The 72,089-nt window shown below is 34.9% G+C and overlaps 1 pseudogene; it reads right to left on the bottom strand.

The window, feature by feature from the left end:
- Positions 1 to 12,451: 12,451 nt before the first annotated feature.
- Positions 12,452 to 38,262, bottom strand: LOC149533189 (monothiol glutaredoxin-S11 pseudogene; annotated as a pseudogene).
- Positions 38,263 to 72,089: the final 33,827 nt, after the last annotated feature.

The raw sequence follows: 72,089 nt of genomic DNA, 5'->3' as shown, positions 1-72,089 counted from the left end.
AGTAGTGTGTCAGTCAACACTTTATACATAACTCCATTAGAAAATAAGTAATATTTACTTACTAATCTCATAATTTGACAAACCTTACATTTATGGAAAGATAAGAACATTCTTAAGAAACCCTTTTCATTTTGTCAAATTTTGGTAAAAAAAAAAGTTGTCAGCTACATGTTTGAAGTAAAAATCACATAAAAACAGGCCAAAAGTAGATTTTTAGGATGTTTTTAAAGTTGACCATATTGGTTTGGTGTCAAAAGATATAGTAGACCTTATAAAGATATTAATTGTTTTCATTTAGTATTAGGGTGGGAGGGATAAAAATTGGAATAGATTTTGAAATGACTTGAGATATTTTAGAACTACAAATTTTTCAGATCGCCACTTTTTGGCACAGCATGATCCTACACATACCCCACCACCCTTCTTCAATAATATATTTTTCTTGCAAAATTGTGACCAAATGGTTATTGCTACTTCACAGCCTACCCTTGACATCTTTTATTAAATACCATGACCTTGCAAAGATTGAGATCCTGACTACATTCACACCATCACCACTTTGATTCAAAGTTCACCTTCTAACCTCATGACCAAGCGAAAAAGGGAAAATTGATTAATTGCAACTCTAACCTTAGCTTCTTCTTAACCTATTATGATAGTCCACCGGCCATAGATTTGAAAAATCTAATGATGCAAAATTCATCCTTGAAACACTAAAGATTTTTCCCTTATCTCACTATAGCAACTTAAGCCAACATATGTCAATATAACCTTGCAACCAAGTGAACATAGTGCAATCATTCCATTAGGACCTAAACCTTTGTTAAGCCAACTAACTCTGCACTGATGTAAACATAAAGAAATCATGCCTTTTCCAATTGAACTCTAGTCAACTCTTTACCCATTGTGCCTATGTGAATCACATGGTTGCAACTTGAAATTTTCTAAGGTGTCATGCCCAAAATTTACAAGGAAAAACACAACTAATTTGTTTTTTTGAAGGATAACTTATAAAAAAGGTGTACAAATCTACACAGTCAATTAATTTATCATATGGTTAAGATTTAGAATACATAACACCTAGACTTTCAAGATTGCAACATACTTCTAATTCCATAACCAAGGTGATCCTTACAAGGTGTCATGACATAGCACACCATTGGATATGGTCTAAATCCAACAATAGAAGAGTAGGGTTATGATAAAATTTATCGCCATTAAGCTACATCTATGAATTTATAGCCATATCATGGTTTGGACTATAGTCTATTCTCATTTCCAAGGAATCATGGTGCAAGGGTGAAGGCCTTCCTATGTTGTAAGAACTTTGGACACATGATGTAGATTTCAATAACAATTGTGTTGCTACACTTCCTTTGGCTAATGTGCCATGCTTACTTCCTCAATTAATAATGTGTGTCTATATGTTAAAATTGTATATATTTTTCAAAATATTGGGTATTGGGGTGGTAACACCCCTTGGGATACAAAAATTTAATTGTATGACTCTAATGATATCCTTTTGCTCAACTATGGGTCATGATCTCACCCAAATATTAACATTTATCTAACTTGTTTTCCATACTGAACCTACCTCCCATGAATCCCTATGAAATTGATTCTCTTATAGATTTTGTTAGGGTGGTGAGTACCCCTTAAGTTGATTATGTATGTATGCACACCCTTGGATTTAATATCCATTACATGGGTATACACTTTACATATAGGCATATAACTATATATATGTTACTATCTAGGGTCTAATATATGAAGGATCAATAAACTAGATGATAAACACATCTATTTAAAGTCATACAATCAGTTCATATTCATTTTTTATACTAAAGTTGTATATCCAAAGCTAAGTCTAACGCCTAACAAAATCTACCTATCATGGTTAGATCATAAAGTAGATATTCATTTACCCTTATATCTTTACCTTATACCTAAGAAGGTATTTGATACATTCAAGTATTATCACCAACTGTAGAATACCTTGATTATATAAAATCAATATATTAAACAATGTGAGGTATGCATATATATTTAAAATTAACAATGATCCAACAAACCCAATACTTGCCTTCTCCTCATCTAGTTCTAAAGAAATCCTACCAAGCCTATTTCTTCGTAGTAACATGCATTATAATATAATTATTGATTCAAATTAATAGCACAATCCACATGTTATAATATAATATAAATCAATTTTATATCTTTACCTCCAACTTCTTACTTACTAACTAATTCAATACACACGCGCGCGCGCACACACACACACACAAACAATTCAACCATAACTTACTATCTCCCCCTTCCATCAACATAAGAAGATGATGATAACTCACTATAGGCTTATCATCTTAGTATTTAAATGGCACTATGCCACTAACAAACTAGCTATGACCAACTATTACCTACTAGTATAATCTTACAATATCAATATTCTAATCCCTTAATTGATCATGTATTTAGATCTTATCCTCATTTTTTTATTTCTAATTTCTAATTGATTTAATATCATTAATTACTAAAGAATTTATTGAAAATGTTTACAACTAGATTCCTAATATACTATATTACTATCTCTCTTTTTTTTGCACATATACTATTAAATTAATAATTACCATAACTATTATAAAATTTAAAGCTAACTATAATAATAACTAACCGTCACCTAAGCCCATGCATTTTCCAACTCCCAACCCCATACCTTAATCATATTTTACTTTAACCACCCCCTCCCCCCCCAACTCCTAGCACCCACGTCTCCCTTCCCAAGGCTAGGTGGCAACACACATGTTGTACGATCCTTGGGGCAGGCATGTGAGAAGTTCTTTTTGGAGGAAGCTGTTTGGAAAAAGATGAATTATGCCATGGGCACCTCTTCCCATGTTTCCATGTGTGATACCACTAATGCCTTGGTTGTATTGAAATCATGTGGTCCCACATGCATAGTGTAGCATCAAATGGGAAGGGTATTGGCTTAGATGAAACTATGATGGGGTCTTAGGAATATATTTATGTTATATTTATTTTATTTTATTTTTATTTATAATATGACCACTTTCATGATTGATGGCATTGAGTCATCCAACTTATTTATTTCCTTCTTGTGTTTTAGAAAGTCGATTAGGGGTAATTTGAGGATAGATCTAAGTGAGTAGATATTGTCACATTTTTTAATTTTTAATTTTTAAAGCATAGGACACTTCCACCCCTTTTTTTATTATATCTATTCTTTTAATATTTTCTCTATGTGGCTTGTCCCCACTAGTCTTGGTTAGGGTCAGTTATGAGATAGCCTCACATGCTTGGAAATGGAAATGCTATTATTTATTTCTTAGTCTTATTTTTCACTAATTTGAAGATCGTAGGAACATTCTTTGGATTATAATATTGCTTTGTAATTGGGAGGGGGAAAATTTTCCCTCTACCATAAAAATTCCAGAGAGTTTATTGTGCATGAATAGACTTGTTTCTCTCATTGATAATTTATGTCAGGTTATCTATTGGTTCCTTTTTCTCTTCTACTTAACTATGGTATGTAGAATTTTCTTAATTTTAACTTACTCCAACATACTAATGTATATATCTAGACTAATCAATCTATCAACTTTACTTGAACAATAATTTCCATTCATGTAGTGCATGTGAGAACATCATCAATTATGAACTATTAGATCATTTCTTCCTACCAATGATGATGCTTCAAATGAAGTTTCTTATTGATCCCATACACAATGAAATTCCTTATCATAAATCCAAATGAATACAATTCTATATTTACTTGTTCATTTCTTGAACATTCAAATACAATGACTATCCTTTGAAAATAATCTCTTGTACAAGGCAATCTATGATAACATATCTATTGTTTTGATTCATAAATCAACATGGGGATGAACTCTTCCTTTACATAATCACTACTTAGGCATCATAGAAATGACCATTCCTTTACATGAAAACTCTTTCTTTCTCTCATTTACAACTATGATAGTGTAATAATAGTTCTATTTCATTGTCAACTATATGCCTAAAATTGAATCTTACAATGCATCTACCTATGTCCAAATTTGAACTTCTTCATTCCCTTCATGGATCAATCCTTCACAAAAATGTGCATAAAATGAAAATCTCACTTTTACAATTTAGTGCACAATGACAAGATAGAAGGGTCCAACTCTTACAATACAATATACACTAACATGGAGAAGGATTTCATCCTTTCAAATACATTTCAAAATTATATATCCCTTCTTTGTTCCTCCAATACATGGGTGATACCAAGCTTCTTCTTATGATCCAATGATAACAACACTTGCAAAAACATTTACATAGGAACAATGGAGGCTCACCTCCCATCATAGCCTTCTAAGAAGCCAACCATCGAGGTGGGGAGACAAGGCTCAAACAAGTTACACTCAAGCATCAACAATGCATACAAATTATCATTACAACACATATAAACTCCCTTCCAAGGCTTAACACAATGATTCATCATTTAAATCATGAAAAAATGGGTGAAGGTGGGCTCCCCAAAGAGGAGAATTCCATATCCATATACACATATACATCTGCAATTACATAATGCCTCTTCCAGGCTATCAAATACATTCTCCTCATCACATCAATACATTTATACCTCCCATAATACAAATTCCTCTTCAAGGCTATCAAAATACACTTATACCTCCCATAAAAAACAAGGCATATGTCTTCAATGGAGCCCATACTCCATGAACAACAAAACCCTCTCCAAGAGGAAAATCTCTCAACTTGAATGTTGAGCTCAACTATCCCCTTAACCCAAGGCATCTCTTCCCTCTAAAGGGTGATTGAAGCCTTCAAACTTATTAACAATCAACACTCAAAAACAAGAACAAAGAAAGAAATCCAAAGAATGTAAATGCAACACAATCTATAATAACTTTAACACAATACAAAATTTAATTTCACCAACAATAGTTTAACAAGATTACAACACCATTATGAAAGTGCAAAAAGGAAGGTCATGCCATGGACACCAACCTTGATCCAAGATAAGGAAATGAAAGTTGATGAAGAGCTCTCTTCTCCTTAGTCGTTCTCCCTCCAAAATCCTAGTTGTCTCTAAACTTGGAGAGTTGATAAACATCACACTAGTTTGTCAACACTCCTCTAAAAAGAGTCTGTACTATCCCATTTTTGGTAACAACATCAAGTTTCCATCTCTTACAACTTGTCCCTACCAATTTTGCTACCATTCACTAAATGAAAAGATGGGGATCAACTCATGGGACAACTCAATTTTCGAGTTGGTGGAAGAATACATTGGTTAAGGCCCCCCCTACGCTAGCTAAGCACTAAAATGGTCAAATTTAGGCCCCTAACATGTTATGCTAACAATTGGGGAGCTTATTTTCACAAAAAATGGTACTTTAGGACCACCTATCGATCCTCTAAAGTCCTTGTCAAGTTTGAATTCAAAATTCTCCTTGATGGTAACCCATCCTATCCTTTCTCCAAGTGGATTTGCTTAAATCTTTTGAAAGAAAATTAGTTTAAGGTTAAGTGCTATCATGACCAAAACCCTAGGTGACATTTCATTAACATACAAACAACCACAAGTGTCAAGTGACACATTTGAGACACATTACACATCACCATGAAATGTCCCTAATATATTTATGAGATTAAATTTTCTATGCACATGCAAACTTATGTTCACAAAATAAACATATCACAACAAGGCTTTTGAATCTTCCAAAGATTCACCTTGAGTAAATTGTGTCTACTTAAGTTTGGACCTTGTTTCTTTGAATAATTTCATGGTTCAATTGCGCGCACACTAAACTTGAACATCAGTAGTCCAATGAAAATAAATCATATAAAATGCATTTATATAGGTGTGTGACAATTTCATATTAAATAAAATATCATTAAAATATAAAGCATTTAAAGCATTAAAATATCAGAATCAGCATATCATCATTGATATCTAATCAAATGATCAACCACATCATAATCTATTTCCTATCATAATGATGAAATATTGAATCTATACTATTAAATCAGCCAACATGAAGATTAGTTCCAAATACATATTTTAGGTCAAAATCATCAAAATGTAAACATCTCAACTAATATCCTTTGATTTAGTTAAATATAGTTTGGTTGCTAAAAATATCACATTATCATTATGAGATAATACATTATAAAGTGTATCACTTGTGTTAGGTAAACAAGATGTTTTCATAGTCATATAGTTTCAAAATCCAACATCGAATAAATCAATTGTATTTTATTGGTCCATAAAATCTTTCCTTATAAATACCAAGATATCCACCTAATTGACTTATTACATTACATCATATCAAGTTCTACCATGTAGACCTTTATCCAAAATTGATAACAATTTTCATCTTATGACTATTAATATTATTCACAAGAGTGGGTGTTGATTCATCTTTCTATAATAGCCATCTAATTCAATTATCCTAATAGGCCATAAAATATCACAAACCCATCGACATAGTTTCTAAGTTATGACATCTTGAGCCTTTATTCCATAAGGTCTCAGCATTAGTACATTTGCACTTGTTTTTCTACCAAAAATTTTGACTAGAGCTATGATTTCTTTTTTTTTAAGTTTTCATCCTCACATTGGTTGAAAATGTCCTAGGTTTTCCCAAGTTGGTCAAAATTTTGACCAACTCGAGCCATAACAAAGAAAATGTATGTTATTAATTATGCAGGCCAAGCTTCATTCTTGCATAAGGTATCACTAAAAATCATGGGTAATATTGGGGCTCATTTGTAGTGATTAGTGGGGTTCAGATACTTGGACATGTAGAACTCATATTCAAAGGATAGGCGAGTTGGGCCCCTATGGGCTACCGTACCACTCTACCTACCCACCCATATCCACTAGTTGTATCATATGCCAAAGAGGGATTTAGATAGCTTGAACATCCCCAAGACATGTCACAATTATTAAATTCACCTACTTTAATAGACTTGACACAATGTTTAGGCTCGGATTGTGTCTCCTGCAAGCAATGCAACCCAAATAAATAGGTAGAAGTGAGGATCAAATCCATTCTTTACTCTCTTCAACACCACCAAGTGTAGTACTAAGATTTTCCAAATGTTGTACACTTGTTTTAAAAGTGGCATCAATGAAGAAGACCACTTATTCATTTTAGATATGTGGGTAGCCTGAAAAAAGTCTTGGTAAATTCTTTCAACTTGTGAAATGGACTTCACAAACCTTCTTTCAATTTCTCATCTTTTGCACTTGCACTGACACCCAAAGTCGAATGTCTCAAATAACTTGTGTCATTGGGGACTAGGAACGTGAACATTGAAATAGGGTATCATGATTTCTTGGCCCTTTTTATGTCCCTGCTCACATGGATTCTCATTCTATCACCCTCACTCAGCCTTGCCACATTGGGTGCACATGAACGGTTTATAAAGGATGGAAGAAACCATACACCATTGTAGGCCCTGTTCCCAATTATAGAGTTGGAGATGATTGCTTCTATGTTGTTTCTTCACACAATGTATGGAGGAGAGTTGTCAAATGTTGTTCTTTTTATGACATGGTGGAGAAGCTTTTCATATATTGTGGAAACACTACTCTTTACCAAATAATTATTCTCCTTTTGGGAAGAATCCTACACAAAATCTGACATCTTGGAATGAAGAGTGATAATTCATGAGGGGCTGAGGTGGTATGTGAAAGAAAGAGTTTCAAACTATTATCTCAGCATGAAGTGGGCACTTCTTTCACTTTCTAAAGCATCCCATTATTGACTAGATCATCCATAGGCTTGTCAACCACAGTGAAAGCCTTGCTGATCAACACCACTTCTCCTTCCTTTCTATCCTCTGTTACAAAAAGATCTCTATCATAGCCATTTCTTGTCATTTTGACCTCCATTAGCATGATGAAATCCCCATTTTCTTTATATCATGACATTGATCCTTGTATCATATGCTAGAGAGGGGTTTAGATAGCTCCTTCTAGTTTTCCTTAGAAGGTCATCAAGTTGAGGAAGAAGGAGTTATTTCTCTAGCAGTAAGATAGCTGCCTTATTTGTTACCATCCCAACAATTAACAGACATTCTTTTGTATGGAATTTTTTGATAAGCTTGCCTTCTACATGATGAAAGAATATTGGATTGCCCACCCATTCCCTGGGGCTAATACATATATAATTGAGTAAGGTAGTTAGTATTACCTCCTTATCTTCTAAATAAGTCTCAGATTGGGAAAGATTAGAATTTCTCCATGTTTTGTGCACAATGCAGATGTAGGGTGAGAGGTGGTTTGCGATCAAAACTAGAAGCTTGGGTATGGTCTATTTGGGGCACAGTTTTGTAAGGCTCATTTTACATTGATCAATCGGTGGAGGAAGAATCTACCTATTCTTGCAAAGTCCCACAAGGTTTATACAATTGATCTTCTTAAGTATGGCTGATACTCAGATAAGTCGAATCCATGCAATTTTCTAGTTAATTCCCTATACACATTCAAGAATTGGGCAAAGCAAGTTAGTGATTTCTATCAAGACATAGTTAAAGATCAAGCCTTCTTTGTATGCAACTCCATTGGAGGTAATTAGTTCTTATTGAAATGAAATATTTTAATATTATTGCAAACATACATAATTATCTTGATATTAAAATGTCTTCTTGGGCTTGAAATAAATTATTAGATTTTACTCTTTCTTACTCTTTCGAAGAACTACAAATTAGTTTGCTATGTTGAGAATTGATTGGAATTTACTTAGTTTGCATTTGTTGCAAGTGGGGTTTCTTCATTATAGAAAGAACACAAAAGTGGAGTTTAGATGCTAAAATTTGTCTAGTACTCACCAAGGAGAAAGGTAGGTCAAAATACAGTTGCATGAATTAAAAAATCAATCGCCACTATCTTAGAAAATGGTGTATACCCTAGCAGGTGGTTTGCAATTGACAATTATCTTAACAATATGGTTTGCCTTTCCTTTCAATCTAGCAATCTCTTAGTCCTTATCTTGCAGCTCTTCATGCTTCTTCTGCAATTTTTTGCTTTCCTATGACCATTTATTTTCCTATAGATATAACAATTGAGCTCTCTTCCAAATTTTTGGGGAAGTTGCATGCCAAGATGGCATAGGATAATCATGGGGAATATTAGTAACATGGGGAGTTTGTGTATGCTTCTTGGATCAATGTTTTCATGGGATTCCTTTCCAGCCATCTCTGCTAGTATCTCTAGATTATTATCATGTTTCTTTCTCAAACCTTGGACCTCTATATCTGGCATATACACCTCTTAACCTATTTCTCATTGTTGCAAAATTTCAACTAATTCTTCTTCTTCTTTTGACCAATCTTGTATAGGCAAGCCAAAGAAATCCAAGTTTGTATCATCAAAAAAGTTATCTCCTCCTAAAGGTGACTTTTCCCTAAATATTTGTTTCCTCTCACCATTGGTTTCAAATCCAATTTGTAACACTTGGTTAGCCTTGGTTTGGACATTTTTTATTCCTAACTTTGATTTTGACCGGTGACATTTTCTAGGGGCTTTACTAGTTTTCTATTGCTTAATTTTTTTCTCCATCACATTGGAATCAAGGAGAAAGGGTGAAATCACTAAATAAATTTGTTACTATGTCCCAAAACATCATTCCCCTTTTCAATATTATCTCTATATTGTACTTCTCTTGTTATACTGACAATATTCTTGTTGTTGCACAAAACAACTCTCATTCTATTAGGGTCAATTGATCTTTGCAACATTTTTCCTACAACCAGAAAACACAATCTTCACTACTCCCCATGAGAGTGGTAGTCACATCAATCTAGGAGACAAAAGATAGGCATTAATTCTTCCCTTAAGAAGATAAACCACTCTTATGTATCTAGTTTCAAAGGAGGGGCAGTAACCCCTAACTTCTTTCTCAACAATTTTCTCCCTCAAGAAATGATATTGGATAGAAATGTACTATGTCCTCCAATGCACTATTCGATTCTTTAAAATACTAATAGCACTTATATTATTTATAGCACTTGTATGATCACACATAATTGAACTGCTTCATAATCTACAACCTTTATATTATTAAGTATCTACTTCATCCACAACATGTGTGCACAACAAGATGTTTCTACAATATAATCTATGCATACAATGTTTAATGACACTGAATGCTATTTTCATGACCCTGATGTAGCATAAAATTAACATCCAAGAAGAATATGGATTGAGACTCCATCAAAGTTATATTAAATGCTATTGATTAGAATCAGGTATTTGACTTGACTACAAGCAATGAATTAATGTTGTTTTCAGCGAACTCTAAATCTCCAAACACAAAGTACTAATAGCAATAATAAACCTTTGTTATTAGACTATAACTTCCTACTAATAATGCTTGATGTCACCTATGTCTTGAAATCTGATTGCCCTTGTTGAAATATGGCTAAGAAATTGTCTTCAATGTGCCCTCTCTAACCTTCAAAAATTTCATGAAGTCCTAATACTGTAGATTCCCTGCATGAAAATGGTTAAAATAAGTTCTAATTTGAGAATTTTCTCTATCAATATCCAACCTAGGAGTTGTGGGGGAAGATCTAGCACCGTAGGATTGGTAATTGTGCACTAAATTGAATAAAACCCATCTCTAAAGTCATTGATCTGCAACTATAACAAGCAATATTACTTTGCCTCAAACGGTCAAACTAGATTTTAGGAATTGTTGATAATCTTCCAATGGGAATGAAATACAATGCTAATCCCTATAAATTCCAACCCCTTGAATGGTATCACACCTACAGGATTGTTACTTTTTGAGGTTTTACATTCTTAGATGATGTAGACAACTGAAAACTTTGCACAGAGCTCCATTTCCCAAAACACAATTACAAAGTAACCTAGAAAGAATGGATTCTTCCCCAATTTATTTCTTTTATTCTTTATCTTTTCCCTGTTAGCCATTTAAACCTATTAGATTTTTGTGGCTTTTTAAATATTAAACAATGACATGTTTTATTTTAATTAAACACACATCTAGGGAATTTGAATCTCTTCAAGGCTCATCATTCATCATGATAAAGTGACCCTCTTTAAGTTATAACTTTATTTTATTACCTAGGGACTTGGAAAAATTATTTTAATAAATTATTCTATCATAAAGTCATCATATTAATCATTTTTATTATTAATTTATCATGATCTAGTGGAGTTGAATAGATGTAGATTATGATCTTGTGGAATTGAATAGATCATCAAAAGATTATCAAGAATTAAATACTATTATATTGTCAAATGGAAAGGCTCTAACACTAAAAAGACAATACTAGATCATACAGACCCAACCTATTTTGGTAAAATGGATATTTGTGTCTTAACACTAAACCAAATGAGCTTGATTATTCATGCTCCTAGGATTTGAGCTCCCAACACCAATAGATTACAACATAATTCACAATGTTTATCCTCTTGACCAAAAAAAATATTCTACCTATAGTTGTAGAATATTAATGTTTTACTACTTAAAAAGTTATTCAATAGAGCCCATATTTTACTATATTTTAAGTATTTTTGTGGGCACATTAAACATTTTTTTTTGTTTCTGTCAACATTCTTACACCATAATCTTTTGCATTCACATCTACCCTCATACTATAGTCTTCACATGGTCTTGGAACTAGGTGTGCTTGATTGATTTTAGTGCAAGTCACATATCTTGTGGTGTGTCCAAAACAATAAGCATCAAACTTACCAAATCTAATTTAGTGTCTTTGCCACATAGTGGCCATGCTATAAACAATAGTGTAGTTTGATACTATTTCAATTTCACTTTTTCATGCAAAAAAATTTCTTCCTTTAATTATTGTATTAAATATTGGACCAAGTAGAAACACATATGGTAGCATGCTCCTCTCCATTTAGTTCCAAGGAAAGAAACACTCAAACACAAGTACCAACAGTTCCAAGCTCAACAATAAGAAGACATGAGATAATATATTAATAAAATTTACATGTTAATTTCTCAAGAATCCCCATAATAGAATATGCCATATTAGCCATGAAATATGAAAATCAACATTAAAAGGAGACCCAATAAATAGAATAGAAGCAACTCGAAAGCTACACATCAAAAATAAGGTCTTATGAGTTAAAATGTAAAGAAAAAAAAATTAATGTCTTCATTTACCAATTTTTAGCATTATAGATGCAATAAAGAGTTGTAGAAGTTGTTGAGATGAGTTAAATAATATACACTTCCTTCAATAATTCAAAAACTTGAGTCACCATTCATAGAATCCTACTCTTTCTTTGGAAAACCTAACAAAGGATGAAGACATACAATAGTACCAAAAAGCCAAAAGTCAACAACCAGATAAGCTTGTGTTTAGAATCTTTATCCCCTTTTACATATTGGTTCTATTTTATCAAGGATGACTTTAGCTCTCATTTCTTGTGCATTTCCAAAACAATGTCACATCCCCCAATAAGCTCACCTTTGTGATATAACTGTGGATATGTTGGCCAATTAGAATAATTCTCCAAGCCTTCTCTAACTTCTTCATCACTCAAAATGTCAAAATGACCAAAGTCTAAACCCTCTTCATTCAAAACATTTACAACCTTTGAGATGAAGCCACATCAAGGGGCATCAGGTGTGCCTTTCATAAAGAGCATGAGAGAAGAAGAATTAACTAGTTTTTTCAACCGATCATCAAGTGACTCTTTGGGTAGCACTCCACTTTTTGAGGCAATGTTTTTTCAGCTCTCCACTTTTATGCATTTCTATCATGATATCTAATTGTAGACACCTAAAATTGTCCAAATCTCCTTTTCATGACCAATTAAATAGATATTTATTATTTATTTAATTACCCTACCTTTAATTAAATAAATTTGCATTTGTTTAATTATAGTCATCTTTCCTTGATTTAAATAAACTAAGGTTTATTTAAATTCTAGCCTTTCCCCTCATCCCACTTGCATCATAACCCATTCCCTTTAATTAAGTAGAGTACTTCGTTTACTTAATTAATCCCCTTCTAATCCCACTTGGAATTAAATATTAAATTTAATCCTATTTGAGCACATGGCTCCTAACTTTAACCCTCACCTAACCTCACTTTCCTAACCTAAGCCATCCTTCTAAATCTACCCACCACTTAATCCCACTTACCTTTTCCTAATCACCTTGCTAATCCCCTTTTAATCCTAAGTGTGTGCTCACACATGTGTGAGGAACACTCACACTTCCCACACCCCTCATGCTTTCCACACCTCTTGCATGATTGTCTCCCCTTCACATGAGAATCAAAGTATCTCACACATGTGTGAGAAATCATGCTTCTGACACCTCTTACACCTATCACTGACCTCTCACATCAAAGGTTTCTCACACATCTATGAACATCTTCCCCCCTTTGAATGGTCAAAAACCCTAATCCACATGGAGTCTACTTGGCCTCCACCTCATGGACACCTCATTGATCCTAAGAGATCCTAGCCCTTCATCTTGCATTAAATCTCAACCATCCATTTTCCTATAAAAAGAGAGCCCTCTCCTCATTTCGAGGAAGCATTATCTAGCCCATTGTTATGTTGCAAGATTTGTGAGCAACCACATCCCACAACATGGAATCATCAACCACTTGGTGATTTTGTGAGGTTTGCATTAGTGCTATTTTGAGTAGATTAAGCTATTTTGATGTCATGTCTTCACTACTTACACGTTGTCTTTCATATTTGAGGTTTGCATGAATATGCAGGAATAGGCGTTAGTTTCTTAGTGTTTATTCCTTGGTGACATTTTTATGCAATACACTAATCCACCAATAAGCTCACCTTTTATGTACAATTATGGATATCTAGACTAGTTAGAATATGTTTTAAGACCTTGCCTTACCTCTTCATTAGTCAGAATGTTGAAGCTCCTAAATTCTAGCTTTCCTCTCTAATAATTTCAAAAGACTTTCAATTAAAACCACATCATGGCTCTTCAGGAGTTCCTTTTATAAATAACATGATTGGGTTGGAATTAATGATGTTTTCTAGTTGAGAACTTAATGATTCACTTATACTAGTTGAGTCCACTACACCACCATTATCAAACTTTAAGATAACAGTATCAGGTTTGGGTTCAACAGAAGTAGCTTTTGTAATTAATTCACTAGACTCATGAGTAGTCAAGAGCAAGTCATGGTCTTTAAATATTTGTTTCAGTTCCCCACTTTCACATAGTTCAAGGGTGATATCATAGCCTCCAAGTAGCTTGCCCTTACAATACAATTATGGAAAGGTCGGCTATTTGGATAATGCCTTCAAGCCCTCTCACACTTTTTCTTCACTTAGAATATCAAATTTGCTATATTCCACACCCTCTATTTTCAAAACATCCACAACCTTTCTACTAAGTCCACATCGTAGCTACTCGGGTGTCCCTTTCATAAACAACATGACTAGTTTGGAATTCAAAAGTTGTTGTAGTTTATTCTTAACTACATCACCAAACTCTCTATCAATTTTAATAGTCTGAGGTGACTTATATATTTGTTTCATTATCTTGATAACCGTTGAACTAGCAGACATTCCAAGACTAGCAGGACTAGCTAATCTTGGCAATGTCTATGGAACTAGACACTTTGGCCACTTTGTTGGCCAATTTTGATGGATTTTCACCCTCTAGTGTACCTACAACCTTCCCACCCTACAAATATTAGCATGTATCAGTGTGCTAAAACTCTAGAAAAAAACTCATAACTTGATAAATGAGAAAGAAAATTAGAGATAAACCAAATATGCAAACACAATGGTGAAGGCCTAATTTTTTTGAGCACCATTTTCTAACATAGGAACATTAGTCTAGATTTATTATCATTGATCTATCATAGTAACAAAATTTGTCATACCAATTCCACATGTAGAATAGAAACCTTGGCAAAAATGCATCTGAAAAAGGTTTTGCATCGTCTCATACATATACAATGTGAAATGGTCTTGTTGTTGATATCAATGTAGAAAAAACTAAATAAGCAATTTATTTCAACACAAAACTCATGATGAAATTTAATTTATACATGAGAATAAAGAAGATTTTTTTCTCTCTTTTTAAAAAATTTCCCCACACTTTAATTTAATTTGCAATCCACATTTTAACTAAAATGCACATACAAAATTCCAATAAAGCATAAAACAAAAAATGTTGAAATATGCTTATGCAACCCTAAATGCAATGCCAAATTTTACAGCCTAGTAGCTCTAAAAGAAATCTATATCAAACACATCAAACAAACTAGCTTTTCTTACACACCCCTATTATCAAATAGATGTTTCACTAATTAAAAAATTAAGATTGATTTTTAACAATATCAATGTGGAAAACCTGAGGTATAAATCTCTATAACCAAAAAATATTGACTAAAACCAAGCTCTAGATGGCAAAAATTGGCCTATTTCTCTTGTTGAAATTTTGGTAAGAAGAGTTTAGAAAACATAATTGAATTTGACTCTTTTTCCATTGTTAATTTCTCCTTGCATAGAGACCTTAGGATTGGTTGCCACAACCAAGTGGTAACCTTGCATCAAATCCATGTAAGATGCAAGACTGGCACCTAATTTCACCTATCAGGTTCCACAACACCTAGAATTTCCTTACAACACCCAGAACTGGATGGCATAATTTGGCATATGAACATGTAAGATGTTCATTGTGGATTTGAATATAGGTTTTCACTATGAAAGGGCTAATTATTTTCCACTCACACTTAACCCACTTTAATACAATAGTTTAATTGCAAACCCAAACTAATTGCAATTAGCTCTAAATTAAGTGATGCATAATAATAAGACTCACATTCCCATTTTTGGAATAGTTGTGAAGAATAAAAATTATCAGCTGGCAAGAAAATGTCTTCACCTAAGGATTCTTTTTAAAGTTTAATTTTTATGGGGATACCAAAGGAAACCCTAGACCATTGGGAGAGGGAATGGTTATTCACTATCCTTTAGGCTCCTTCATAAAAGGAGGATCATACTTTTTTGGCACCAAGTCTAATAATGAGGACAAAGTTGTTAGCTCTACTAGAAGGATTGAAAATGACAAAATTCATGAGTATAAAGGGATTGGAAGTCAAAGATGGCTCTATTGCAAATTATTCAGGATCACATTAAAGAAAATGGAAAAGACTAGAAACTAGAGAGCTGAATGGAGGAAGCTAAACTGATAGATGCTAGCCTCAATTAACTTCCAGCATTGCTACATAGAATTCAATGGTATTGTAAGTTGTAACCCTCCTTCTTATTTCCATAAGTATTAAAAGTGAGTATTTTTCATGTCATGTTAAAGCCTTATGTTTATTATGTGACCATTTTCTCTCCACTTTATTTATTGTCTACTGATCAAGGGTGAGAGTTGTGAAAAAGCACTAAATTTTGGTGCTTGGATTCTTTTTCCCTGAATTTTTGTTTGCCTCTATGCAAATTTTCATGTAGTCTAAAAGTTGTATCTATTCTCTCATGATGGAACATGTTTAGAGGGCTCAAGATTATTATGATGTTGCATCCAATTATTGCCTAAAGCTCAAGATCAAATATTTTTGTTCCTTAACAATTTGTCAAAGACATGCTTGGTGAGGTGGGTGGAGAGGTGCCAAATAGTCAAGAGCATCAATAGAAAATGATTTTGCTACTAAATAGGAAGCATATACACCTGACACTGGTATTTGAATGAGTTTTGCATACACTCTCTCCTGTAGCAGTTACTTTGCTCATGGCTAATAGATCAAATTGGGAGTTAACATGGATGACTTGTTGGAGATGGTGCATTGGTAATGCATTCTTCTACTTCATTTTATATATCTAATGATGTCATGATATTCTTCAAAAACACACCTACCACTAGTTTTTGAATGGATTTTGCATGCCCTCCCTCCTGTAGCAGTTACTTTGCTCATGGCCAATATATCAAATTGGGAGTTAACATGGATGGCTTGTTGGAGATGGTGCATAGGAAATGCATTCTTCTACTTCATTTTATTTATTAGATGATGTCATGCTATTCTTCAAAGACATTACACTATAGATGGATAGTCTTTATTCATTCTATAAAAATGTCCATTTAGAGATTTCTATGTTTTATATTGTTAGGATTAAACTACGAACATAAATAACAATTACATGCAAATATAACCAATATTAGAAAATAATTGATCACATAGAAAAGAACACAAGACACCAAGATTTAATGTGATTCACCCAATCCTTAGGCTACATCCACCAAATAGCAAGTTTGATATTATTATGATATAGTAATTACAACCTGATTACAATCCATAATCCCTTATAGCTCAATACTACCATAAGAACCAATTTTCTCATCACAACTATGAAACAATCCCTAACCCTAAGCCCTTTTATAGAATTATTTCTACTACATTAGGGTTATAATTAATAATTACATGTCAGCCCAAAATCCTAATAAAATAGGGCCCAAAATTATTTTTTCAACCCAAGCCCCAAAGAATTTATGAAGTATGTACAGTACTTTTCTGATCAGTCACCACAATCTAACAATCTCCCACTTGGGGACTGATTAGGCTCCACTCCAAAAAACAATCTCCCACTTGGAGACTGATCCTATAGCTATGCTAAGATACTCCATGAGGCTCCCACTGGATCAAACCACCCTGGACTCTACTATTCTTTTATTTATGTTCAGTCTAGCAGACCAACATAAGCGGAAGAGGAATTCAACTTCTCCCTTGTCACTACCTTAGTAAACATATCTATTGGATTTTCATTTGTATGTATCTTGTCTAGCTTTAATTGTTCATCCTCTAAAACTGACCAAATGAAATGGTATCACAACTTTATGTGTTTTTTCTTTGAATATAGAGCTGAATTCTTCACAAGATGAATGCCATTTTGACCATTTGTAAACAAATAATTATTCTTTTGAGGATGTCCCAATTCTTCTAAGAAGAACTGAAGCCATATCATCTCCTTGGCAGCCTCTATAGCAGCAACATGCTCTGCCTCTATAGTGGATAAAGCATTAACCTTCTGCAAACTAGAAACCCAGCTCATGACTGCACACCAATAGTAAAGATATAACCTATAGTAGCAGTAGGTGCCAAAGTGGTCTTGTTGCCTATTCCATTAGCCCGGTGCTGGGCTTGCCCTAGCATTTTATAGACACAAGATGAAGCCACTGATCTCCTCCACTTGGTATCAATATCCCTTGCCAAATCTGAGTCAACATAGCCCTATAAATTAGTAGTAGAGCCTCCAAAGTGTAAACACTTATTGGATGTTTCTCTCAAATATCTGAGAATCCATTTGACTACATTTCAATCCTCAATTCCTAGATGAATCATATACCTGCTAATGACTCCCACTACATGTGCAATATCTAGCCTTGTAGATACCATAGCATATATCAAGCTTCCCAAAGCTGAAGCATAGGGTACCTTGGACATCTTATCCTCCTCTTTTTGTGTCTTGGGACACATCTCCTTAGTCAACTTCAAATGACTAGGTAAAGGTGTGCTGATAGCTTTAGCATTCTCCATAGAGAAATGTTGCAACACCTTCTCAACATAATTAGCTTGAGATAGTGTCAATTTTTTGTTCTTCCTATCTCTGAAAATCTTCATACCAAGGATTTTTCTTTCTACTCCCAAATCTTTCATAGCAAATTCATGTGCTAACTGGCATTTTAGCCCCTTAATATGATCCATGTTAGACCCAGCTACAAGCATATCATCAACATATAAACATAAAATAATGTAGCTATCATCATCCAAACTCTTAAAATAAACACAATGATTTGAATGACACCTATCGTATCCATGCTTATGCATAAAACTGTCAAATTTCAGATACCATTGTCGAGGTGCTTGCTTTAGACCATATAAACTTTTCTTCAATTTGCACATTAAGTTCTCCTTACCTTTGACCACAAATCCCTATGGCTAAGCCATATATATCTCTTCATCCAAATCACCATGAAGGAAGGTTGTTTTAACATCAAGCTACTCTAAATGCAAATCTTCAATAGCCATAGTACTTAAAATAGTACGGATAGAAGTCATCTTAACAATAGGACAAAATATCTCATCAAAATCAATGCCTTTTTTCTGTGCAAATCCTTTTAAAACTAACCTAGCTTTAAATCTTTTCTTACCTCTTTCCTCTTCTTTCAACCTAAAAACCCACTTATTCTATAAAGCCTTTTTACTTGCAGGCAACTTGCATAAATCCCAAGTCTTATTTTTTAGCAAAGAGTCCATTTTGTCTTTCATTGAAAACTCCCACTAAATCTTATTATCCACCTACATAGCTTCATCATAACATTTAGGTTCACCAGCATCAGTAAGTAAAATAGAATACAAAGAGGGAGAAAATATTTTTGGAGGTCTAATTTGAATTTTTGACCATATAACATTCACTGGTGTGTATGGTATTTTTTGTTACACTTGTTGCACATCATGAGGAATGTCTGGAACATCATCTTTTGGAGTATCATCTAGCACTACATAATCATCTTCTTTCTTCTCATGTTGCTACAACAAATCTTTGTACAACAATTTCTCATTGAATATGAGATCCCTGCTTCTTACAATTTTATGATTTTCAAAATTCCAAAGCCTATAACCAAATTCATTAATGCCATATCCAACAAATACACATTTCTTTGACTTAGCTTCTATCTTGGTTCTATTTTTGAAATCTATATGAGAAAATGCTTCACAACTGAAGGTTTTGAGAAAAGAATAACTCACCTTCTTACCAATCCATGCTTCTTCTAGAATACCACAACCCAAAGGAGTAGAGGGACCTCTATTAATCAAATATATAGTAGTATTCATAGCCTCCACCCACATGTGTAAGGGAAACCCATCATACAACCTCATGCATTCAACCACTCCATTTTCCCATGGAGTCCTTAGAATAATTTTTTGTCTATGAATACCATTAGTGGAGCAATAATCTTCAAAAGTTTCTTAAAAGTTTGAAATACATCAAATTTTTATCTAAGAAAATAAATCCATACCTTTCTTGTTGCATCATCAATAAATGTAACATAATAATGACAGCCTCCAAGGGAAGATACCCGAGCCAGTCTCCACACATCTGTATGCACAAGCTCTAATTTCTCCTTTTTGTTTTCCTTCCTAGTCTTTAGAAAACTCACTCTCTTTTGTTTTCCATATACACAAATTTCATAGAAATCCATATTAACACATTTTAGACTTGGTAAAAAATTCTTTCAATGAAGTACTTTCATACCTTTCTCACTCATGTGCCACAGTGCTATATTAGAATTTACAGCAGTTATTTGTTCTCCCTACTCAACAACAACAATTGTTTGTAAACATTCATTTTTCTCTGAAAGAATTAAAGTAGAAGGAACAATATGACTTGTACAAAGATATAAGGTGCCCACTTTCACACCTTTTGCAACTACAAGGGAACCTTTTGAAACCTTCCAATTTTCATCATTAAAAGTAACTACACAACCCTCATCACCAAGCTGTCATTCTGAAATTAAATTCCTACTCAGCCTTGGAACATATCTTACCTCATGTAGTAGCCAATGATTCCCATTTTGAAACTTAATCTTAACTTTTCCCTTTCCAACAATCTAATAGGGTTCATTATCCCCCAAATAAAAAAGTCCAAAATCCCCTTGGACATAATCAATGAAATAACCTCTATGAGGTGTAGCATGAAATGAAGCACTAGAATCTAAAATTGATGAATCATCAACACTTTCTAAAGATAGAAGCAAAGCATCCTCTTCAGATTTTTTACTTGCCATATTTTCCTCCTTGTCTCCATCTGGTTTATCTCCATTTCTCTTTCGATTCCATCAATCTTTCTTTTTATGCCTTGGTTTTCCATAGTACTAGCAGTCATTCAGTCCTCTCGATTAAGACCTCCCCTTTGACTTTCCTCTTGATTTCCCATGATTTCTAAAATTACTTCCTCTCTTAGTCATCCTCTCATTACTTTGTGCATTCAAATAATTTCTCGATATAGATCCACCTGAGGATTTCCTACGAGTTTCCTTACTCAAAACAACATTGATCACATCATCATATTTTAGGGTACTAGATCTAGGAATAGAATTACTCACAACCATTACCAAGCCATTCCAACTTTTAGGCAAAGAACACAAAATCAAGAGAGCCCTAATTTCTTCATCAAAATTAATACCCATAGAATATAACTTACTAGTAATAGTATTAAACTCATTTAATGATCTGCAACAGATCCACCTTCTACCATTTTTATATTAAATAAATGCTTCATGAGAAATACCTTGTTTGAAGTGGAGGGCTTTTCATACAATGTTGCTAGGATTTTCATCAACTCTTCTGTTGTCTTTGCTTTTTTAATATTAAATGCCACTGATGGTGCCAAGAATAATCGAATGCTTCCAAGTGCCTTTCTATCTGAAAGATCACATTCATCATTTGACATAGATCCCTGATTCTTGGTTTATCCTTCCAACGACTTCCATAAATTCTTCTGATAAATATAGTCTTCCATTTGCATCTTCCATAACTGAAAGTTTTGCCCAATAGACATGTCAACCCTCAACTTACCCTTGTCTACCATCCTTCCCACTTGATCGTGAGACTCCTGCTCAACCGTGAGACTTTCCTATAGAGGATAATTGAAAAACAACCTCGCTCTGATACCACTTGTTAGGATTAAACCATAGACAAAAATAAAAATTACATGCAAATATAACCAATATCAAAAAATAATACATCACACAGAAAAGAACACAAAACACCAAGATTTAACATGGTTCACCTAATCCCTAAGCTATGTCCACCAAACAGCAAGTCCAATATTATTATGATCCAGTAATTACAATTTGATTACAATCCATAATCCCTTACAGCTCAATACCACTACAAGAGCCAATTTTTTCTTCACAAATATGAAACAATCTCTAACCCTAAGCTCTTTTATACAAGTATTTTTACCAGTTTAGGGTTATAATTAATAATTACATATCAGCCCAAAATCCTGATAAAATAGGGCCCAAATTTTTTAAAAGAATTTATGAAGTATGTATAGTTCTTTTCTAATCAGTCACCACAATCTAACATATACTCCCCCTTGTTGTTACCTATAGTTGTTATTAGACTACTAAATAGGGTTATGTAAGACCAAGGGTTTTAGTGGTTGCTACAGATTATGTTGGACATTAATGTCTCTCTTTGGATTTTAGTTTTTGAATAAGTCGATGTGTTGTGTGTTTTTTAGATAGTGTAGTTCTTTTATGTAAGCTAGAGTTTGTTCTTGAGTTGAATCTCGTAATGTAAATGTTATTTTCTAATAGGTTTAGGCCCCCATAGATCCCACAACTAGGTTATCAAAAAATAAATTTAAAAAAACTCATATTTGAAAAAGAAACATCTATGAGAGCAAGTAGATTTCCACAATCCATAAGATCACTGTGATGGAGGCCTAATTTTTTAGCCTCCATTAATGCATTGACCTTGATCATTTCATCCTATGATTGATATCATTCTTCTATTTGATCATGATTAGTCTCATCCATATTCCTACAAAATATTATCCTAACCAACACCACCCACAAGTTCAAGCTCAACCCCAAATTTGTCCTTGAATCTGAACTTTGAAGAAGTATAACCTTGGATCATTGCTTCTTTGAGTAATTCAACAATCCTAGTCATTGGTCAATTTAGAAGTATTGTAGACATGTGATATTCAATCAATAGAAATATATTCATTTACAACAATAAACAAAAGGTAATTATGAGTGATAAGCTATGCAAAGATACATCATAACAAGTGTCAAAGACCACACAAATGTTGTTCTTAGCAAATATGTATATGATATGGTGTTTGAAATAGTATCTTGTATGAAGAGATATGTAGCAGCAAATTGAATGTGGAAGTGATAATGATATAGAAACATCAACACACCTTAATCACCCTTGGATTTAGAAAGCACAAAAGAAGAATAAAAGTATGGTATGGACCAATCATTAGATATCTAAGGATATAGCACACAAACTGTAGATTTGACTAGATGAAATTCTCCCAACAATCCATTGGATCCCCATTTGTTTGGCAACTAGCTTGTTTCTTCCACTATATCATATGGAATAGAAAGTGTTATAAATACCAACTGAGCAGGAATATTCAAAGTGTTATATCACTTCCCATCCATGCTAACAACATTGATTCAAGTGCAATACTTTTAGAGTTTGTAATTGATCATGAAGCAATTCTAGCATCCAAAAAAATGGCCATTCAACTGGTGGGGAAAACATGAGAAATATTTTGTTTCTTTAGCCTCTGGGATTCCAAGATACTCATACAAGTATGTCATTTTTTGTATTTCAGATTTGTACATTGTATCTCTTGATGGGCTTCATAGCTTACTTACTTTTGATTTGATCTCTATTTGTAGACTATGTTTTATTAAATATAAAATGTATTTATTTGACCTACTTCATACTTGAGTTTCATTTGATTTGGATTTTGTACATAGCTTTTCTTTTATCAAATATTCAGTGCACTTTTTTGTTATCTTTTTCATCACTGGTAATATTATATAGCTTGTTGAAAATGCTTAATGGTGCTAGAGCACCTAAGCTATCAGAAGTCAATATGAAACATTATGATATTTTAAGTCCAAAGAGGCTATTCATGATGTGATAAGATCATTTTAGTCATAAATCCTTTTCAATCCAAATGTAAGGATATGCATGTCAAAGTTGTAAAGTTCTCCTAATAGGTCCTGATTGTGATTAGAAGGCCATATTTGTATAAAAGAGACATACAAGGGTAATTGTTGACAAGTAGGACATATTTTCAACAACGTGATATATGGATTACTTGTCATAGGCCGTACGAATACCAATCTACAAGTGGATTCCCTCAAGGTTTCCAAAACACATGTTCATAGCCATCTTGAATCTACGCTCTTAGGGTTTCCAAAGTCCATGTGTTAGCCTCTCTTAGGATTCACCCACCTTGTAAGGAATTACTCCAACCATACCTAAAAACCTACCTATAATTAAAAGGGGCTATAAAAAGACACTAAGGGATAGGATATGAATATATCAACTTCAAATAGATTCTGAACGTATCCATATATGTATGTGTTTATGTATATGTTTATATATTTCTAATTTATCAATATAAACTAAGATCAATACTATATCTTATGAACTTGATCGTGTATTGTCTCTTACCCTTATTAGCTTTCAAATAATACATTTTTTAAAGTAGTACAGAAGTGTACTCTTACTGTTACACTTTTGATTCCAGCTGATGAATAATCACTCACAAGTTTGTGTATGCAATCTGAATTCTTCTTTTAAATAACTAATCTCTTATTCATCCCCTCCATGATGTTTCAAGGTCCCTTTTTAATATCCCCTTAGAGATACCTCTTTTTGGATAGTCACAATCTTTCAATTAAGTTAGATCTTCTCCTCCTTAGTTACCGTACCCCTTTGGAGACTAATTAGTATGCATCATTTGGGATATAGCATGGTAATCACACTCTTTGTGGTTGATAGTGTTAATTGTATGATTAAGTTATAAAATTCTTCTTGTATGGGAATGCATCACAATAGGCCAATGACTATTTTTGATTAAGAATAGGTAATGTCCATACATAATTCCTCTTATATATGAAGATACCTGCAGCTATTTTGTTATGATATGATATTAGATGTAATCTAAGGCTTTTAGGGATATGAGGAATGTGTGTATGGTATGTTGTTTTTTGTACCATCACATTCCTCCAATTGATACAATCGTGCTTGTTGTTTAGTGGATTATGTGCCTCATCTTAATTGATGCTTAACTACCCATGTTAGCATTAGTTTGTTGATTGATTTATACACGAGTTTCCTAATTTATATATAATCATTATTATATCATTTTTGTTTGTTATTATATATTGCTTCTTTTTTTACTCTGGTCTATGTGATTATTATATCATTGGTTCTTAGATTGAGCTGCTTGTCATTATACTTTGGAATGACTAGGAACCTACATTCAATACGATGTCCTGTTTAAGTCAATAGTAGAGTTTATTAGACCCAAAGTAAATAGTGGGACATCTTTGGTTTAAACAGTAAGTATATTGTATGTACAACATAGAGACTATTACAACTTTTTGTATAGTTGTAGATTCAAAGCTTCCAGCAAATAGAAATTGAAATGGATTTTGATCTTGAAGTCAAATTGCTAAGGGGTCATACATTTGTATTTCAGTTGGATCCACATTGCTTTCATGAAATGAATTTGGTTATGATTTCTACACTATAGGTCTCAGTAGTCTCAACTTTTTTACAATTACCTAATGGATATGAAACAATTGTTACACTTTCTTTTCCAATACATATTAGATTTGTTGTTATGTAGATATTCTAACATTCTATCTTTAGTTTTCAAGCTTTGGTATCCATATAATTTGTTTCATTATAATATAAAGCTTGTTCAACATTGACTAATTATTTCCAAGCTCGAGCTTTTTATTTTTTGCATCCAATAGTTAAGATATTTATTTTTTAGCCTATTGTTTAATAATACACCTAATGAATGTCAAGATTCCTTCAATTGTTTCTAGCATATATTACATTTTTACACTGGTTTGAACCTTAGCTATCAACAATGACAATTGCAGTAACAAATTTTGCCTCTCAATAATTCCTAACTAATGAAATAGAAAATTTTGATAGGCCATTTTTCTAGAATTCACAAAAAAATATGTGGTACATTCAACTTGACTACTAACATGGTTCTAGAACATAGGTTTTCCATTATGGTACCCACCCTTCATTCTAGGACTGATGGGTTAGGTTTCTCCCACTTCTGTTGTGGTGGCCAACTTGTTGCAATGTTTATTACTTCCTCCAATGAAAATAGGTGTTGTGCCCCTGTATTAGAAATATTTTTGAAAGAAAGTGAATCATTTGGTGATTGATTATCCTCATGGCTAGTAGAGATTATCTTCATGGCTAGTAGAGATTATCTTTTGAATTTCACTATGATATTTACTTCTATATCTTGACCCCATGATCAATATAGAACCTCCAAAATTCAATTTCCTTCTACCTTCATCATAACTGATTGAAGAATCAAAAGTTGCAAGATGTGAAGGTATTGTTATTTTATGAGTTCTTTTCTTCTTAATTTCTTGTAAGAGCTTGATATCTTCTATGGAGTCTTTTTTCTTGGAGCCTATGCAATATCATGCTTGGGTATATGCTTCTGGCAAAGAAAATTATCTTGGCATCCAAATTTAGAAACTTCCTTTGTAGCCCAAAGGTCTTCAAAAATAACTAAGCAAATACCAGAAGATGAAATTTGATGCCCTTTTGGATATAGAACTATTTCTCTTGTATTATCCATTAGAATGTCAAAAAGAAAGAGGATAACATGAAATTTCCTGTAAACCAATTCTACAACCTACTCAAATGGAGAAAAAAAAAAAGCATGCCTATTAAAGGTAGATGTTGATTATAGAGATCAAAATCTAAAGCCTATTACTAGAAATATTGCACATACAAAGTAATGAAACTCAATGATACAAAGTACAGGAAAAGAGTCAAAAATGTAGTTGAATCAAATATTAAAAATTTAATCTATCAATGATTGGCTTATTATCCCACTTTTGATGATATCAAATAGAAAATTTTATGGGCTAGCCTAACAAAAGAACAATATGTTTTCCACCTTAGTATTGAATAGATTAAAACTATAATAAGTGATGTGCATCTAGGTTCTTCATATTGCCTAGCTAGAGCTGTCAAGTTGAAACTTTGAAGTTTGAAGCAATGACTGACCTCTTCAAAAAGAAACTCTTTTGCATGAAAGCAAGGAGGCAATATCAGTGGAAACACTCCTTTCTTAAGACTATCTAAATATTGTTGCACCCAGTGTTTAGATCAAGTAGTAGAGACTTTTTAAAATTAATAGTCATATCTTTTCTTAATTAAAATAATACTAATAAGTTAGGAAAACTTTTTTTTGATAATGTCTTACCAACTTAATTCTATTTAGTGGATCGTACCTATACATTTTTTATAACATCTTGATTTGTATTTCAATATGCGGCTCCATGTATATCATCATTACTTGTATTTATTATTGTTGTAGTCTATAAATCTATTTGCCTCAATGAGCATTCACAGTGAATGTATTCCCAAATCAACATCTTCCAAACTCTATTTATTTTATCACAATATATAGTCTTGTCTTACACATGCCAATGACATCACTTTAGAAGTAATATGTATCAATTTATTAAAAGAACCATTACTAGGCATTTTTTGGGGGATTAACCCACTCTATTTTTTTTTTAAACAACTTAGTTTGGTCAAAATTTTGACCATCTCTTGAAAATTTTTGACCAAGAATTGGGGAAATTTTGACCAATTCTTGATAGTTTTCTACCAAGATTTGGTCAAAATTTCCACCAATTCTTCAAAGTTTTCTACCAAGAATTGGTCAAAATTTCCACCAATTCTTGAAAGTTTTTGACCAATGATTGGTGGAAATTTTGACCAATTCTTGATAATTTTCTACCAAGAAAGAGTCAAAATTTCCACCAATTCTTGAAAGTTTTTGACAAAGAATTGGTGGAAATTTTGACCAATTCTTGATAGTTTTCTATGAAGAAGTGGTCAAAATTTCAACCAATTCTTGAAAGTTTTTGACCAAACATTGGTGGAAATTTTGATCAATTCTTGAAAGTTTTCCACCAAGAATTAGTTGAAATTTCAACCAAAAATGACAAATTAGAGTTAGTAGAGACAAAAAAATTTCAACGAATGTATTTGTCAAAATTTCAACCAACCTACAAGTTGTTTGAAATCTCGATGAGAAAAATTCCCACTAACTACTTGATCAAAATTTTGACTAACCTAGGTCAAAATTTTGACCAAAATTCATTGAAAATTGAGTTCAAATTTACTAGTGCAGCTTATCAACCTAATGTAATTCCAAATAGGGTACCTAGCACAACAATAACTATATCAGTCTTAATAAAATCTTTGGCTCATTTTTTTTAATAAGAAAAATTCCAATCACGACATACCTAGATCCTAAAACCTTCTTACCTTCATTCTATTATAAAGTGCATGGTAACAACATATAATTTACATTCTATACCTGAGGGACATGACATCTCATCTCCTTACTCTTCCTAAATCTAATCATATTCATGTTATTAAGTCTTATAATAGGCTACTAGGGAAGGGGCCTTACATAAGGAATAACATGAAGACAAAGGATATAGCCAATATTAAATTATTTCATGAAAACTCTAGGTGATTGTTGAATGACTTATCATTTGAATTTGATTTTCTAGTGAGAGGGCATTTTTGTTAACATTTTTGGCGACTCGGAGAGGATACGAGCCTACTTGGCATAAGACTAGTGACTGTTGAAAAATTTATTGGGCTATAGAATATATGAATTTGAGAACATATTCATTGCACCACCTATGTTGCATCCTAAGCAATAAAACAAACTTTTATGTCTCTACAACTCTGCAAAACTAGAACCAAAACTCTCTTGCAACAAAACATGTGCTCAACACTTCTTGGAAAACAAGAACAAATAGAAAGAAAACTAAATAAATATATACATGAACATTTATTTCTATCAAAAATAGGGCTCGAGATATATTCCATTGATTGGAATAGGCAAGATTTCACCATTAGGCCTGCTTAGCTGGAAAGCATTGGCCTTCTTGCAACTGATGATTACATAGGGACTACTCCATAGTGTATCAAATTTTGAATGTCTCCTTACTTTTTCTCTATATGTATCCCACTTGAGAACAAAATCACCCTCTCTAAAAATTTTGAACTTAGCCTTCTTATCAAAGCTTTTCTTTACCTTCTACTGATGTATTTCTAAGATCTACATTGCTTGATGTCTCTTCTCTTCCAACTCCATCAGTTTTTCCATTCTTATAGACATAGCATCATTTTCAATTAGCTCCAAATGATGAGCTAGCTTAAGAGTAGGAAAATCTAATGAGATACAAAGCCTTACTTCTCTACCATATACTAGCATGAAAGGAGAGTTTCCAATAGCTCTTTTAGGTGTTATTCTGTCAACCCAAAAAGTAGATCTCAATTTTTGATGCCAACACCTTTGATTATCCTTAATAGTCCTCTTGATGATTCATATCAAATTCTTTTGAGCTCCTACAAATTATTTTGCATTGTTTGAAATTATGGTGGAAGGGGCACCAAACCTTGTAACAAATCCATCTAATAATTCAACAACTAAATTCTTAGTAGCATCTTTTAATGCAATTTCCTATGTCCACCTGATAAAGTAATCTATGGCAACTAGAATCCATTTGTGACTAGAGCTAGAAGGTGGGTTGATGGGGCTAATAAAATTTAATCCCCATAGAACAAAGGGTTGATCCACTTGAATGGGATGAATTGGAAGGTCCATGAGTCTTTTATTACCTGAAAAAGAAAGCACATTTTTTCATGCTTCCCTACATGTCTATGGAAATCATGGAACAAGGATGACCAGTAGTATCCTACCCTCATGATCTTCATTGTGGTGGTTCTTTCTAAAAAGTGGCCACCATTAGGACCATCATGAAGCTCTTTAATCATTCTATCTACTTGGTTTGCATCAATAAATCTTAAGAAATCTCCATTTAAGTCATTCCTAAAAAGAACACCATCAACTATAGGATAAGGATTGATTGCATTCTAAACTATCTCCTTTTAGTTTATCCAACCCTTGAAGATATCCATTTCTAGCTAAGAAGGTCTTCATGTCATCTATTCAACTCCTTGGATTATCATTTCTCACTTCTTGTTGTTCTAACAACACCAAGGCAACTTCCTCATCAGGCTCATGAGATGAGATCATTTGCTTTCACAACGCTTTCCCTCTTAATAGTTTGGTAACCTGGATGTCCACAACATACTCCATCACCTTAGTGATCCAACCTTCTTTTTACTCATTGATATCCTTGCTCAACAAGAAACCTTTAACACTTGCATGAGGAACCAATAAGTGGACCTTATTGTGGGATAAAAGGTTTTCTCATTTCTTCAAGGATCTTATGACTACAAGGATTTTCTTTTCCACATAATTGTACTTATTTTCATACTTCTTCAGCCCTTCACTAAAGAAAGCAATAGGCTACTCTTCATTCTTATCATTTTCTTGTGTCAAAACAATAGAAATACTTGACTCACCACCCAAGGTGTAAAGGATAAAATCCTTCGCAAAATTTGGATTGATGAGAGTAGGGTTTGATGCTATGGTTGCTTTGATCTCTTCAAAACTTCCTTTCCCTTCCTTGCTCCATGAAAATACCATATTCTTCTTAAGCATAGCTATAAGAGGCTTCACCATGGTAGCTAAATTAGGAATATATCTCCTCACAAAATTTATTCTACCAAGAAAACTTTGCAAACCTTTCTTATGGTCAAGAAGAGTGAGAGAAATATGGCTTTGGTTCTAGTTAGATCAATATTCAGACCATCCTTGGATACAATGTGTCCTAACAACTTCCCTTGATTAGTGGCAAAGAAACACTTACTTGGATTCAAATATACTCCATACTCTTATTATTTTATGAATACTTGTCTAAGATGGCCAAAATGATTTGCTACATTCTTTAAATATAACATGATATCATCAAGGTGGACCAATACAAATCTTTCAATCATGTTCTTGAAGGCCATCTCCATTACCTTTTGAAATGTGGCTCCTGCATTTGTTATTCCAAAAGGCATTTTACTATAGGGATAGGTGCCCCATTTAGTAGTGAAAGTAGTCTTATATCTATCAGCCTCTTTGACTAACACTTGGTTATAACTTGAGAATCTATCAAGGAAAGAAAACCTCTCTGAACCACTAACCTTAGACAATATCTATTCCATGGAAGGGAGAGGATGATGATCTTTAACAAAGGCTTGGTTAAGATCCCTAAAATCTACACATAGTTTAATTTCCCCATTCTTCTTCCTAATAGGGACAAGGTTTTCCACCCAAGAGGAATGCTTAATAGGAAAAATGATATTGGTGTCAACCAATTTGGATAGCTCTTTTTGTTAGAAACAATATTCTACCAAGATAACTCAGGGTTGGGGGGGGGGGATTGTGGTGGGTGAATCAATTATCCAATGATTAAAACATTTATTAACCTTAATCAATCTTATCCATTCAAGAAAAGTAAACAAAAACCATAACAAGATGCACATAAACAATTACACCAGATATGTTAATTAGGAAAACCCTTGATCAAAGGGAAAACCTCAGTGGGAATGATGCCCACAAGATGATGTACTAATATAAATATTCCTTGTTAGAGGATGGAATCTATTAGGAGTCTATTACAACATTTAGTACATAGAGTCCTTGTTAGGAGTTGTAGTATAATGTATGCAAGTAGAGTCACTGCCCAAACAAGCAATTTCAATTACAAGAAGAGCTCACTACCCAAACAAGTAATTTACTATTAAGTTCATCTTTCCTTTGTTCTATCAACTGAACCAATCAATATCAGATCTTGTAGATTAGATCATGAACCTCGAATCCAAGTATCCAACTTTGGATCACTCAATAAAACCTCGGCAATAAAGTTTCATTCACTTCCACTCTGATCTGCTCAACTTTGCATTCTGCTCTTTGTGCTACTTACAATCTTCTCATACCATACTTCTAAGATAAAGGAAAATTTCCTTCCTTTATACCAGATTCATAAAAAAATTCCCTAAGTTATCTGTTACACTTTCTCAATTAATTATTAAAGGACCACATTAAGAACATGTTACACTTAGTGATAACATTAATCTTTAGCCTTGAAACTTGAATAACTTTCTATACGTACAATATTATGATGAAATATCTTAACCAAATCATCACCAACATGACTTCTTCATATCCTCAACCTTGATTCTTAGAATAACAATTTTGGTAAGAGATATAATAAGTTTACCAGAGCACGCCTCTATAAACTCTATCACAATATAGACATCACCAAAACTTACATAACTTATTTTGGACTTAACATTTCTTCACCCAAAGTTAGTTGCATATGCTAGATAATCAGAAGTATCTCCCATAACCTCACATAGTAAGAATACTCAACTAGTCATCCATACCAACTTGATCTTTTTGTTGTTCTTCTGTCAGATACCATAGAAAACTGTTATGTTGACATCAATGAAAAACACAGTCATGAATATAACATATCATCATGATAATGATATAGCCATGTATCTATGATACTCCCCCATATGAATATCATCAACATTCATGCTTCCAACAATCTCCCCCTTTGGCATTGATGGAAACATAGATGAAAAACATTTAGTTCCAAAAATGCCAACTACAAAACATTGTTAATATTTCTTTTCAAATTCTCTTCATCAATCATTCTCCCCCATTGATATACCTCAATGTCCTTTCTATATTTCCATGTTGTACTTTTTCTTTCTTGTTTTTCATGCTAAACTTCTCCCTCATTAATATCAATGTCAAAGGTTTTAGAAACCATCAAAACTATGCAACAACTAATTCTTACCAGCTTAAGTGTCCAAATACACTATTAAAAAACAACACCCAACAAGAGTCCTAGATGGCTCTGTCCATCATCATAGGAAGCATCAATATTTAGTCTAGAAAATTAATGGTGTTTTGTTACACTGTACTGATTTATTCTTGCATCTTCTACTCTAATCTAGCAAGGGGCATAATCCGTAGCATACCTTGCAAATACTCAAAAGTCTCTTTAGGAAGAGGCTTAGTCAAAATATCTGCATTTTGTTCTCTAGTGCTCACATACTCCAATCTAATTTTATTTTCTACAATTTTCTCTCTCAACATGTGATATTTGATAGAAATGTGTTTGGTCTTAGAATACAACATTGGATTCTCAGACATATTCTTTGTGCTTGTATTGTCAAAATGTTTGATAGTATGTTCACTAAATTCTATCCTTATATCCTTCAGCATCTACTTCATCCAAATAATTTGATTACAATTATTTGTTACTAAAACATATTTTGCATCTACTATACTTTGTGAGGTATAATCCCACTTCTTCCTTATCCAAGAAACCAATATTCCCCCAAGAAAGAAGACTCCACCACTAGTGCTCTTTTTGTCATACATACTACCTACCCAATCAAAATCAATATAATCACATAGAGTGAAATCATTAGACTTATCATACCACAATCCAAACTCTAGTTTTCCTTTTATATTTCTAAATATCCTTTTGACTACTATGTAATGTGCTTCTCTAGGATTAGCTTGGAATCTTGTAATAGTTCTAACTACATTTGCTATATCTAGCTTTGTGTGAGTTAGATATTGCAAACCTTTGATCATAGATCTATACTTCTTCTCAATAGTAGGTATCTCATCCTTTACAGATAACTTGTGTCCAGTTACCATAGGTGTTCCAACATCTTTACATATTTTGAAACCAAAAAATTTAGTAAATCCTTCAAATAGTTAGTCAAAGAAATAAAGATTCCTTCTTTATCTTGCACAATCTATAATCCTAGAAAATATTTCATTTCTCCTATCATACTCATTTCAAATTTCTTCTTCATTTATTTTGAAAACTTGTCAATTTCTTCATCATTTCCTCCAAATAACATATCTTCAACAAATATTACCAAAATCATTAATCCATCATTAGTTTCTTTCCAATAGATATCACTATCTACTATACCTTTGCTATATCCAAGTTTTGTCAAATGCTTGTCCAACCTTGCATACTAGGTTCTAGATACTTGCTTCAAGCCATACAATGCTTTCTTCAATCTGCATACTATATCCTTGTCATCTATTAAATGACAACCTTCAGGTTGTTCAATGTATACCTCTTCTTCAAGTTCTCTATTTAGAAATGCTGAATTGACATCCATATGATATACTTTGAATTTCTTATATGATCCATATGCTAAGGATAATATTACTAGTTATATTCTTGCCATAGGAGCATAGGTCTCATCATAGTCTATTCCTTCTTTCTTTGAGTAGCCTTTACATACCAATCTTTCTTTGTTCCTTACAACTTCTCCTTGTTCATTCATGTTGTTTCTAAATACCCATTTAGTTCCTATCACATTCTTGTTTACTAGTCTAGGGACCAATTTCCATGTCTCATTCTTTAGTATCTAATCCAGTTCCTCTTTCATAGCTTGCTTCTAATAGTCATCTTTATAGGCTTCATCTACATTCTTAGGTTCAGCTTGAGATATCAAACATAGTTCTTCTCTGACTCTACTTCTTGTCATCACACCTTTACCTCTACTTTTGATGATCTACTTGGGTGGATGATTATTTTTCATATTCTCAACTCTTGGCTCTACTAAAGGTTCTAAGCTTTGTTCATGCCTTGGATCTCCTTCATTTTACAAATCATTGTTAGTCTCATGAAATACTTCATCATTCCTTGGTTTAGTAACAACATTATCATCTAAATTGTAATCAACTATTCTTTCTTGTATCCTGAATCTCTCATCAACTCTCACATTTGCACTTTCCATAATAGTCTTAGTTCTCTAATTATAACATCTATAACCCTTGATTTTCAATGAATAACCAAGAAACATACCTTCATCACTTCTAGCATAAAACTTACCAATATCATCATCTCTTTTGATATAACACTTACTACCAAAAATTATGAAATACTTAACTATAGGTGAGTGACCAAACCATAGTTCATAAGGGGTCTTTCTTTTTTGTTTCCTAACCTGTACTCTATTCAGAGTGTAGACTATTGTATTCACAACTTCTCTCCAAAACATCTTGGATACATCATTCTCAACTAACATAGCTCTGGCAGCTTCTATTACTAATCAATTTCTTCTCTCTGTTATACCATTCTGTTTAGTGGTTCTTAGAGATGATAACTATCTTTTGATTCTATTTTCTTCACAAAAGATGCTAAAATCATTTGAAGTAAACTCTCCTCCTCTATTTGATCTCAAACATTTAATCTTTATGCCTGATTCATTCTCAACTATATTCTTGAATATCTTAAACTTAGCAAATGTCTCATATTTTTCTTTAAGAAATTTAACCCACATCATTCTAGAAAAGTCATCAACTAAAATCATGAAATACCTTTCACTATATCATCCTTTAACCTTCATAGGACCACTGATATCTATGTGTACAATCTCCAATTTTGTTATAGCAGTAAACTTCTTGTAGGGAAAAGAAGTTATGTTATGCTTTGCCAAAACACACTCCTTGCAAATTGTGTTAGAATGTTTTACAATCTCAGGAAAATCTATAACTACAAACATACTACTAGTCTTCACAATGCTATCAAAGTTTGTAAGACAAAATATCTTATGCCATAACCAACTGTCATCTACCTTTGACACCAAACATGTCATTTCAGTATGATTCAACTAAAATAAATTACCTCTAGATCAGGTTCCTATTCCAATTACTTTACCATCTTTGTCTCTGATCATGCATGTCTTTTCTAGTGAACTACAACTGATAACCTTTATCTACTAATTATCCAACACTTAGAAGATTGTGTTTCAAACCATCAAAAAGATGTACATCCTCGGTATTAGTTTTGCCATCAAGAGTTATAGATCCAATACCTTTAATATAGCATGTTGCATTGTTTCCAACTCTAACAATGCCACTGTCAATTATCTAATCAAATTTCTTTTCAACCCATGATACCAAAGCTACTTTCTCTAGGCTTTCTTCTTTGATTGCTACAAATCCTATCTCATCATCATTGGCACTCATTACTTGTTCATCAAATTAATCTTCTTCATTTGCATACAAACACTCCATCTCTTCTAGGTTTGTAATTTCCTTTATACTTTTTCTCTCTTTTAGGACACTTAGATGCATAATGACCAAACTTATTGCAAATCCAACATTTAAAGATTTTCTTACCATCTCTTTCTCTCCTTATAAGAAGAATGACTCCTCCTTCAATCTTTTTGTCCTCATCAAATCTACTACTACTAGAAAAGTCTCCTCTAGCACTTGTTCTCCTTGATAAACTAGGTCAAATCTTCAAGGCACTGAAAGTTGTTTATGTTCTGGTCAATTCTCTAGATTGTTTAAGCTCATTCTCAACAGCTTCAAGTCTTCCAAGAAATATCTCCTTTGTGAAATATTTGGTAAAAGATATCAAAAACTATATCATTTGAACTACTAACTTAAATGGTGGTGTTAAAGTCTTCAATATCTTCCATATGACCTTATCATCTTCTTTGCTTGCTCCTTGACATTTAATACCTATAGTGATTTCTGATATTCTACCTACATATGATCTTATAGATTCATCTTCCATCATTTTAGTATCTTGAAATGCATAAATCCAATTTCATAGCCTCAATTTCATAGAATGTTCACAACCTTTAAAACTAGTTTCTAAAGCTTTCCAAATCAAATGTGAAGTAATAAGTGACTTTACTTGATTGTATTCAATTTTAGGAAGTGCAGTCAATAATGGTTCTCTAGCTCTCATGTTGCACATAAAAAGATCTCTTTCTTCCTTAGTACAAGTTTCCAAATATTTTTCAACAATGATTGTCTTTAATGTTTTTATCAAGATCCAATATTCTAGACCCATATATAGTAGATGTGTCTTCATCTTTTTCTTCTAGCTATCATAATTTTTTCTATTGAACTTCAGACTATCTTTCGTGAAGATGCCTACCATGGATCTCCCAAAGTTGTTAAACTTTATCTTCAAGGACCTAATGTTCTGATACCAATTGTTAGAAATAATAATCCACCAAGATAACTGAGAGATGGGGTGAATTAGTTATCTAATAATTAAAATATTTATTAACCTTAAGCAATCTTATCCATTCAACCAAAGTAAATAGCAACCATAACAAAATGCACATAAACAATTACACCATATATGTTAACTAGGGAAACCCTTGATCAAAGGGAAAAACTTGGTGGGAATGATGCCCATGAGATGATGTACTAATATAAATATTTCTTGTTAGAGGGTGGACCGTATTACAAGTCTATTACAATATTTAGTACTTAGATTATGAGACTTTGAATCCATGTTAGGAGTTATAGTATAATGTATGTAAGAAGAGCCCACTACCCAAACATGCAATTTCAATTACAAGAAGAGCTCACTACCAAAATAAGTAATTTACTCTTAAGTTCCTTTTTCTTCTATTCTATCAACTGAACCAATCACTATTAGACATTGTAGACTAGGTCATGAACCTTGGATCTAAGTATCCAACTTTAGATTAGTCAATAAAACCTTGGCAATGAAGTTTCCTTCACTTTCACTCTGCTCTACTCAACTTCACATTCTTCTCTTCATGCTACTTAAAATAATCTCATAGAATACTTCTAAGATAAAGTAAAATGTCCTTCCTTTATACTAAATTCATAAAATAATTCCCTGAGCCAGCTATTACACCTACTCAATTAATTATTATAGGACCACATCAAGAACACAATAACATTAATCTTTCACCTTGCAACTTGAATAGATTTCTGTACATGAAATATTATGACGAGAAATCTTAACCACATCATCATCAACATGTCTTCTTCACATCCTCAACCTCAATTCTAAAAATAGCAATTCTACTAAGAGAAATAATAAGTTTACTAGATCATGCCTTTGTAAACTCTATCTCAGAATAGACATGACCAAAACTTATATAACTTCTTCCAGACTTAATTTCTTCACTTGATGTTAACTACATATACTAGATACTTAGAAGTATCTCCCATACTCTTAGATAGTGAGAATACTCAACTAGCCATCTACACCAACTTGATCTTTCCATTGTCCTTCTATCAAATACCACAAAAAACTACTATGTTGACATCAATGAAAAACATAGTCATGAATGTAACATATCATCATGATAATCATCTAACCATATATCTACAATACTCCCCCATAGGAATATCATTAGCATTCATTCTTCCAATACTTTTCTCATTAATGGCTTAATCTTGGGACTGATTGGCCTCTGCTTTTTCTTAACGAGCTTGACATTATCAACTAGATCTATAGTATGTTGAAACAAATTTAGGTCAAAACCCTTTAAATTATCATATGTCCAAACAAATACATTATTAAATTCTTTAAATAGATGAATAAAACTTTATTTCTCAATTTTAGAATATACCTTTCCCATATTTAGCATTCTTCCATTAACAATTGCAACTAGCATGTGATCACCTTTATTTGTAGCAAGATCCATGCCTCTATCCCTTGCTTGATCATCAAGATTGAAGACACTCTCTAAGGTAATAAGACCGTTATGAAATTTATTGGAGCTAAGGTTGATGATTTGATCACCATACTAGTTATGCAATCTTGACTACTTTTTATCTAAGAACTCTACTTCATTCTACAAGAAACTTACAATTTGTGCATCAGATTCAAAGACTTGCCAATTGATATTATTGTTAGGAATAGTATGCCTAACCACCACTTTAATCTACTACCTACTTTTAGCTTCAAGGCCCTTTGGCACATCATAAGATGCACCCATTGTTGTAAGTCTATCAACGTGTCTATTTCTTTTTCTAGGGATGCTTTGAATATTAAATGCATTGAAAATTTCAATAAAATCCCATACTCTATGTTTATAAGACTTGAATAAACCATTCTAGGTGATATTTTGATTCTTCATTTGATTAACCATCAAATCACTATCTCCATATACACTTAAGACTTGGATTCCCCCTTTTTGAGAAAGTAGGAGACTCTAAATTATTACCTCATACTCGGCCATATTATTGGTACAACTGAATTGAAGCCTAAATAAGTAGTAGTACCTTTCTAGTGTAGAAGAAACCAACATCACACCAGTCCCTAATCCATTTTTATTTCTTGATCCATCAAAATATATACTCCATGTCCCACTTGTGTCTTCTTTGTCCTTCATCAAGTTAGGGATGAGAGCATCCTTCTCTGATATACAATAAGTACCAAGGCCCATTTTCAAGGTTTCTGATATAGGATCAAATTGATATGCATTAGCCCACTCATCTAAGAGGAAATTAGGTATCTCTTCTAGAGAAGTGGAAGGCTCATTTGCTCTATCATTTTCATCTATCTCTAGGATGGTGTTGTTGGAATTCTCTAAAATAACTTATAAGAGGGGCTGAAATAATTATTCAAGGTCTGGATATATAAATAAAACTTTTCTCAACTTATTGAACCCATAAAATATTTATCATCATGCATATATCCATAAGATAATGCAATCACTTGTTTTGTAGGTTATTATAAAATCAATTTGTAGAAACATAAACATGAAACATAATATATTCAACAACAGATTTGATATAATAATTTATGTGGAAGCCCAATTTGGGAAAGACCACTAGTAGCATGCTACTCTTTTTCACTCTTCTAAAGTGATGCCCTGTGAAAGGCCAACCCTATTAAAGGTTACAATACACACTGTTAAATGTGACCCTATTAAAGGATTTCAATCACCCTATTAGGAGTGAGCCTTGTTAGAGGACTTTAGACTATTCACTTGGAATGTCACCCAGTTAAAGGATTTACAAATGACTATTATCAAAAGGATTTACCCTAGTTAGATACAATTATTAGAGACTAACAGTAAGGCTTGATCTGGTAACAACTTATAACTCCATTTGTAGATCACAAATCTCTATTTTAGTCTTCCATTTTGCATGGCTTTCACTCATTTCAATTTTGATAGCTTGTTCACCCTTCAAGAATTCATACCCTTAAGCCTTCTTACTTAACATGCCAATATAGGATCTTCATTTAGGTCACTTGATGAAGCAATACCCCCTTGACTCCTCGTCTTCCTTAGGTTCTCACACATGACAACCCTTACTTCTAACTAGCCATCCCTATAAATAGAGAATTAAGATCTTTTTCCATTCATTCTCCATTTTCCAATTTAGGGTTAGGATAGATTAGGTAGGATTTAATGAATCTACCCCTAATTCCATATCACTTTTAGAAACTTCTCCCTCAATCCTCTTCAAATTTTCCTCAAAATAGTTTATCATGAATTATGTGTTGGGAATCTGATTGAAAAGCTCATTGTTGAAGATCAAAGAGGGAGATTGTTGTTAAAAGAATGTTTTCAATCATTTTTTTTTCATTAATGTCAAACCTACTATTTGTAGAAATGACATTTGTTAATAGGATCCAAGTACTATCACTTAGTTGATTGATGAAGAGGATTTGATCAACAAGATGTAACAAGAGAACCTAAGGGAAAGGTTGAGTTATGATGATGTAATGAAGTGCAAGGATAAGTTAAGCCAATGGTTAAATGACGTATTGATAACATACTCAAAGATATAGAGGTTGGTCACACTTAGAAACTTTGGAGGAAGAAGTTGTAACAAGGTGGACTGCAAAGCTTAAACTAAGATCATTAGTGGGTGTCGAGCAAGTTAGTTGAACCTGAGAAAATTCTCAGTTGAAGTTGAGAAAATTCTCAGTTGGAGCTGAGTAACAGGAAATTCTAGTGTGTGTCGAGTGATCTTCAAGTGCTGAGTGAAGATCAAGTGTCAAGCATTAGAAAATCCTAGTTGGTGCTGAGTGATCTTTAGGTGCCGAGCATCAGGAAAAATACAGTTGATACTGAGTAACAAAATATGTGTCGAGCATCAGTATTTAAATAATGTTGAGCTACTGTATTATTTCAAATGATGAAGATTCACCAAATTTTAGATAACAAAGTGGTTACCTTGAATTTTTTGAATGAGTTGGAAGATAAGGATGATGAGCTGGTGGCACAAAATTCTATGTAAACCATTTTTGAGTGAATTCTAAAGAATTATTCAAGAAGTTTCTAGAGGAAACAAATATGGGTTAAATGCAATGAATCCTACCTAATCCATATGAATTGAAATTAAAGAATGGAATAATCAACTAGGAAAATAACTCCAAGACTTCTATTTAAGGATTCATAGACCAAGAAGCAAAGAGTTGTTGATACTATTGTTGTTGAAGAGCCAAACTATGTAGTGGTTAGAAGGGTGTCAAGAAGGAGACATCTAGGAGAAGAAAGAGCATAGAGGCTCTACTTCTGCAAGTGGTCATGAAGAGATGATTGAACTAGTACATTGAGTATGGAGACTTAAGGAGACTAAGCTTGAAAGGAGGTCAAGCTATCAAGAGTTGCAGTCATTGAAGGCCAGGCAATGGTATGAGCTGAGAAGTGATCTAAGATTTGCAAGATAAGTTGTATCTTGTAGTCAGGCCAAAGAGTTTCTAATACTCTCTAGCAATTGTATTAGATCTAAAAATTCTATGGACTTAGGTTGGTTTAATAGCCATTTGTAAATCCTTTAATAGAGTGGCATTCCAAGTGAATGTTCTAAAGTCCTCTAACCAGGCCCACTTCTAATAGGTTGGTTAAATCCTCTAACAAGGTTACATTTAAAAGTGTGTTGTAAGCCTTTAATAGGGTAGGCCTTTCATAGGGCATCACTTCAGAAGAGTGAGAATGGAGTAGCATGTTACTGGTGGTTTTTCCCAAATTGGGTTTCCACGTAAATCACTATGTTATGTGTTGATTTCTTATGTCTTATGCTTGCATGTTGATTTATAGTAACTTGCTAGTTAGAAAAGTTAAAGCTTGGATGAATGAATAGTTGAATGGGCTCACTATACTTAGTGAAAAGTTTGAATAGGACATTTGGACCTTGAATAATTGATTCACCCCCCCTCTTAGTTATTCTAAAGCATTTCTAACATTTTGTACCACTAGCCCATCAATCTTATCTTCCACCTAGTTCACAAAATCCAAGAAAACAAACTTGTTGACTTAGATCCATCGAATTCATGATCTTTCTAATAATGTTGGCACTTGATATTAACTTACTTTTGATGCTTAGCACATACTTGGCATCCATTTAAAAATCACTCAGCACAAACTAAAGTTTATTGGTGCTTGACATTAACTAAAATTTACTTGGTATCCACTATTTTGCTTGGCATTTAATAAAATAAACTTTTACTCAGCTCCAAATAATTTTTTACTTGGCTTGCACTCACTTTTCTTGGCACCTACTATCATTCAGTCAAGCTTGGCAGACAAACTTAATTTAACTTGTTCTTTTGAACTTGCTTAGTGTAGGCAACCTTTGCAACATTAAGTAGATTATCAATGCACTATGATAGCTCAACCTTTCCTCATGGTGCTTTTGTTACATCTTTTTGATCAAATCCTCTTTATCAATCAAACATGTGATGGTACTTAAATCATATAAGTAGTTGTCTTACGAACAAAAAGTATGTTTGAGATCAGTGACAAAACAATGATTGAAACACATTTATCATGCTTGTATCAATTTGTTTTCAAAAATCTCCCTCTTTGGTAGTGATGACAAACCAAATTGATTAATCAAGCTAACTAGGTTAAAATAGTAAGACCAAGAAAATAGCAAAAAGAAAATAATTCCTTGTATTGAAATCTCTCCCTCTATTAGCAACTTTCATCTTCTAAATAAGTTGCAAAATTTTGTTATGTTCTGATCAATAGACAATCATACAATCAATTCATCTGTATGAATCCCTTTGAATTACTTCTTATATCTCCCTCTTACTAGGTAGATGTTATCAGTAGATACACTTCCTTTCTATTAGCATTTCTCCCTCCTACTGTGTGTTTAGATTTCTCTCTTTTTGTTCAATCTCCAATATCTTATATTTCTCCCTCTTTATTTAATCTTCAATCTCTTGTATTTCTTCTTAGACCAACAAAATACCAAAAAAAAAAAATCCTTGTATTGAAATCTCTCTCTCTCTATCAGCAACTTTCATCTTCTGAATAGGTTACAAAATTTTGTTTTATTCTGATCAATAGAAAATTAGACAATCAATCCATCCTTATGACTCCCTCTAAATTACTTCTTATATCTCCCTCTTACTAGATAGATGTTATCAGTAGATACACTTTCTTTCTGTCAACATTTCTCCCTCATACTATGCATTAGGATTTCTCCCTCTTTTTTCAATCTCCAATCTCTTATATTTCTCCCTCTTTGTTCAATCTCCAATCTCTTGTATTTCTTCTAATCAGTAACTATCTCCCTTTTTGACAACAATGCCAAAGACTTGTCATCTTAACATGCATATATGAACTTCTTCAATTTCTTTTGTGTCACCTTTCTTGTTACTAATTTGTAGTTTTAGCTCTTTGATTACTTTAGGTAGCTCCTAAAGCAAGATCCACTACATCAATTTGTAACATATGGCAATCAACTTGTTTGATGCAGGGCACTTCTTTTGTTACTTAGATAGCCTTTGATAGGGGTATCACCCCTAGGTTATGTCTTCGATACTCATGAGCATCCTTGATAATACTTTTGTGAAGATATCAACAATGTTCTCTTTTGTGTTAACATATTCAATCTTCACCTCTTTGTCTTGAACTAATTCTCTCAAGTAATGATACTTGATTGCAATGTTCTTAGTCTTTGTGTGCATCACTGGATTCTTTGATATATTTATAACACATGTATTATCATAATAAAGGATCACTACTTTTGTGATCTCTTCTTTCATGTCTTTGAGTAGTTTTTTGATCTATACAATGTTTGTACAATATACAGGAGCAACGACATATTTAGCTTTGTAAGAATTTGCCTAAGGGAAAAATTCACCCAAGAACTAAGAACTCAAACAGAAGCACACAGTAGACCAAAAATGGATATGATCAATTAATTAGAGTATGTCCTAATACATTGCTCTATTCAGAATGTGATGATAAACACACTAGGAGTGCTTGTATATAAAGGCCTCTCAGGAAGCACCTAGAATGTCTCTAGAAACAACTAGGAGATAAGACAACTAAGCACCTTATCTAACATTCTAGGTGAATGGATAAGAATGACAAAGTGTCACATGTGTGTAGAAGATTCTTTTGTTGTAGACACCATGTGCTTAAAAGAGTTGTAGACCCCTTGTGATGTCAACATGACAACATACAAGAGTGCACAAACTCTTAAGTGTCTCACTAATAAAATAATGCATTAACCTAAGTAAACTTAAGTAAGTGTAATAAGTAAATACTTATTTACACCAACAACCCCCCTTAAGTGCAACGTAGGGGAATTCCCTTAAGCTTACGAAACTAGGATGAAGATGCAGAATGGGTTCCAGCTACTAGGCCATGTTAGGTACCCATATACATAATGAAAACACAATCTCTCATAAAGCGGGGAAAGAGGGAAAACCTCATTGGAAAAACCCTCCCCCAAAACGAGAGCTAAATATGGATGCATGAATGGATGGAGTAATCAAGACCCCCCATTATGACATACAACCATGTATATAAAAGAAAGAATGGAGAAGGACAAAACCTCCTATGAGGAAAAAGTCCACTCCAAAAAAGAGAAGAAGGTGACAAGGTAGTCCCCCCGCCTTAAAAGTAGTATATTGATCAGTGAAGAATGCTCTGATGTAGAAGTTGATCCATGACCTCTATATGATGTTCCTCCTCTTTGGAAGAAACAAAGGCAAGGGTACTTGAGAGATGCATCCCTTGGATGGAGAAGGAATCTCTATGATGACTAGTATCTCTAAAATCTGTTCAAAAGTCCCTGTGTCAATATTGATGATGGCTTCCTCCAAAACTACTGAAGAGAAGTATAGATTGAACAAGGAAGGATGTAGAACCTACTTTAGGAAACCAATAGTCTTCTTGAATGTGAAAGAGATCTCCTACAAATGTTGTACATAAGAATCCACAATCACACCAACCTAGAGGGATTGATCATGTAGAGCATGTGCAATAACTATAGAAAAATCATCCTTAGCAAAGAGAAGTGAGAAATCATCATAAAAGTCTCCCACGTCTACTGTGTGTGACTCCAAGAATAGAACTAAAATTTTTGGCAAGAAATCATCACTTAGAAGACCATGAGTACCCTCTAGTGCTGAAGTACATGAATTTGTCACTGCGGCAAAGGATGGAATATCCACCTCAAAAAGAAGACAAATTTCATCAAGAATATCTCCCACATCTTCAATGTGAGACTCCACGAACAACTATCCAATGTCTAAAAGGAAGTCTTCACATGAAGGTAGAGTAGGAAGACATAAAGTATCCTGCTGCACTGATTCTAAAGCATTTGTGGCTGAAATGGGATTAGTAGGAGCAACAAGAGCTGGAGGTGTGATCTCATTTGAAGAGGAGTCAGCTGCAACTGGTGGAAGAAGAATCTGCCTAAGGGAAAAATTCACCCAAGAATTAAGAACTCAAACACAAGCACACAATAGACCAAAGGGAGAGAGTATGATAAGAATTACAAAGTGTCACATGTGTGTAGAAGATTCCTATGTTGTAGACACCATGTGCTTAAAAGAGGTGCGGACCCCCTATGATGTCATCATGACAACACACAAGAGTGCACAAACTCCTAAGTGTCTCACTAATAAAATAATGCATTAACCTAAGTAAAATTAAGTGTAATAAGTAAATACTTATTTACACAAACAAGCTTCAACAGTAGATTGTGAAGTGCAGTTTTGGTTCTTGTTGGTCCATATAACCAACCTCTTGCCTAAGAAAAATGCTCCTCCACTAGTGTTCTTTCTATCATCAATGTTTCCAGCCCAATCATCATTAGTGTAGGCTCTTAATTCGAATTTCTCATTTTTCTTATAGTATAGACCATATTCCTCTATTCCTTTTGTTGGGAATAAAAATTGCATGGTCAATTTTGAGCACCATTGGAGAAATCAAGCCCTTTAAACACTTTTAATGCATTTGTACCTGACTGTACTTTTGAGCCCCATGAGGTGTTTAATGTTTCTAACACCTTCCATTCAGCCTATCCACTTGTTTCATGAAGTTAAATTGTCATTCTGAGTCATTTTGTGAGGCCTTGTTTTAAGCAATTTGTCAAATCTACATTTTCACCTAATTGTCAAATAGCAATAGGAGGCTATGTTTGCAACTGAATATCTTGTACCTAGAAATGTTTCATGAATTGCTGCTTTGGAAGAGTTTGGTGTCCATACCTGAGAGCCTATGTTTCATATTTTGAGTTGATTCGAGTCTGTTTGACTAGATTTTGAATCCCTCAAAGTTGGTCATTAACTGATGTCATGCTAATATAAATAGTTCTAAATTCTAGAAGGCCCTATTTGAAAAATTATAACTTTTGAGCAGTTGACCCAAATGTTAAAATTCCTTTTGCATTATATTTTAGGGGTTAGAGACTTTCTATGTTTCAATTTTGAGCTTATGATGAATCCGTTTGATTAGTTTTCAAACGCAATTCCAAATGCAATTTATAGCTTTTTACTAGTGTTAGCACATGTAGATTGATCAGTACCCTTGTTCGTGATGTTATAACTCCTAATTTGTGATATGTGAGGTCAAATGGATTATACCATTGTGTTTTCCTCCAAAAATACTTTAAGTATGCCAATTTTCAAATCTTAATGAATCTGTTTGCACACTTTTCCAGGTCAATTCCATTTGTAAAAATTGTTTCACTACATTGTTCCCAATTAGCAAATATGACTAGCCTACTTTGACCGCTTTCCATTTGTGTCCTATTATTCACCATGAGTCTAGATCATAGATCCATATTCTTCTTGTGATAGTGAATCAAAGCCCCAGTTTTTGTCTTCCCAAGTGTCAATTTACCCAATTTTTGAAGCCAAATCTGAACCCAATTTATGGTTTTCTAAAATGTTTTTGTGTAGGTAGTTCTGAGAGGTCAACTTTTTTGGTAAATATCTTTTGACCTCAAATTTTCCATGAGACAAGATTTGATAGGGTGCAAGAGTGCAGAGCAAAGAATCAGTGCCAGTTTTTAGAGCCTGACCAAATGATTAGATTAGTTTTTAAGGCTGGTCATACGACCCTCTGGCATTAAATTGACAATTTGCAGATTAATGGTAAAATGAGTTTTAAATGATGGTTCAGTGATTGAACTTGAGTCTAATCAGTCTGAGATGATCAATAGGTCAATTTGAAGATTTAATTATTTGGAAATGAAATTTCTTTTAGCCAGACCCACTTTGGGGCCCAACTAATTTTGTCAGATTGATAAGGTTTAAATGAAGGTTTTACGAAGGCCTATGAAATGGAAGTGCAGGTGCTTCTGCTGTCCCTCATCTTCCTCATAGTAGGAGTCACAGTAGATGGTATCCATGGCTATAGAGGTTTTTTCAAGGCAAGCCCAACTTTGATCAAGCTTGGAAAACCTAATAATCCAAAGCTTGACTACTCTCACATAACTTGGATGGTTTGGTGGAGTGGACACAATGTGCACCAAACGAATATTATTTCATTCTTTTATATGACAAAGGATCTTTTGTAATCAAAATCAAAGGTCCAGATGGATGGTCATGGAATCTAGATTAGGTTCCTATATCAGTGGATAATAGTGGTTGCAATAGCAATAAAGACATAAATTTTCACTTCACTGGGTTCACTGTATCTGGAAGAATTGTAGGGGCTTTTAGAGGATGAGTTATGGATTTGCAAGCAATTGGAGTTGAAGGTGTTAAGATACTAGTTGATGAGCTCCCTACAAAGAACTCACAGCATGAAGAAAAGGAATCCCCATGCAAGGAGGAACACTCCAAAATAGAGGCATCGGTTTTAAGAAGGGGATAGATGTTTTTATGTCTTTATGCATAGAAAAGAATGCCCATGTAAAGGAGCCACCTGTAAGAAAACAAGGGTTGTCAACACTAAGGTGGAGATAGCCAACGATGACAAACTACCCAAAAGCCACACGCATACAAGGGAAATCACCAGTCAAAGATATTACCTATGCAAACAAAAAGAGAAGCCCACGCTAGCAAAAGACCCATGCATTAAAATTAAAGGTGAGAAGCTATAGATAAAGAGAATCCAGAGGTTTGCAAAGTGAAGGTAGCCACAAATGAAAAATGAAAAATGAATCTCCAGAGAAGAGCTAGACATAGGAACATAAAATAACGTCAGCTTTAACCATCAATTGCTTTACCATTTCTTGGGTATAGAGCAATCTGGAAATATATTATGAAAGATCCTGAAAATCCTAAGTGGGTAGTCAATGCTAATATAACTGAAGATGGATAGTATACCCTTTTATATTTTATAGAGGAGTGTGACCCCGTGATAGGCTTTATTATTGTAATCTTGAAAACGTTTCCTCAACATATTGAAGGCTTCAAACACAAGGAGGAGATGCTTCCTTTCCAGAAACTCATTGAAAGTTTTAAAGTAGAATACATTCTTGTTGCAAATGATGATACATAGTTCACATTCTAGACAAATAAAATTGCTCCAGGATATGAATTAGTCTGAGTGGATTTGAAGGGAGCCAGTTGGGTGCAATACATGAACTCTACATAGAAAGGGAGTTACAGTCAAAGTGAAGCTGTCCAAACAAGAAGAGGCAGTGACATAAACCAAGAAGAGCAATCACAGAGAATAGAGGGGAAATCCAGTAAAGGCCATTATCCCACATTTCTTGTGGGAGGGTCTTTTTATGCCTTTAAATGCTAAAGCACACAACATGCCTAGTGTCTAAGGACAAGAGCCTTTTGAAAGGCTGGTCATGCATGAGGACCCCACCACCGACCCAATCATTGACAGCTAGCATGAAACATAAGGAGAATTTTAAACAAAAATGCAAATGTGATGATGTGGTGGGAAGTGCTCAGATTGTGCCACATGGAAGATAAAAGGGATGACGCATACCTGCAAGATCAAGATGCTTGAGGTTTAAAAAGTGCAGAAATGCAGGATGCCACCACATGGCAATGAGTCCTAGCTAGTAATGAGGTGGTGCCACTAGAGTAGATCAACACATATGCCCTAGATTGCAACAAGTGTCCACATCCAATAGTCTATGCAATTCTACGAGAGGAAGATGCAAGGCCATTAACAGATGTGAGAATGTGGGTGACTACCACGTGGTAGTGGGCCCCACTCAAGGATGACATGGTGGTGACAAGGCAAGTGCTATCTGGGTGATGATGTAGCAACTTGGCAGGCCAATCAGAGGTTGTCACATGGCAAAAATTTGGTCAAACCTAGTTGACCCCAAAATTGAAGGGGGTGGGTAAAAAATAAAATCATTTTAAAATTATCATTTTATTATTTTCTCAAATGGATGCACGTTGATATTTTAAATGCAAACAGGGTTATAATCTAAAGTTTGAACTTTAGATTAATTTAAGTTGTTGAAAATTTAAATTTTGAGTTGTAGACCTGAGCCCTGTAATAGGGGGGTGATTTTCAAAAGGACTTTCTGGAGGTTCTTGGTAAGCAAAATATGTGATGTTATATATCGCTAAAATTGGGAGAAATTGAATTTTTCAAATGTGAGGTTAGTTTTTGCATGGGAAGTAGTTTGTTTGAGCTATAGGAGGCTTTCTCCTAGATTCCCAACTTGTAACTATATTCAAGTGACTAAGTTCAAAACTATTTTATAACATGGTAATGACCTGAATAAACATAAAATATAGTGAAAATGTAGTTGGGGTCAAATTTAACCACTTTTAAGTCAGTTGAATCAAGGTTTTATTAGCATTCTTGATGCATATTAGATATTTAGGCAAACAAAAGGGGTTTTCATCATTGAACAGGAGATTTTTACAAGTTTGTTACAAAGTAATGATGAAATCAAATCAGATCAATGTGTGGAAAGAGGAAGGAGGTTTTGCAACTAAAAATGATTGAATTCCAAGTGGACACATGTCACTCTAAGATCAGATCCAAGAATTCATCTATCTTCTATATCTTTCTATCTTTCATCCATTGTAAGGGTTCTATGTTTTTGGAGAAAAATTGCTCATGGCTATGATACTAGGATTTGGTTCCAGTCTTGATGTATTCCCAATACTAAGACACCATTCTTTAGCATAATTCTCTTATATGAACAACAATAATGCAGATTATAGTATAAGTTTAGATCTATTAGGTGTTTTATGCTTTCACTGTCATGCATATGAATGTATTGTTTCAAGGAAATTAATACAAAGAATAGTAGGTTGAGTTTCATCTTGAATCTTGTCTCCTTTATTAGTAATCTTCAGTGTTCTATGATCTTTGAACAAAGAGCCTAGGTCGTAGTTGCAGTCCCTTAAAGTTGTATGTTATTTCATTGTTTCTTATAACTCAAGGGGTTATGTAAATGCTTTAGGGAAATCAACAGGACTGCAAGTTTACTGATGGGGATATCATGTAAGAATGGGATTTAAATAGAACATGGATGTCTATTCATAAGGTGAATGGATAGATCAGATATCTAAATATATAAATAAGTATCAGATATCCATATGTATGTATTTGATTCATGGAATTGCCCAATGGTTAAGGCATTCATCAGTTATAGGATCACTTGTTTATGTTGCTTCATATCTGAGGTTTTGTTGAGTCAACATCATTAATCATTTGTCATTTCATAAGTCACTAGGAGATAGAAGGGTTTTTATCTGCTTTGTTAGATTCATGAATATGTTTTTGCACTGGTACCATATCAATTGAATCCAAGGTCCACCCACCTAGGTTTTTCACATCCTAAAGTAGAAGAAGGGTCAAGCCTTCTAGTTGGCCTGATGTTTGAAAGGATATGTCAAAAATGGGAGTTAGTTGCCCCTAGATGTGTCTTATTCTCATCGAGGTAATTGGAAACTAGTAACATTTTCAAATGCCAAGAAAATGGTGACTCCATTAGGGAGATAAGATGGAAATACATTTTTTTAAAAGGACACAAATCTCTGGTGTTAATTGAATGTTTTGGTCCTATTTTTAGTATGGTTTTGCCCATCTGAGTCACCAAAAAAATGGTGACTTTGCTGGGGATGTGCATATAGAAAGAACCAAAATCTCTAGCATGAAATAGATTAGATATAGCATATATATAGCAAGAGGTATTTCTTAGTTCCTTGTTGAAGTTTCATGCACCCCAAGAAGTTTTTATCCATTTGCAGTAGTAACTTCAAGGTTGAATCCAGATTGTGTTGTTACTAAGTTTTGTTTTTTGTCAATTCAACCGGTTGTGGTTTTCACAATGTTGTTGTAAATTCAGAGTCAAAATTGTTTGAAGTAGTTTCTCTCTTTTACGTGTTTAGAGATTTGTAAAGTTCTACAAGTTGACAATCTAGTTCAGATCTATTGTGTTATGAATCATGTTTTAAATCTTTCTCACATTTGTGAGTGGCAACTCTCTAAAGGATCTCTATAAAAGTGTAGACCGGTTATGTATAATTGTTTTTGAGAGTTTTCAGTTGAATTAGGTAGGTCTGAAAGTTGTGTTGAATTTTAAACAAGAAGAGAGAGTACATGAATTTTTGACTGATAGGTTTTAAAGTGTTGATTGATTTTCTATCATAAGAAATTTGAATGATTAAAAATGAATTACAGCAGTGTTTTCATCTAGTTCTCCTCAAGGAGATGGTGGTTCTATAAGGATTTGATCGGTGGTGTGAGGAATTGAGATCAACACCAATGCCAAACTAACAAATCAGTGGTTTCAGCATCAACACATGAGGTATTTTATTTTTCATGATGTTATTCTTGTCATGAAAGAAAGTGGTATGTGTGCGTGTTCTCCATCAAGTGATTTCAGCACTAGGAGGAGGAGAATATTTTAAAAAGTTTATACACTTCATTGGATCGAGTTTCAACTATTGTTTTTAAAGTTTTGTGAAGTGTTTGAAGAGTGATTCATTGGTAGAAGGTTATGAGCCTACTAAAAATTACAAATTAGAATTATGGGTGAATGAGTTTTGTACCTTTGAAGAATGTCAAGTTTCCTTTCATCTAGTATGCAGCCGATTAGTGAGAATTATAGATCTGTGAATATCAAAGGATATCTACCATTTTTTTATGATGGCATACCTAGTTTCCCAAATAAGATCCTTGATGGAATCAGAGGGTATTTGCCAAAATTTAATAGGAACTAGTCCCAGTCAGCAAAGAAGCATGTCCAAAAAATTTCCGACTTGATGTATGACTTTGATGTGTGTCATGAAGATCTATGGATGAGGTTGTTTGTGTAGACTTTGAAAGAAGATGAAAGAGGTTGGTTCTCATGTTTTCCTATAGCTTCAATTTCTTCATGGGATGAGTTAAGTTCATCCTTCATTGAACAATTTGATGGGTGGGTAGATGTAAAATTAATATTGGATAGACTGGTGGAAATTTAGATTGAACAAGATGAGTTCATCCCAAGATTTAATAGCAAATTTTTTAAAACATTAATGGATGTGATGTGAATATCAGGATTTAACTGTGTGATTTTGAGTCAAACTCGATGACCCATGTTTCATGAGTAGTGATTCAACATGAATCCATCTCTCATGAGAATAAATGGAACACTTAGCACTCATTGGATCTAGGTGATGCTCACAGTGCTAAGTGTTCCATTTATTCTCATGAGAGATGGATTCATGTTGAATCACTACTCATGAAACATGGGTCATCGAGTTTGACTCAAAATCACACAGTTAAATCCTGATATTCACATCACAATTTGACTAGCTGTGGAAATCATCTCCTACTTATTAATGGATGTCCCTAAAAATTGTAGGCCCCATGATCAAATTTGTTTAGTTATTTAGTTGGATGCATTGGTCCAGAAGATGGGTTTCTTATTGAGGGATAAACAACCACAAAGTCTATATTAGGCTTTTGAAATTGCAATGGATATTGAATGCAATCAAAAATATGGGGTTATAAGAAGGCATACCCCTACTGTTGTAAAATATCTTGCTGAAATTTCAGAATTACAAACATGTGTGGATGAAGACCCTTTGTTGCAAAGAAGAGTTGATTCTTTCCTTTCTAAAAATAGTGCATGTGTTTATAGTATTACAACAGTAGATGATAAAATCACTTCACTTGATTAGTTACATACACAAGATATAAATTTAGTTGTTTCTTCTCCTACTGATAATATGCCTCTTGTTAAGAATGTTGTAAACTATGAAGAGGAAATTTATTCATCTCAGTACGAGGACAAAGAAGTTGAGAGTTATGTGTCAAGTGACAATGGTGAAGTTGTTGATCCAATGTATAATCAAGAGGTGTCATATGAAGCTGATGATGAGAGTTGTTACTCGAGTCAAGGAGAGAATAGTCATAGTGTATGTTTATCTTCATGTGAATCAGATGCAAGTTGGGAAAAAGAGAGCAATAACGGAAGTGAGTGCTCTTATGTAAGTAAAGGTATGAGTATTATTTCTAAATCTGAAAATAATGTTCCATTTCCGAGTTACACAAGTCAGCATGAGTTTGAAAGTTGTGAAGAAAATTTGTCTACACAATATGAAGATAAAAGGATTGTTTATAAGGACAGATTTACTAATTGTGTGGATAAATGTCATTAGGATGCATTCAATAATAATCAATAGTACATGAGTGATCCTAAGATTAATGCATCAGCACCTATTGGTAAGATACATACTAATTTGTTACAAGATATTTGAATCATCTTAATGGAGACAATGAAAGCAACTTTGATTCATATTCTGCATGCTTTGTTAATGAAGTTAATGATGTGTCTTTGAATGATGATTTTGATTCTCCTTCTTCACATGATGGAACTGTTCTTGATAGTGGTGTAAGAAATGGTTTTAAAGTGTACACTAACACTTTGTATGATGAATATTCTGATGATGAGCAACCCGTGTTTTGTCCAAATGTTCAAAGAGGATCCCTGCATGGAGTTATCAACCCTTTGTTTGAAGAGGACGTGGAGGTTTTAGATTTAGCTTGGTTAGATGCAAATGGTGATACATTGTCATACTGTTGTAACAAATCAAAATATTCCTCTTCCATCTGTGATGCTGAATTCTTTAATGATGTTGTATTTTGTGAGCTTGAAGATGAGGTGTTTGATGAAGTTGTCTTTTAAGAAAAACTGACACTACATAGTAAGTTTTATGATGATTCAAATGAGGTGAAAACTAATCAGCATTTCAATTGTGAAGATACATCAGGTGGTTGTGAAGTGATTTCAGATTTCAATGATGATGTTATGTGTGAATATAAATCTAATTGCTCATTTGAAATTCAGCTGGCAACACTTGAGGAGATGCAAAGTCAAGGTGAGTTAAAAATTTAGGATATATATAACTCTTTCTATAAAGTTGAATATGAGCACTTTGTGTTTCTAGTAGACAACATGCATGAATCAATTAGTAGGGATGAGTTTCAGTTTGATGTCGGAATTCATGAGCATGTTGGTTTTATCTTTCATAGTGAGCAAGAGGTTGAAGTTTTGCCCAGTTTTCATAAGCACTATGAGAGTGATGATGATAATTTTGTTTTGCCTAATGAGCTGATTACGAATATTGATGTGTTTGGTGAAGCAAATATAGATGAAAGTTTCAGTTTACCTCATAATGAAAGGAATGAGAATCAGATTTTCAATAGAGGTAAATGTTATGAGAAAGTTCAGTGGTTAGGGGTCATCATGTGTATATAGTAGGAGTAGTTGTTTCCCTATTTTCAATAAAGTTGTGCAAGAGGAAGTATTGTTGTCTTGTGAGTGCTTTGCTTCTACAAGAGATTTGAATCCTTGCCGTGCCTACAAGGGACATGCATCCCTAGATGGAGCCACTGTTGGGACTAAAAATTGCATGGTCAATTTTGAGTACCATTGGAGAAATCAAGCCCTTTAAAGACTTTTTAATGCATTTGTACCTGACTATACTTTTGAGCCTCGTGAGGTGTTTAATGTTTCTAACACCTTCCATTCAGCCTATCCACTCATTTCATGAAGTTAAATTATCATTCTGAGTCATTTTGTGAGGTCTTGTTTTAAGAAATTTGTTAAATCTGCATTTTCACCTAAGTGTCGAACAACGATAGGAGGCTGTGTTTGCAACTAAATATCTTGCACCAGAAATGTTTCATGACTCACCACTTTGGGAGAGTTTAGCATCCATACCTAAGAGCCTATGTTTTAGATTTTGAGTTGTTTTGAGTCTATTTGACAAGGTTTTGAATCCCTCAAAGTTGGTCATTAACTGATGTCATGCTAATATAAATAGTTTTAAATTCTGGGAGGCCCTGTTTGAAAAATTATAATTTTTGACTAGTTGACCCAAATGTTAAAATTCCTTTTGTGTTACATTTTAGGGGTCAAATACTTTCTATGTGTCAAGTTTGAGCTTATGAGAAATCCATTTGATCAGTTTTCAAACGCGATTCCAAATGCAATTTCTAGCTTTTTACTGGTGTCAGCACATGTAGATTAATCAATACCCCTGTTCGTGACATTATAACTCATAATCCATGATATGTGAGGTCAAATGGATTATACCATTTTTTTTCACTCTAAAAATAATTTAAGTGTGCTGATTTTCAAATCTTAACGAATCTGTTTGCACACTTTCCCAAGTCAATTCCATTTGCAAAAATTGTTTTCCTGCCATTGTTCCTAGTCAACAAATCTGAGTAGCCTACTTTGACCGCTTTCCATTTGCATCCTATTATTCATCATTAGCCTAGATCACAAATCTATATTCTCCTCGTGACAATGAACTGATGCCCCAGTTTTCATCTTCCCAAGTGTCAGTTTACCCAATTTTTGAAGCCAAATCCGAACCCAATATATGGTTTTCTGACATATTTTTGTGCCGGTAGTTCTGATAGATCAACTTTGTTAGTCAATATCTTTTGACCCCAAATTTTTCATGAGAAAAGATTTGACAGGGTGCAAGAGTGTGGAGCAAAGAATCAGTATGCCAGTTTTTAGAGCCCGGCTAGATGATTAGATCAATTTTTAAGGCCAGTCAAAAGACCCTCTAGCATTAAATTGATAGTTTGTAGATTAATTGTAAATTGAGTTTTAAATGATGGTTTAGTGATCGAACTTGAGTCTAATCAGTTTGAGATGATCAATAGGTCAATTTGAAGATTCAATTGTTTGAAAACAAATTTTTTTTTAGCTGGACCCATTTTGGGGCCCAACTAATTCCATCACATTGATAAGGTTTAAATGAGGGGTTTACAAAGGCCTGTGAAATGGAAGTGTAGGTACTTCTACTATCACTCCTCTTCCTCATAGTAGGAGTTACAGTAGATGGTATCCATGGGTGTGGAGGTTTTGTTGAGGCAAGCCCAACTTTGATCAAGCTTAGAAAACCTACTGATCTAAAGCTTGACTACTCTAACATAACTTGGATGGTTTGGTGAAGGAGTGGACACAATGTACACCAAATAGATATTATTTCATTCTTGTATATGAAAAAGGATCTTTTTTAATCAAAATCAAAGGTCTAGATGGATGGTCACGAAATCCAGATCAGGTTCCTGTATCAGTGGATAATAATGGTTACAATAACAATAAAGACATAAATTTTCACTTCACTAGGTTCACTATATCTAGAAGAATCATAGGGGTTGTTGGAGGATGAGTTATTAATTCTCAAGGAATTGGAGTTGAAGGTGTTAAGATACTAGTTGATGAGTTCCCTGTAAAGAACCCATGGCATGAAGAGAATGAATCCCCATGCAAGGAGGAACACTCCAAAATAGAGGCATTGGTTTTAAGAAGGGGATAGATGTTTATATATGTCTTTATGCATAGAAAGGAATGACCATGTAAAGGAGCAACCCATAACCAAACAAGGGCAGTCAACGCTAAGGTAGAGATAGTCAATGATGGAAAACTACCCAATATCCACACACATACAAGGCAAATCGCCAGTCAAAGATATTTCCTATGCAAACAAAAATAGAAGCCCACGCTAGAAAAAGACCCATGCATTCAAATTAAAGGGGAGTAGCTATAGAAAAACATCAGCCGGAGCTCTATGTAGTGAAGGTAGCCACAAATAAAAAATGAAAAATCAATCTCTAGAGAAGAGCTAGACATAGGAATAGAAAATAACGTTAGCTTTAACCATTAATTGCTTTACGATTTCTTAGGTACGGAGCAATCTAAAAATATGTTATGAAAGATCCTAAAAATCCTCAGTGGGTATTTGGTGCTGATATAACTGAAGATGGATGGTATACCCTTTTATATATTATAGAGGAGTGTGACCCTATGAATAGGCTTTATTATTGTAATCTTGAAAACCTTTCCTCAAGGTATTGAGGGCTTCAAATGCAAGGAGGAGATGCTTCCTTTCCAAAAAATCATTGAATGTTTTGAAGCAGAATACATTCTTGTTGTAAATGATGATACAAAGTTCACATTCTAGATAAATAAAATTGCTCCAGCATATAAATTAGTCTGAGTGGATTTGAAGGGAGCTGGTTGGGTGCAATAGAGGAGTGCCACGTAGAAAGGGAGTAGCAATCAAAGTGAAGCTGTCCAAACAAGAATAGGCAGTGACATAAACCAAGAAGAGCAATCACAAGGAACAGAGGGGAAAACTAGTAAAGGCCATTATCCCACATTGCCTGTGGGAGGGTCTTTTTTTTCCTTTAAATGCTAAAGCACACAATATGCCTAGTGTCTAAGGACAAAAGCTTTTTGAAAGGCCGCTCGCACATGAGGACTCCACCACCAACATAGTCATTAATAGTTGGCATGAAATGTAAGGAGAATTTTAATTGAAAATATAAATGTGATGATGTGGTGGGAAGCACTCAGATCATGCCACGTGGAAGATTGGAGGGATGGCGCATACCCACAAGATCAAGATGCTCGAGGTTTAAAAAGTGCAAAAATGCGGGATGCTGCCACATGGCAGTGGGTCTCGGCTAGTGATGAAGTGGTGCCACAAGAGTAGATCAACACATGCACCCTAGATCATGACAAGTGTCCACATTCAATGGTCTTTGTGATTCCACAAGAGGAAGATGCAAGGCCATTAACAGATGTGGGAATGTAGGTGATTGCCACATGGTAGTGGGCCCCACTCAAGGATGACATGGTGGTGACAAGGAAAGTGTTATATGGGTGATGATGTGGCAAGTTGGCAGGCCAATTAGAGGCCACCATGTGGCAAAAAGTTGATCAAACCTAGTTGACCCCAAAATTGAAGGGGGTGGGTAAAAAAAATCATTTTAAAATTATCATTTATTATTTTCTCAAATGGATGCAGCTCAGATTTTAAATGCAAATAGGGTTATAATCTAGAGTTTGAACTTTAGATTAATTTAAATTGTTGAAAATTTAAATTTTGAGTTGCAGACCATAGCCCTGTAACAGAGGGGTGATTTTCAAAATGGCTTTCTGGAGGTTCCTGGTAAGAAAAATATGTGATGTTATCTATTGTTGAAACTAGGAGAAACTAAATTTTTTTAATATGAGGTTAGTTTTTGCACAGGAAGTAGTTTGTTCGAGCTATAGGAGGTTTTCTCCTAGATTCCCATCTTGTAACTATATTCAAGTGACAAAGTTCAAAATTATTTTATAACATGGTAATGACTTGAATGAACATAAAAGATAGTGAAAATGTAGTGGGGGTTGAATTTAACCACTTTCAAGTCAGTTGAATCAAGGTTTTATTAGCATTCTTGATGCATATCATATATTTTTGCAAACAAAAGGGGTTTTCATCATTGAACAGGAGATTTTTATAAGTTTGTTACAAAGTAATGATTAAACCAAATCATACCAATGTGTAGAAAGAGGAAGGATGTTTTGCAACTAAAAAAGATTGAATTCCAAGTGGACACATGTTACTCTAAGATCAGATCTGAGAATTCATCAATCTTCTATATCTTTTTGTCTTTCATCCATTATAAGGGTTCCAGTTTTTTGGAGAAAAATTGCTCATGGCTATGATACCAATATTTGGTTCCAGTCTTGATGTATTCCCAATACTGAGACACCATTCTTTAGCATAATTCTCTTATATGAAGAGCACCAGTGCAGATTATAGTATAAGTTCAGATCTATTAGGTGTTTTATGCTTTTATTTTCATGCATATGAAAGTATTATTTCAAGGAAATTAATACAACGAACAGTAGGTTGAATTTCATCTTGAATCTTGTCTCCTTTATCAGTAATCTTCAGTGTTCTATGATCTTTGAACAAAGAACCTAGGTCGTAGGTGCAGTCCCTTAAGCCTATATGTTATTTCATTGTTGCTTATAACTCAAGGGGTTATGTAAATGCTTCAGGGAAATCAACAAGGTTGCAATTTTACTGATGGGGATATCATGTAAGAATGGGATTTAAATTGAACATGGATGTCTATTCATAAGGTGAATGGATAGATTAGATATCTGAATATATAAATAAGTATCAAGTATCCATATGTATGTATTTGATTCATGGAATTGCCCAATGGTTAAGGTACTAATTAGTTATAGGATCACTTGTTTATGTTGTTGCATATCTGAGGTTTTGTTGAATCAACATCATTGATCATTTTTATTTCCCTTTTATGTTGAAGAACCTAAATGTGATGCCCTCACTTAGCTTATGAACTCCATGGTTTTGCATTTAGCTACTACAGATTTATGTCATTTCATAAGTCATTAGGAGATATAATATTTTGTATCTCCTTTGTTAGATTCATGAATATGTTTTTGCACTAGTACCATATCGATTGAATCTGAGGTCCACCCACCTAGGTTTTGCAGAGCCTAAAGTAGAAGAAGGGTCAAGCCTTATAGTTGGCCCAATGTCTAAAAGGATATTTCAAAAATGGGAGTTAGTTGCCCCTAGATGTGTCTTATTCTCATCAGGGTAATTGGAAACTGGTAATTTTTTCAAACACCAACACCTTTCAGATATCTCATTATTCTTTTTATAGCCATCAAATGATTCTCCCTGGGATTAGTAGAAAATCTTGCAACTATCCCTATAGATAATGCAATGTCAGGTCTGCTATGCACTACATATTATAATTTACAATCATAGACCTATATAATTTTTTATTCACCTCAGTTGAATCATCATTCTTTGACAATTTAAGCCCTATCAACATAGTTGTACTTATTGGTTTGGAATCCTCCAATCCAAAAGTTTTCAGTATCTCCTTGACATACTTTTAGTAATGATGTATATACCATATTTCATCTAATATACTTGCACACCCACAAAGGATTTGATCTCTCCAAAAACATAGACATTCCAAATTCTTGCATCATTTCTTTTGCAAAAGCCTTACATAAAGCATCTTGACCTCCAAGTATGATATCATCAACAAAAATTTCAGATAAAAAAATACCTTTTCCTTTTTCCATCATCATGTACAAATTGTTGTTATCATTAGTCTTTTCAAATCCAATCTTAACAAGATACTTATGAAGTTTCGCATTCCATGCTCTCAATGCTTGTTTCAAACCATATAGAGCTTTGTGTAATCTACATACCATATTCTTATTGTTAACATCAACAAATCCTTTTGGCTATTCTATGTAAACTTCTTCCTCTAATATGTCATTCAGAAATACAAATTTAACATCCATTTGATATACTTTGAAACCTTTGTATGTAGAATAAACAAGCATATTTCTTACTCCTTCCAATCTAGTAGCAAGAGAAAAAATTTCTCCATAGTCAATTCCTTCTTCTTGTGCATAACCTTTGCAGAAAAATATTGCCTTGTTCCTTGTGACTTTACCATTTTCATCTAGCTTATTTCTGAATACCCACTTGGTGCCAATCACATTTTTGTCTTTTGGTAACTAGAGTCCATGTTTTGTTTTTCTCAATTTGTTCAATCTCTTCTTCCATGGCTATACTCCAGTCTACATCTTCTAAGGTATTTTTCACTATTTTAGGTTCTTTCATGCTTAGCAAACATGTATCATTTCTCAATTTTTTCCTTGTCATTGATCTAGCATCTTTATCTTCAATAATTTGTGTAGTAGGATGATGTCTCTTGACATATTTGGACAATCTTGGTTCAGATCTAGTTTCTTCATTTGGTTTTTCAACTTTAGAGTCACTATGTACATCCCTATCAGGTAGCTTAGCATCTCTCTCATGTAGAATAATCTCATAATAAGGATGTACCTCAATTTCAATTTGTAACTTAGCATCTAAATGTAGCTCAGTTCCTAAATGCAACTCAACATTCATAGTATGTGACTTAGTAGTCATTGAAACTTGATGTTGGTTCGTAACATCTTCTTCAGCAAGCATACCTTCATAAAAGTATACAAATGATTTGTATTCTTTTGGTTATTTCATAGGTTCAGCTTCATTTATGTTCGAATCTAAAAAGATTAATAACACAAAAAACTAGTGCAAAGAATAGATTGTATATGAGCAATGTTAGTATGCTAATAGAAACAAAATCTAAATAAAGCTTCTACAAACTAAACAAAATTCATAAACTTCAAGATAGACTAAGATGAGCTCTCAATTGAGAATATGAGCCATTAATGGGCTCTCTCAATGAGAAGCTCTCTTGTTGAGTAGCTTTGTCTAAATAGATAGGATGTATGCTCAAGCTTTATGCTTCAAAGAGGGCTTCAAATGGAGTTGGAATTTGGGTGTGAGTGTATGGTTTTGATGTAAAATGGCTTCTCAAAATGGCATTATGACTTTACTTCATGGATTGTGTTAAAATGAATTGGGAGAGGATTTCTTAAATAGGCAAAGGGCTTGAGGGATCGAGGGCTAGGATGCAAGGATGGGAAAAAGCTCATGGAGGGCTCAGATTGCATGAGAAGAGAGCACATGGATTGTGCTTTCTTATAGCCAATCAAGGAGTGACACATGTCACATGGTGAGAGGATGGAGGAAAGGGGAAGGATGAGTCAACAAAGGAGGCTCAAGGGATAACATCTTCATAAAGACCCTCATAATGACTTGTAAGAGCAATAAAAGGGCATGTAAGAGTCATTTATGACCTAGTGGACTTCATAAAGTTTTATGGTTGAGATATTTTGAGGGTGATGAGAGCAATTTTGACTTGGACTTGATTAGGAGGGTTTTAAGCTTGCTTAGGCTTGTACAAATGATTAGAGGATGGATTAGGATGGTTTAGGATTAGCTTAGGGATAGGCAAGTGGATGACATTTAATGAGGGTGGGTGAAGGAGGAGATATTTGTTAACTTTGGCTTGGGTTAGTAATTATTAACCCATGTTTAGGGAATGTGACAAGGTTAGGAGGGGATTAGGATTAGGTTTAAAGACATCTTCTAGAAGAGTCTAGACTTTGGATGAGGATAAAGACTTTTTAGAATAGTCTAGAATTTCCTAGGATGAGGATGAAGACTTTCTAGAAGAGTCTAGAACTTCTTAGGATGAGGATAAATTAGATTTTTAGGAAATAAATAAAGTTTTATTTATTTCAAGGGTTTGGGTTGAGGAGATATTTATTAAAACTTTTTTAATAAACATGAGGATTAATATTTAATCTTAATTAAATATTTTGAGTTGGGATTAGGGGTAGGAAATGATGGGATTAGCCTTTAATTAAAATTAAAGAAGGATTAGAAGATTTTGGAAGAGGTTAGTGGTCTTAAGGAAATTGGCCAAGTTTTGGGCAAAAAATAATTTTTTTATTTATTTTGGGTTTTTTGGTCAATTTATTAATTAAATAATTAATAAATAAGGAAATAATGTTTAAATAAGATTTAAACATTTTTGGGAGGGATTCCTTAATTAAATATTTTTAATTAAGATAAAGGGATTTAATGGCATAAAAATTAATTAATTAATTAATTAAATAATTAATTAATAAATGATGATGTCATCAGGATTTTTTCAGAAAATAAAAATACTTTATTTTCTAAAAGTTTTTAGGTGTCTACATTTTGCCCCTCTTTGATGTGATGCCGCAAGTGGCATGGCATCAAAGATAAGAAAATAAGATGCCCAAGGCTAGAGCAGAAGAGGAGAGAATGGACTGTGAGATGCCCCCTCAAGAAGGTAGCGGGGAGAGAAAGCGAGGCTCGATGGCTTCTTGAAAAGTACAAGAATCTCGGATGAACAAGGAAACTCAAATTGGCTTAAGAGAAGAGGTTTAGTTAGCTCAAACTCTCACTACGGGAGAATGATAAAGGGAGAATCAGAGGCACAAGAGGAAGCAAGCTTAAGATCTCAGGGATTGTAGAGGATGAAGGAGCAGAGTGCTATAAAAGGAATCCAGGATGGGGAGATGGATGAGGGGACTAAAAAGATGATGCAACAGAATTTCAAAGAGTCAGATTGGTGGAAGATGGGTTTCAGAGATCCCTAGGACTAGGATTGTGGATCTCGAAAGATGAGGCTTGGTGGATTGATTTGGATTGGTGGATCCCTAAGACTATGATTGTGGATCCCTAAAGCTAAGAGTGATGAGTGATTCAAAGAGATACTGATGCATAAGTTGGGGTAGGAGAGACGGATGCTGGATATGGATGGGGGATAATGGAGATGAAGGAAAACCATTGAAGCTTTTTGAGCAGGGGGATACTTCAAAGAGAAGTACCATCATGTAGTTGAGCACTAGATTTGCTATAGGACTATTGGTTAATTGCCAAGGTTACCAAGAAAATCAAGGCCTTTTCACCAACCGTCCAAAAGACTGACAAACTAACTCAAAACAAACACACAAAGATTGCCCCAGCATCACACATGAATCCTAGAGGAAGCAGCGTGGAAACGACATTGGAGAACCCAGAAGCAGAAAAGAAAAACAAATGACGAAAGACCTGATCAAGACCTTACGCTCTAATTGCCCCATTCGTAGCATACCATGATATGGAAGATCATGGAAACCTTGAGGAGGGAACAAGGAGATTGCTTGGAAAAGATACTTCAAGACCCAAAAGGGAAGATCCCAAATCAAAAGAAAGTGAAAATCCAAAAGAGAGCCGTTTGCCAATGAGATGGGTAGGACAAGGTACTAACGGACCAAGATTAGACATGAGGAAAGCTATATCCTGCAAGGACCTATCAGAGAGCACCGAAGCTGGTGGATTCGGATGAGTGATGCGTCTGGCAAGCTGAACTAAGAAAGATAACACTTTGGTGACAAGAAATCTAGCTAAAGGATGCATTGGAATAGCTAACCAAGATGTGTGATGGGTGCAAGATGCTGATCAATGACGAACTAACACGAACACTGGATAGATATAATGGTACTAAGCTAAAGAGGATGTACAAGCTGATGGACCAAGATATGTTACAAATGTACAAGTTTGTTCATGTTTTGGTTTTTGTGAGATGGAAATGTTTGTAAAGGATGGGATGTCTATAATAGGTGATAGGTGGATAGGTAGATGGTTTGCGAAAAGCTTAAGTGAAAATGGGGTTTTGTGTGTGCACGTGATAGTATACAAGCTAGGATATAGGATTATTTATAGGCTGGAATATGGTACAAACCTTGGACAAGATTCGGATAGACAAGGTATGGTACAAGATTTACAAGGTATAATACAAGCTTTGGTACAAGATTTACAAGCTGTACAGGACGTATTTACAAGCTTCATCAGATTTTGGATATTTGGTTGGAACACCAAGGGAACAAGAAAGTATGTCTTATGGAATGGTGGGTGAATGGATGAGGGATAGGATAGTGATAGATAATGGATTAGTCTTTAGTACACAAGGCGCCTGAATTACCAGGTTTTCACCAAGGTACCTATCCAAGGTTCTTGAATTGCGAAGTTTTCACCATTGGATGCTTATTTCTCTTTACTATTTTTTTCTTTTGTGTTTTTCAAAAGCTGGGTATACCAAGGATCTTCAAGCATAGAACTTCTTGAGATGAATGATGTTAGTAGGATCATTCAAAATTTTTCCTTCTGGTGTAGATAGCTGATAAGCTCTGAAGCCAAAGGAAGCAGTGACAACATAAAGACCAAGCCATGTAGGTTCAAACTTGCCTTTCTTTTCTCGATCTACTTGGACTTTCATGTTTTCTTTGAGGACCATGTCACCTAGCTGAAAGTGTCATGGAAGCACCTTCATGTTGAAATTTCTTTTGAGATGAGTTTTATAGACTGTGAGATGATCATAGGCTTGTTGTCGCTTCTTGTCTAAGAGATCTAGCTGGGTGAGTCAAGCTACTCTATATTCTTCATCTGATATTTGCCCTTGCAAAGATATGCGCAAGGAGGGAAGTTCAACCTCAATAGGTAGTACCGCTTCAGCACCATAGACTAGGGAGTATGGAGTTGTGCCTGTGGATGTATGGAAGGAAGTTCGATAGGCCCATAGGGCTGGATTTATTTGTAGGTTCCAATCACGGCCGGAATCATTGACAACTTTCTTTAGAATTTTGAGGAGGGTTTTGTTACTTGCCTCTGCCTGGCCATTACCTTGTGGGAAATATGGGCTAGAAAATCAGTAATGGATGTGGAGGGAAGTGCATAATTCTTCCATGTTGAGATTTTCAAAGTTACCTCTGTAGTTGGTCAAGATGGTGGATGGGATGCCGAAGCGGCAAACAATGTGGTACAAGATGAACTTGGAGACCTAAACTCCTGTAGCTGAGACTAGGGGGACTGCTTCCACCCATTTAGTGAAATAGTCTGTAGCTGTTATTATCCATTTATGTCCATTAGATTAGAGGGGTGTGATAGTTCCAACTAGATCAAGGCCCCAACAAGTGAAAGGCCAAGGTGGTGCAATAGGTTGTAGATCCTGTGCTGGAGCGTGCACAAGATTTGCATGCTGCTGACATGGGAGACACTTTCTGACAAAGTCACAGGAGTCTTCTTCAATGGTAGGCCAATAGTAGCCTGCTCTAAGGATTTGTCGCGCTAGGACAATACCACTTGTGTGGGCACCACAAAGTCTAGAGTGTACTTCCTTTAACACCATCGTGGCCTCATCTTGGTCTAAACATCAAGAGAGAGTATCGTGATAACCCCAACGATATAGCGTATTGGCTATGATAACATAGTGGGATGATTTTCGGATGAAGTTTTGGCGTTGGGTACGTGCGAGGTGAGGGGATATGATACCATCATTAAGGTAAGCGTGAATCTCATGGTACCAAGGGGATTGGGGACCAACCAAGATACAAACACGGTTTGAATCCTCATTCGCATAGGTGGGTGTGAGGAGCTGCTCCACTAAAAACTCATATTGTGTAGCTGCTTGGGGAATTTCCAAGAGCGAGCCTATAGTAGCCATAGCATCTGCTGCTTTGTTCTGTATTCGAGGCACTTGTGTAAACTGAAGCTTTGTAAAATATTGGGTTAGCTGATCAACTAGCTCTTTGTAGGGTAATAGCTTTTCATCTTTGGTTTGATATTCATTTAGGGCTTGCTTGATGATAAGTTGAGAATCGCCAAAGATTTGTAGCTCAACAATGTTTCATTCTACAGCTATCTTTAATCCTACTATGAGGGCCTCATATTCAGCTATATTGTTGGTGATAGGGAATTGTAGCTTGAAGGCTTTTGGAATGTAATCTCCTTGAGGTGTGACCAACAATATTCCTGCCCTTGATCCATGAGATGTGTATGAGCCATCAAAATAAAGTTTCCATGGGGGTTGTTCTTCAATTAGACAGATATGCTTATCTGGAAATTCTGTGATCAATGGATAAGCATCTATTAGAGGTGCATTAGCTAGGTGATCTGCTATAGCTTGCCCTTTGATTGCCTTTCTATCCACATACTGGATGTCAAATTCACTAAGGAGCATAACCCATTTGGCCAAACGGCCTGTAAGTGTTGTTCTAGAGAGCATATACTTGAGAGGGTCAATCTTGGAGACTAGTTGGATGGTATGACTTAGCATGTAATGGCGAAGCTTTTGAGTTGAGAAAACAACTACCAAACAAGCTTTTTCCATAGGAGTGTAATTGAGTTCATAACCAACTAGGGTTCTACTGATGTAGTAGATGGCTCTTTCTCTGTTGTAGTCATCAAGCTGTGCTAGAAGTGCCCCTAGAGCAGTAGGTGTTGCTGATATGTACAAAATTAGGGGATGACCAGGAACTGGTGGAACCAAGATAGGGGGGTTGATGAGATACTGCTTGAGATGGTCGAAGCTACACTGACATAAAGGATCCCACTTGAAGTTATCATCCTTCTTCAGTAAATGTGAAAATGGTGTACACTTATCTGCAAGCTGGGAGATGAAGCGCCGAATAGATTGGATTTTTCCTTGAAGAGAGCAAAGCTATCACAGTGTCTGGGGAGGAGGCATGTCTAAGATAGCCTTGACTTTCTTGGGGTCAATCTCTATACCTCGTTTAGAAACTATGAAGCCTAGAAGCTTGCCAGATGTGACCCCAAAGACACATTTCTTGGGATTCAGCATGAGATGATATTTGGCTAACCTATCAAAGACTTTCTCCAGGTCAGCAAGATCATCCATGAAGGTATGAGACTTGACCAAGATATCATCCACATAATCCTCCAAAATGCTATGGATGAGATCATGAAAAATGGCTGTCATAGCTCTTTGATAGGTAGCCCCAGCATTCTTTAGGCCAAAAGGCATCATGTTGTAGCAAAAGGTTCCCCAAGGGGTAGTGAATGCTATCTTATGTTGATCCTCTTCTGCAATCTTGATTTGATTATACCCAGAAAATCCATCCATGAGGGACAAAATTTCATGTCCAGCTGTAAGATCTACAATCATATCTATGTTGGGCAAGGGAAAATCATCTTTTGGACAAGCTTTGTTAAGATCTCTAAAATCAGTGCAGATTCTGATGTCACCGAAAGGTTTAGTGACATGGACCATGTTGGAGATCCACTCTGAGTAGTCGATACGTCGGATAACCTTAGCAGCTAACATTCTTTCTAATTCAGCTTTGACCAATAATGCCACCTTGGGGTCCATTTTTCTAAGCTTTTGTCTAACGAGCTTGATCTTTGGATCAACTGCAAGATGATGAACTACAAGCTTTGGATCAAGTCCTGGCATGTCCTGATATGACCATGCAAATCGGCCAATGTTCTCTCTTAAGACCTCAAAGAGGAGGTCAGCTTGGTCTTGTGATAGGGATGCAGCAATGTGAACAAGTCTGGGGATCTCTGAAGAACCAATGTTGACTTCTCGAGTATCCTCAATTAGAATAGAAGACACCTCTGGTCGATTATCTTGAGGAGGCAATGCTAAATCCTCATGTTCTTCTTGTGGCCCTGGATTTTCTTACTGAGGGGTTCTCTTCATTGCCTTAGCTAGTCTCAGAGTCACCTTAGTTCTAGTTTTGGGTGTATCAGAACTAGGTTGGAGATTTTCTCCAAAATACCCCTTGGGATCTAGCTTGTAGATATAGGCAGAATCTGGCTTTGTTTTCTTGTGAGGAGTTTCAGCTCCCATGAATCTTAGAAGTGCCTCCTCTGATGTGAACTTATCGATGTGTATGACACTTGGTTGGTCCCAATCTATGAGTTGTGGATGGGCGAGTGGTAGGTCAATGAGGTGGATGGATAGTTCTTGGAGAACAGAGTCTCCGAGGGAGATTTGGTCTAGGATATCGTCGTAGGCTCTCTTTTCAATTTCCTCAGGAATGTCCTCAATTTCGACAAGGTTGCGGTGAATGTTTGAAAAAGCGTGACCGTTCTCATTGGTGCCCCCAGTTGTGGGTATGCCAAAGCCAAGACCTGACTTCGATTCCCACTTGTGTGCATCAATGTGGCACTACATGCCTCTTTCTTCTGGCCCTAGACCACCACCTTGATAGTTCCATTTGTCAGTGATGAGCTTATGTTCTTGGGGATACTTTTGGTTGAAGTGATCAAGGCATGCTTGATTTCTTTGAGGTGCATCCTTATGTAACCATTTGTTGATATCTGGAGTGAGCTCCTCATGAAGAGGGATTTTTGAGGATTCAAAGGTTGTTCGGCCAAATTGTTTGTATTGAGGAGGTGGAATCTCCTTAGCTTTATGATATGTCAGTCGTCCATGGGCATGTGGATCAAGTGGGAGTGCCCCAACAGCAAATGCATCTGACAGACTATACTCTCCACAACCTTTGTTATTGATCTTCACAGTAGATAGGGTAGAGGCGAGGATGGTTTCTGGGTCATTATAAGTGTGGGATGAGCTAGCGATGGATGTTCTGATATCAATTCCAGGGCAATGGTTTGTATATGAATCTTTAACCACATTGCAGTAAGAAAAGGGTTCTGGATCAGCATGGATGGTTACCTCAGTGCCTTGATGCAGAAATTTGATGCACTGATGGTAAGTGGATGGAATGGCTTTCATGGCATGAATCCATGGGTGACCAAGGAGGATGTTAAATGGTAGGTTTAGATCAATAACATGGCAGAGTGTCTCTTGGATGACTGGCCCAACCTTGATTGGCAGCAAAATAGTTCCTTTTGTGGTTCTTTCAAAGTTGTCATAAGCTTTGATGGTGATAACCTCACTGATGATATCTACCTCAGTATACCCAGCTTGTTTTATGAATTTTAGGGTGCAAATATTCAAGGCTGATCCATTATCTATCATTACTCTTTTCACAGCAAAGTTGGATACCATGATGGCTATGCGAAGCAGAAGGGTGTGATATGGCTCGACCACGGGTATGTCGGTGGGTTTGAACGATAGGGAACATGAGGATGAGAGGTGTCCAACAAGATTACGAAAATTAGTAGCATTGATATCAGAAGGGACACGGGATTCTATGAGAGCACTTTCAAGGATGTTCTTGTACACAGGACTAGTGCGAAGAAGGTCTAAAATGGAGATTTGGGCTGGCATGTTCCCAAGGTGTTCCAAGATATTGTACTAGCTTTTTGATGGAGCTGATGGTGTTGGTGTAACAGGTGGGCCTGCGATGTTAAATTGTGCTCTTTGAGTGGTGACTGCACACTCATTGTTTGGTCCTTGGATATTGATAACATTGATGGAAGGATCTTTCTCAAATATACAACCTATAAGGCTACCATAGTCTATATAGGATGAAGTGTGGTCATTGTTCTTCCCATGCTGTTAGTTTGGCTAACGGTTGTTGGTGTTGTTGTTGTTGGTTTGGATAGGTGCTTTTCTAGGATTTTGGTTGTGGTGTGGAGGAAAAGCATTTTGATAGATTTGTAAGCCTGCATTGGGAGAGGTTTGGGCACCAACAGTGATTTCCTTCCGATCAATGAGGTCCTGCACATAGTCTTTCAGTTTCATGCATCTGAGGGTAGTGTGACCTTTTACCCTATGAAATTTGTAGTACTCATTATCTTTGTACCATGCAGCTTTGGATTGGCTTGGGTCAATTTGCTGGGTAGGAGGAAATTTGATGAGGTTTTCCTTGACTAATTTCTCAAAAATAACATCCAATGGCTCACCAAGGGGTGTATAGTTTCTAGGTGTAGGTTGGAATCTAGGCTTTTGTCCTACAACTACATTGATGGCATTAGCTTGATTGCTAGACCCTTGGAAGTTGGGTCTTGGATTATGGTTTTGATAGCTTTGGTTATTCTGTTGTTGGTAGTTGATAGTTTGTTGATTGTTTGGTTGATATGGTGGGTTGGACTGGTTGTGAGAAGGACCAACAATATTCACATGTCTGGTGTCAGTGACGCCATCTGTTGCAACGTGCTTGTTTTTGTTCCAATACCTAGAATTGTCATTGGAATGTGATTGATTTTGGTTGGGTTCCTTGTAAATATTGACCACACCATCTTTAATGAGTCCTTGCTCAAGGATCATTCCTTTCTCTTTGATATCTTTGTAGGTCTGCAAACAGTTCATGGTCATGTGGTGAGCCAAGCTAGGATGGGCATTATCAATAAACATTTTCACCATATGGCATTCTAGCAAGGTGCAGGATATGCGGGTGGTAAGGGTTTGCCATCTTTGCAGGTATTCGGCAAGGCTTTCTCCACCTTTTTGCTTGGTGTGGACAAGATCAACTATTGATAGCTCTGTTTCAACAAGATGGGCATATTGGGCTACAAATGCCTCAGATAATTCAGCAAAGTTTTTAATTGTGCCATAGGGGATTCTATAAAACTATTCAAGAGCTGGTCCAGCCAAGCTTTTGGGAAAAAGGCGCAAGAGGAAGACATCATTGTATGCTACATCCTAGCAGTGCATGTAAAATTCTTTGATATGTGTGACAGGGTCTCCTTTTCCTCTGAATTTGTCAAATTTGGGTACCTGAAAGTGTTTGGGAAATGGTGTCATGGTAATGGCTCTGTCAAATGGGTAAGGACACACATTCTCAAACTTGAATGTCTTCGGATCATTCCATTCTTGGATGGCTTTCAGAGCTATCTTCATTTGCTCCCATTCTGAATTGATAGGTGATGGCTGGGGTGCCCCCAATGTAGGAGTGCCTTGAGGTAGGTATGTACTGGATGGGGCCACTGAATATGGATGGCTATGAGGGATTTGCTGATAGGGATTGTACATTGTTTGGGTAGCTGCATGGTGGATGACAGGTTGCTGAGGGGGAGGTGGCGCATATTGTTGCATGTGCTGCGAGGCTTGCTGTTGATATGGGATTGAGGAACATAAGCTGGCTATGGGATAAATGGATTGCTTTGTGGAGGTAAGGTATAAGATGGTTGAGAGGCTTGGGGAAAGGATTGGGGGGCTTGTGGGGTTTGACCAATATATGTGGGTTGTGCCCCCATTTGGGATGGTATCTACAAATAATTGGTGGTTGGCTGGGGTGGTGGATTACCTCCTAGAAGTGGCATTGAAAAGTAGTTGGTAATTAGAGGTAATGGATTAGTTGGTGGTGGAGGTGGTGGGAATTGAAAGCTTGGGAATGGAACTGATGGGGTTTGAAAGCTTTATGGTTGGATTTGGAAGCTTGGTAGAGTGGTGGTAGGGGCTGGGGTCACTTGGGAGCTTGGTAGAAAATTGGTAGTAGCTTGTGGGATTTGATAGCTTTGTGGAGTGAGGGTAGTAGCTTGTAGATTTGTGGCTAATGTTATTGACCTCCCAAGACCTAATGGAAATGATGGGATTGTGCTTTGGGCTGCAGTGAACAAGCTGGGGGTGATGAAAGGTTGATTACTTGGCCCCATGGGTGGCATGCCTATTGTATATTGCTGAGGTTGGCCAAAGATGCTAGCACTGATTTGGGAGATAGGTGGATTTGGAAGGCTGGGTTGGGGAGCAGCAACGACAATAGTGAAGGGGGTGAACGGTGAGCTGTTTTGGGTAAAGGGGGTTTGGAGCGGAGAGGTATGAACCAAGGATGGAGTGGTGGTGGCTGGGTTGTCTTGCGGCATGGAGATTTCAACTTGGGTGGATGATGGTATGTTTGGGTCTGTTGGATCATATGGATTGGCTGGAGGCTCTTCTTTTGGCATATATTGAGGATAATTTGGATCATAAGA

This window comes from Cupressus sempervirens, chromosome 10 (genome assembly GCF_028749045.1).
Source record: "Cupressus sempervirens isolate cs-2001-9-10 chromosome 10, ASM2874904v1, whole genome shotgun sequence".
NCBI lineage: Eukaryota > Viridiplantae > Streptophyta > Pinopsida > Cupressales > Cupressaceae > Cupressus > Cupressus sempervirens.
The sequence above is the reverse complement of the archived record's forward strand: the minus strand, read 5'-3'. Positions and strand labels throughout refer to the sequence as shown.